Source organism: Tachypleus tridentatus, chromosome 7, assembly GCF_004210375.1.
Source record: "Tachypleus tridentatus isolate NWPU-2018 chromosome 7, ASM421037v1, whole genome shotgun sequence".
Classification (NCBI taxonomy): Eukaryota; Metazoa; Arthropoda; class Merostomata; order Xiphosura; family Limulidae; genus Tachypleus; species Tachypleus tridentatus.
This window is the reverse complement of record NC_134831.1, coordinates 109933753-110005841: the sequence shown is the minus strand read 5'-3', so window position 1 is coordinate 110005841 and position 72089 is coordinate 109933753. Positions and strand designations below refer to the sequence as shown.

The window sequence follows — 72089 nt, the reverse complement described above, 5'->3', positions numbered from 1 at the left end:
CAGTGTGGGTGTTATAATGTGAGAGTGGGTGTTTATGCCTAGTCTTACACTACTAAATTAGGCTAGCGCAAATAGCCCTCGTGTAGCTTTGCACGAAATTAACAAACAAACACAGTTATTTTATATTTATAATTTACCCTCACTAAAGGCTTCATAAGTCTCTGGGTCATTACATTGCCATCGAACCGCAATCCTCTCTATCGAAAAAACAAATTACAAAATTAAAAATATAACTTACAACAGTACTTTTATGAAAGTAATTGTCGCTAATGGCAAAACAGTGACTTTTATCAGCTGATACAATGATACTGTACTAATTAATCTACAATATATTGTAACGGTATACTTTCGCTGGTGGATTATATTACATTATCTTGGGAAACGTGACGTAAGCACCATCTCATCTTCTAACTTAACCTTTGAACACTGTCGTAAATTATTATAAATATATGCTACAAATGATGTTCAAACTTCTGGAACAAAACTAAAATTAACGTAAAGTCAGCTTTCATAAAAAGTGCTATTGCTAACACAGCACTGACCATTCAAGTTTACTGTCTTCAAAAACTACAATATTCGCAACTATCTTGTTTTCATAACTATCTTCGAATGTAGGAGATCACGTCAAATTAGAATTTTCTAGGCCTATCTTAACATCATGAAAATCTACAACTCTCCAGGTAACAAATTTCAACATTAGAAGTAAACCTTATTACCTTATTATTATTACATACTTCTAAGTTGTGTATATAGCGTAAGACTCGAAAATATTTTATATTATTCCGATTTACACATTGAAGAACATACGAGGCCTAGCACTTTAATCAATGTTCATATACGAAATCACTCCTAAAGCGGCTCACTGAAGTTTGGGAACCTACAACGCTACAAATCAAGTTTCGATCCTGCAGTTGGAAAACCACAGATATTCCATTGTGTGACTTCATATTTATCAACAAAAATATCAAGTTATCGACTTAACAACGACACCTATCCGCCAAATTCACAAAACAGTTTTACATAATAACAATATACAAACCTTTCAAACGTTTTCACTCTTTTATACTTACATTTCCTGCCTTATCAGAGGACAAAGCTATTGTACATGGAGCAGCCTTCTGTAGTGTCATAATAGAAACTATCACCTGTTTCAAACTTAATCCACAGGATAGACACGTTTGAAAGTTTCTTCTGTACTGGGAAATTACGGTTTGTTAATTATCCCTATGCTGAACAACATTTAGGTACCATTCATTTTAACCAGTTTATCCATTTTTCAGTGAACCACAATCTTACCAATCTTAAAATATTTGCATCATCTCCATTTTTTATATTTTAATTTAGACGTTTTATTATTTTATGCTAGGATGTGTTTTGGCATGACGTAATGATGAACTCAGACGCTTAAAGTTTCTGAGTATTCAGACTTGACTCGATTATTCGTGAAATTTAGGAGAAAAACCATATTGTATTTAAAAAAATCATAAAGTTTTTGAAAACTACGGGAAAATTAACAGAAAGTTAAAAGAAGTTAAGATAAAGAGACAGAAAATAAAAATAATACAAAAATTAACAAATTTAAAAGGATGAAAGAAAGAAGAAGACGAAGAATAACATTGTAGTGAAAGAAAGAAAGATGAGATAAAACAGAAGAACGAGACAAGAGGCTAGGAAAACACTTGAAATTATGAAGAGATAAGACAAGAACGGGACAAGAGGCTAGGAAAACACTTGAAATTATGAAGAGATAAGACAGAAGAATGAAACAAGAGGCTAGGAAAACACTTGAAATTATGAAGAGATAAGACAGAAGAAAAGACAAGAGGCTAGGAAAACACTTGAAATTATGAAGAGATAAGACAGAAGAATGAAACAAGTGGCTAGAAAACACTTGAAATTATGAAGAGATAAGACAGAAGAATGAAACAAGTGGCTAGAAAACACTTGAAATTATGAAGAGATAAGACAGAAGAATAGGAAACAAGTGGCTAAAAACACTTGAAATTATGAAGAGATAAGACAAGAACGGGACAAGAGGCTAGAAAACACTTGAAATTATGAAGAGATAAGACAGAAGAATGAAACAAGTGGCTAGAAAACACTTGAAATTATGAAGATATAAGACAAGAACGGGACAAGAGGCTAGGAAAACACTTGAAATTATGAAGAGATAAGACAAGAACGGGACAAGAGGCTAGGAAAACACTTGAAATTATGAAGAGATAAGACAGAAGAATGAAACAAGTGGCTAGAAAAACACTTGAAATTATGAAGAGATAAGACAGAAGAACGAGACAAGAGGCTAGGAAAACACTTGAAATTATGAAGAGATAAGACAAGAACGGGACAAGAGGCTAGGAAAACACTTGAAATTATGAAGAGATAAGACAGAAGAATGAAACAAGTGGCTAGAAAACACTTGAAATTATGAAGAGATAAGACAAGAACGGGACAAGAGGCTAGAAAACACTTGAAATTATGAAGAGATAAGACAGAAGAATAGAAACAAGTGGCTAGAAAACACTTGAAAGTATGAAGAGATAAGACAAGAACAGGACAAGAGGCTAGGAAAACAGAAATTATGAAGAGATAAGACAAGAACGGGACAAGAGGCTAGGAAAACACTTGAAATTATGAAGAGATAAGACAGAAGAATGAAACAAGTGGCTAGAAAAACACTTGAAATTATGAAGAGATAAGACAGAAGAACGAGACAAGAGGCTAGGAAAACACAGAAATTATGAAGAGATAAGACAGAAGAATGAAACAAGTGGCTAGGAAAACACTTGAAATTATGAAGAGATAAGACAGAAGAACGAGACAAGAGGCTAGGAAAACACTAGAAATTATGAAGAAATAAGACAGAAGAACGAGACAAGTGGCTAGGAAAACACTTGAAATTATGAAGAGATAAGACAGAAGAATGAAACAAGTGGCTAGAAAACACTTGAAATTATGAAGAGATAAGACAGAAGAATGAAACAAGTGGCTAGAAAACACTTGAAATTATGAAGAGATAAGACAGAAGAATGAAACAAGTGGCTAGAAAACACTTGAAATTATGAAGAGATAAGACAAGAACGGGACAAGAGGCTAGAAAACACTTGAAATTATGAAGAGATAAGACAGAAGAATGAAACAAGTGGCTAGAAAACACTTGAAATTATGAAGATATAAGACAAGAACGGGACAAGAGGCTAGGAAAACACTTGAAATTATGAAGAGATAAGACAAGAACGGGACAAGAGGCTAGGAAAACACTTGAAATTATGAAGAGATAAGACAGAAGAATGAAACAAGTGGCTAGAAAAACACTTGAAATTATGAAGAGATAAGACAGAAGAACGAGACAAGAGGCTAGGAAAACACTTGAAATTATGAAGAGATAAGACAGAAGAATGAAACAAGTGGCTAGAAAACACTTGAAATTATGAAGAGATAAGACAGAAGAATGAAACAAGTGGCTAGGAAAACACTTGAAATTATGAAGAGATAAGACAGAAGAACGAGACAAGAGGCTAGGAAAACACTTGAAATTATGAAGAAATAAGACAGAAGAACGAGACAAGTGGCTAGGAAAACACTTGAAATTATGAAGAGATAAGACAGAAGAAAGAGACAAGTGGCTAGGAAAACACTTGAAATTATGAAGAGATAAGACAGAAGAAAGAGACAAGTGGCTAGGAAAACACTTGAAATTATGAAGAGATAAGACAGAAGAAAGAGACAAGTGGCTAGGAAAACACTTTAAATTATGAAGAGATAAGACAGAAGAAAGAGACAAGTGGCTAGGAAAACACTTGAAATTATGAAGAGATAAGACAGAAGAAAGAGACAAGTGGCTAGGAAAACACTTGAAATTATGAAGAGATAAGACAGAAGAACGGGACAAGAGGCTAGGAAAACACTTGAAATTATGAAGAGATAAGACAGAAGAAGAACAGAGACAAGAGGCTAGGAAAACACTTGAAATTATGAAGAGATAAGACAGAAGAAAAGACAAGAGGCTAGGAAAACACTTGAAATTATGAAGAGATAAGACAGAAGAATGAAACAAGTGGCTAGAAAACACTTGAAATTATGAAGAGATAAGACAGAAGAATGAAACAAGTGGCTAGAAAACACTTGAAATTATGAAGAGATAAGACAGAAGAATGAAACAAGTGGCTAGAAAAAACACTGAAATTATGAAGAGATAAGACAGAAGAATGAAACAAGTGGCTAGAAAACACTTGAAATTATGAAGAGATAAGACAGAAGAACGAGACAAGAGGCAAGGAAAACACTTGAAATTATGAAGAGATAAGACAGAAGAATGAAACAAGTGGCTAGAAAACACTTGAAATTATGAAGAGATAAGACAGAAGAAAGGAAACAAGTGGCTAGGAAAACACTTGAAATTATGAAGAGATAAGACAGAAGAACAGAGACAAGAGGCTAGGAAAACACTTGAAATTATGAAGAGATAAGACAGAAGAATGAAACAAGTGGCTAGAAAAACACTAAATTATGAAGAGATAAGACAGAAGAATGAAACAAGTGGCTAGAAAAACACTTGAAATTATGAAGAGATAAGACAGAAGAATGAAACAAGTGGCTAGAAAACACTTCAAATTATGAAGAGATAAGACAGAAGAATGAAACAAGTGGCTAGGAAAACACTTGAAATTATGAAGAGATAAGACAGAAGAACGAGACAAGAGGCTAGGAAAACACTTGAAATTATGAAGAGATAAGACAGAAGAATGAAACAAGTGGCTAGGAAAACACTTGAAATTATGAAGAGATAAGACAGAAGAATGAAACAAGTGGCTAGAAAACACTTGAAATTATGAAGAGATAAGACAGAAGAATGAAACAAGTGGCTAGAAAAACACTTCAAATTATGAAGAGATAAGACAGAAGAATGAAACAAGTGGCTAGAAAACACTTGAAATTATGAAGAGATAAGACAGAAGAATGAAACAAGTGGCTAGGAAAACACTTGAAATTATGAAGAGATAAGACAGAAGAACGAGACAAGAGGCTAGGAAAACACTTGAAATTATGAAGAGATAAGACAGAAGAATGAAACAAGTGGCTAGGAAAACACTTGAAATTATGAAGAGATAAAAAGGAAAACACTTGAAATTATGAAGAGATAAGACAGAAGAATGAAACAAGTGGCTAGAAAAACACTTGAAATTATGAAGAGATAAGACAGAAGAATGAAACAAGTGGCTAGAAAACACTAAATTATGAAGAGATAAGACAGAAGAATGAAACAAGTGGCTAGGAAAACACTTGAAATTATGAAGAGATAAGACAGAAGAACAGAGACAAGAGGCTAGAAAAACACTTGAAATTATGAAGAGATAAGACAGAAGAATGAAACAAGTGGCTAGGAAAACACTTGAAATTATGAAGAGATAAGACAGAAGAATGAAACAAGTGGCTAGAAAACACTTGAAATTATGAAGAGATAAGACAGAAGAATGAAACAAGTGGCTAGAAAAACACTTCAAATTATGAAGAGATAAGACAGAAGAATGAAACAAGTGGCTAGAAAACACTTGAAATTATGAAGAGATAAGACAGAAGAACGAGACAAGAGGCTAGGAAAACACTTGAAATTATGAAGAGATAAGACAGAAGAACAGAGACAAGAGGCTAGGAAAACACTTGAAATTATGAAGAGATAAGACAGAAGAACAGAGACAAGAGGCTAGGGAAAACGCAGAAATTATGAAGAGATAAGACAGAAGAACAGAGACAAGAGGCCTAGGAAAACACTTGAAATTATGAAGAGATAAGACAAGAACGGGACAAGAGGCTAGAAAACACTTGAAATTATGAAGAGATAAGACAGAAGAATGAAACAAGTGGCTAGAAAACACTTGAAATTATGAAGAGATAAGACAGAAGAATGAAACAAGTGGCTAGGAAAACACTTGAAATTATGAAGAGATAAGACAGAAGAACAGAGACAAGAGGCTAGGAAAACACTTGAAATTATGAAGAGATAAGACAGAAGAACGAGACAAGTGGCTAGGAAAACACTTTAAATTATGAAGAGATAAGACAGAAGAAAGAGACAAGTGGCTAGGAAAACACTTGAAATTATGAAGAGATAAGACAGAAGAAAGAGACAAGTGGCTAGGGAAAACACTTGAAATTATGAAGAGATAAGACAGAAGAACAGGACAAGAGGCTAGGAAGACACTTGAAATTATGAAGAGATAAGACAGAAGAACAGAGACAAGAGGCTAGGAAAACACTTGAAATTATGAAGAGATAAGACAGAAGAAAAGACAAGAGGCTAGGAAAACACTTGAAATTATGAAGAGATAAGACAGAAGAATGAAACAAGTGGCTAGAAAACACTTGAAATTATGAAGAGATAAGACAGAAGAATGAAACAAGTGGCTAGAAAACACTTGAAATTATGAAGAGATAAGACAGAAGAATGAAACAAGTGGCTAGAAAAACACTTCAAATTATGAAGAGATAAGACAGAAGAATGAAACAAGTGGCTAGAAAACACTTGAAATTATGAAGAGATAAGACAGAAGAACGAGACAAGAGGCTAGGAAAACACTTGAAATTATGAAGAGATAAGACAGAAGAATGAAACAAGTGGCTAGAAAACACTTGAAATTATGAAGAGATAAGACAGAAGAATGAAACAAGTGGCTAGGAAAACACTTGAAATTATGAAGAGATAAGACAGAAGAACGAGACAAGAGGCTAGGAAAACACTTGAAATTATGAAGAGATAAGACAGAAGAATGAAACAAGTGGCTAGAAAAACACTTCAAATTATGAAGAGATAAGACAGAAGAATGAAACAAGTGGCTAGAAAAACATTTCAAATTATGAAGAGATAAGACAGAAGAATGAAACAAGTGGCTAGAAAACACTTGAAATTATGAAGAGATAAGACAGAAGAATGAAAGAAAGTAGCTAGGAAAACACTTGAAATTATGAAGAGATAAGACAGAAGAATAGAAACAAGTGGCTAGAAAAACACTAAATTATGAAGAGATAAGACAGAAGAATAAAACAAGTGGCTAGAAAACACTTGAAATTATGAAGAGATAAGACAGAAGAATGAAACAAGTGGCTAGGAAAACACTTGAAATTATGAAGAGATAAGACAGAAGAACGAGACAAGAGGCTAGGAAAACACTTGAAATTATGAAGAGATAAGACAGAAGAATGAAACAAGTGGCTAGAAAAACACTTGAAATTATGAAGAGATAAGACAGAAGAACAGAGACAAGAGGCTAGGAAAACACTTGAAATTATGAAGAGATAAGACAGAAGAATGAAACAAGTGGCTAGAAAAACACTTGAAATTATGAAGAGATAAGACAGAAGAATGAAACAAGTGGCTAGAAAACACTTCAAATTATGAAGAGATAAGACAGAAGAATGAAACAAGTGGCTAGGAAAACACTTGAAATTATGAAGAGATAAGACAGAAGAACGAGACAAGAGGCTAGAAAAACACTTGAAATTATGAAGAGATAAGACAGAAGAATGAAACAAGTGGCTAGGAAAACACTTGAAATTATGAAGAGATAAGACAGAAGAATGAAACAAGTGGCTAGAAAACACTTGAAATTATGAAGAGATAAGACATAAGAATGAAACAAGTGGCTAGAAAAACACTTCAAATTATGAAGAGATAAGACAGAAGAATGAAACAAGTGGCTAGAAAACACTTGAAATTATGAAGAGATAAGACAGAAGAATGAAACAAGTGGATAGGAAAGCACTTGAAATTATGAAGATATAAGACAGAAGAATGAAACAAGTGGATAGAAAACACTTGAAATTATGAAGAGATAAGACAGAAGAATGAAACAAGTGGCTAGGAAAACACTTGAAATTATGAAGAGATAAGACAGAAGAACGAGACAAGAGGCTAGGGAAAACCACAGAAATTATGAAGAGATAAGACACAGAAGAACAAGAGACAAGAGGCTAGGAAAACACTTGAAATTATGAAGAGATAAGACAGAAGAACAGAGACAAGAGGCTAGGAAAACACTTGAAATTATGAAGAGATAAGACAGAAGAATGAAACAAGTGGCTAAAACACTACAAATTATGAAGAGATAAGACAGAAGAATGAAACAAGTGGCTAGAAAACACTTGAAATTATGAAGAGATAAGACAGAAGAACAGAGACAAGAGGCTAGGAAAACACTTGAAATTATGAAGAGATAAGACAGAAGAACGAGACAAGAGGCTAGGAAAACACTTGAAATTATGAAGAGATAAGACAGAAGAACGAGACAAGAGGCTAGGAAAACACTTGAAATTATGAAGAGATAAGACAGAAGAATGAAACAAGTGGCTAGAAAAACACTTGAAATTATGAAGAGATAAGACAGAAGAATGAAACAAGTGGCTAGAAAACACTTGAAATTATGAAGAGATAAGACAGAAGAATGAAACAAGTGGCTAGGAAAACACTTGAAATTATGAAGAGATAAGACAGAAGAATGAAACAAGTGGCTAGGAAAACACTTGAAATTATGAAGAGATAAGACAGAAGAACGAGACAAGAGGCTAGGAAAACACTTGAAATTATGAAGAGATAAGACAGAAGAATGAAACAAGTGGCTAGAAAAACACTTGAAATTATGAAGAGATAAGACAGAAGAACGAGACAAGAGGCTAGGAAAACACTTGAAATTATGAAGAGATAAGACAGAAGAATGAAACAAGTGGCTAGGAAAACACTTGAAATTATGAAGAGATAAGACAGAAGAACGAGACAAGAGGCTAGGAAAACACTTGAAATTATGAAGAGATAAGACAGAAGAATGAAACAAGTGGCTAGAAAACACTTGAAATTATGAAGAGATAAGACAGAAGAATGAAACAAGTGGCTAGAAAACACTAAATTATGAAGAGATAAGACAGAAGAATGGAAACAAGTGGCTAGGAAAACACTTGAAATTATGAAGAGATAAGACAGAAGAACGAGACAAGAGGCTAGAAAACACTTGAAATTATGAAGAGATAAGACAGAAGAATGAAACAAGTGGCTAGGAAAACACTTGAAATTATGAAGAGATAAGACAGAAGAATGAAACAAGTGGCTAGAAAACACTTGAAATTATGAAGAGATAAGACAGAAGAATGAAACAAGTGGCTAGAAAAACACTCAAATTATGAAGAGATAAGACAGAAAAATGAAACAAGTGGCTAGAAAACACTTGAAATTATGAAGAGATAAGACAGAAGAATGAAACAAGTGGATAGGAAAGCACTTGAAATTATGAAGATATAAGACAGAAGAATGAAACAAGTGGATAGAAAAACACTTGAAATTATGAAGAGATAAGACAGAAGAATGAAACAAGTGGCTAGGAAAACACTTGAAATTATGAAGAGATAAGACAGAAGAACAGAGACAAGAGGCTAGGAAAACACTTGAAATTATGAAGAGATAAGACAGAAGAACGAGACAAGAGGCTAGGGAAAACACTTGAAATTATGAAGAGATAAGACAGAAGAACGAGACAAGAGGCTAGGAAAACACTTGAAATTATGAAGAGATAAGACAGAAGAATGAAACAAGTGGCTAGAAAAAACACTTAAATTATGAAGAGATAAGACAGAAGAATGAAACAAGTGGCTAGGAAAACACTTGAAATTATGAAGAGATAAGACAGAAGAACGAGACAAGAGGCTAGGAAAACACTTGAAATTATGAAGAGATAAGACAGAAGAACGAGACAAGAGGCTAGGAAAACACTTGAAATTATGAAGAGATAAGACAGAAGAACGAGACAAGAGGCTAGGAAAACACTTGAAATTATGAAGAGATAAGACAGAAGAATGAAACAAGTGGCTAGAAAACACTTGAAATTATGAAGAGATAAGACAGAAGAATGAAACAAGTGGCTAGAAAACACTTGAAATTATGAAGAGATAAGACAGAAGAATGAAACAAGTGGCTAGGAAAACACTTGAAATTATGAAGAGATAAGACAGAAGAATGAAACAAGTGGCTAGGAAAACACTTGAAATTATGAAGAGATAAGACAGAAGAACAGAGACAAGAGGCTAGGAAAACACTTGAAATTATGAAGAGATAAGACAGAAGAATGAAACAAGTGGCTAGAAAAACACTTGAAATTATGAAGAGATAAGACAGAAGAACGAGACAAGAGGCTAGGAAAACACTTGAAATTATGAAGAGATAAGACAGAAGAACGAGACAAGAGGCTAGGGAAACACTTGAAATTATGAAGAGATAAGAGAGAAGAATGAAACAAGTGGCTAGAAAAACACTTCAAATTATGAAGAGATAAGACAGAAGAATGAAACAAGTGGCTAGAAAACACTTGAAATTATGAAGAGATAAGACAGAAGAACGAGACAAGAGGCTAGGAAAACACTTGAAATTATGAAGAGATAAGACAGAAGAATGAAACAAGTGGCTAGGAAAACACTTGAAATTATGAAGAGATAAGACAGAAGAACGAGACAAGAGGCTAGGAAAACACTTGAAATTATGAAGAGATAAGACAGAAGAATGAAACAAGTGGCTAGGAAAACACTTGAAATTATGAAGAGATAAGACAGAAGAATGAAACAAGTGGCTAGGAAAACACTTGAAATTATGAAGAGATAAGACAGAAGAATGAGACAAGAGGCTAGGAAAACACTTGAAATTATGAAGAGATAAGACAGAAGAATGAAACAAGTGGCTAGAAAACACTTGAAATTATGAAGAGATAAGACAGAAGAATGAAACAAGTGGCTAGAAAACACTTGAAATTATGAAGAGATAAGACAGAAGAATGAAACAAGTGGCTAGGAAAACACTTGAAATTATGAAGAGATAAGACAGAAGAACAGAGACAAGAGGCTAGGAAAACACTTGAAATTATGAAGAGATAAGACAGAAGAACGAGACAAGAGGCTAGGAAAACACTTGAAATTATGAAGAGATAAGACAGAAGAACGAGACAAGAGGCTAGGAAAACACTTGAAATTATGAAGAGATAAGACAGAAGAATGAAACAAGTGGCTAGAAAACACTTGAAATTATGAAGAGATAAGACAGAAGAATGAAACAAGTGGCTAGAAAACACTTGAAATTATGAAGAGATAAGACAGAAGAACGAGACAAGAGGCTAGGAAAACACTTGAAATTATGAAGAGATAAGACAGAAGAACGAGACAAGAGGCTAGGAAAACACTTGAAATTATGAAGAGATAAGACAGAAGAACGAGACAAGAGGCTAGGAAAACACTTGAAATTATGAAGAGATAAGACAGAAGAATGAAACAAGTGGCTAGAAAACACTTGAAATTATGAAGAGATAAGACAGAAGAATGAAACAAGTGGCTAGAAAACACTTGAAATTATGAAGAGATAAGACAGAAGAATGAAACAAGTGGCTAGGAAAACACTTGAAATTATGAAGAGATAAGACAGAAGAATGAAACAAGTGGCTAGGAAAACACTTGAAATTATGAAGAGATAAGACAGAAGAACAGAGACAAGAGGCTAGGAAAACACTTGAAATTATGAAGAGATAAGACAGAAGAATGAAACAAGTGGCTAGAAAAACACTTGAAATTATGAAGAGATAAGACAGAAGAACGAGACAAGAGGCTAGGAAAACACTTGAAATTATGAAGAGATAAGACAGAAGAATGAAACAAGTGGCTAGGAAAACACTTGAAATTATGAAGAGATAAGACAGAAGAACGAGACAAGAGGCTAGGAAAACACTTGAAATTATGAAGAGATAAGACAGAAGAATGAAACAAGTGGCTAGAAAAACACTTGAAATTATGAAGAGATAAGACAGAAGAATGAAACAAGTGGCTAGAAAACACTTAAATTATGAAGAGATAAGACAGAAGAATGAAACAAGTGGCTAGGAAAACACTTGAAATTATGAAGAGATAAGACAGAAGAACGAGACAAGAGGCTAGAAAACACTTGAAATTATGAAGAGATAAGACAGAAGAATGAAACAAGTGGCTAGGAAAACACTTGAAATTATGAAGAGATAAGACAGAAGAATGAAACAAGTGGCTAGAAAACACTTGAAATTATGAAGAGATAAGACATAAGAATGAAACAAGTGGCTAGAAAAACACTTCAAATTATGAAGAGATAAGACAGAAGAATGAAACAAGTGGCTAGAAAACACTTGAAATTATGAAGAGATAAGACAGAAGAATGAAACAAGTGGATAGGAAAGCACTTGAAATTATGAAGATATAAGACAGAAGAATGAAACAAGTGGATAGAAAACACTTGAAATTATGAAGAGATAAGACAGAAGAATGAAACAAGTGGCTAGGAAAACACTTGAAATTATGAAGAGATAAGACAGAAGAACGAGACAAGAGGCTAGGAAAACACTTGAAATTATGAAGAGATAAGACAGAAGAACGAGACATGAGGCTAGGAAAACACTTGAAATTATGAAGAGATAAGACAGAAGAACGAGACAAGAGGCTAGGAAAACACTTGAAATTATGAAGAGATAAGACAGAAGAATGAAACAAGTGGCTAGAAAAACACTTCAAATTATGAAGAGATAAGACAGAAGAATGAAACAAGTGGCTAGAAAACACTTGAAATTATGAAGAGATAAGACAGAAGAACGAGACAAGAGGCTAGGAAAACACTTGAAATTATGAAGAGATAAGACAGAAGAACGAGACAAGAGGCTAGGAAAACACTTGAAATTATGAAGAGATAAGACAGAAGAACGAGACAAGAGGCTAGGAAAACACTTGAAATTATGAAGAGATAAGACAGAAGAATGAAACAAGTGGCTAGAAAAACACTTGAAATTATGAAGAGATAAGACAGAAGAATGAAACAAGTGGCTAGAAAACACTTGAAATTATGAAGAGATAAGACAGAAGAATGAAACAAGTGGCTAGGAAAACACTTGAAATTATGAAGAGATAAGACAGAAGAATGAAACAAGTGGCTAGGAAAACACTTGAAATTATGAAGAGATAAGACAGAAGAACGAGACAAGAGGCTAGGAAAACACTTGAAATTATGAAGAGATAAGACAGAAGAATGAAACAAGTGGCTAGAAAAACACTTGAAATTATGAAGAGATAAGACAGAAGAACGAGACAAGAGGCTAGGAAAACACTTGAAATTATGAAGAGATAAGACAGAAGAACGAGACAAGAGGCTAGGAAAACACTTGAAATTATGAAGAGATAAGAGAGAAGAATGAAACAAGTGGCTAGAAAAACACTTCAAATTATGAAGAGATAAGACAGAAGAATGAAACAAGTGGCTAGAAAAACACTTGAAATTATGAAGAGATAAGACAGAAGAATGAAACAAGTGGCTAGAAAACACTTGAAATTATGAAGAGATAAGACAGAAGAACGAGACAAGAGGCTAGGAAAACACTTGAAATTATGAAGAGATAAGACAGAAGAATAAAACAAGTGGCTAGGAAAACACTTGAAATTATGAAGAGATAAGACAGAAGAAGAACGAAACAAGAGGCTAGGAAAACACTTGAAATTATGAAGAGATAAGACAGAAGAACGAAACAAGTGGCTAGGAAAACACTTGAAATTATGAAGAGATAAGACAGAAGAACGAAACAAGTGGCTAGGAAAACACTTGAAATTATGAAGAGATAAGACAGAAGAACGAGACAAGAGGCTAGGAAAACACTTGAAATTATGAAGAGATAAGACAGAAGAATGAAACAAGTGGCTAGAAAACACTTGAAATTATGAAGAGATAAGACAGAAGAACGAGACAAGAGGCTAGGAAAACACTTGAAATTATGAAGAGATAAGACAGAAGAACGAGACAAGAGGCTAGGAAAACACTTGAAATTATGAAGAGATAAGACAGAAGAACGAGACAAGAGGCTAGGAAAACACTTGAAATTATGAAGAGATAAGACAGAAGAATGAAACAAGTGGCTAGAAAACACTTGAAATTATGAAGAGATAAGACAGAAGAATGAAACAAGTGGCTAGAAAAACACTTGAAATTATGAAGAGATAAGACAGAAGAATGAAACAAGTGGCTAGGAAAACACTTGAAATTATGAAGAGATAAGACAGAAGAATGAAACAAGTGGCTAGGAAAACACTTGAAATTATGAAGAGATAAGACAGAAGAACGAGACAAGAGGCTAGGAAAACACTTGAAATTATGAAGAGATAAGACAGAAGAATGAAACAAGTGGCTAGGAAAACACTTGAAATTATGAAGAGATAAGACAGAAGAACGAGACAAGAGGCTAGGAAAACACTTGAAATTATGAAGAGATAAGACAGAAGAACGAGACAAGAGGCTAGGAAAACACTTGAAATTATGAAGAGATAAGAGAGAAGAATGAAACAAGTGGCTAGAAAAACACTTGAAATTATGAAGAGATAAGACAGAAGAATGAAACAAGTGGCTAGAAAACACTTGAAATTATGAAGAGATAAGACAGAAGAATGAAACAAGTGGCTAGGGAAAACACTTGAAATTATGAAGAGATAAGACAGAAGAACGAGACAAGAGGCTAGGAAAACACTTGAAATTATGAAGAGATAAGACAGAAGAATGAAACAAGTGGCTAGGAAAACACTTGAAATTATGAAGAGATAAGACAGAAGAACGAGACAAGAGGCTAGGAAAACACTTGAAATTATGAAGAGATAAGACAGAAGAATGAAACAAGTGGCTAGAAAAACACTTGAAATTATGAAGAGATAAGACAGAAGAATGAAACAAGTGGCTAGAAAACACTCAAATTATGAAGAGATAAGACAGAAGAATGAAACAAGTGGCTAGGAAAACACTTGAAATTATGAAGAGATAAGACAGAAGAACGAGACAAGAGGCTAGAAAAACACTTGAAATTATGAAGAGATAAGACAGAAGAATGAAACAAGTGGCTAGGAAAACACTTGAAATTATGAAGAGATAAGACAGAAGAATGAAACAAGTGGCTAGAAAACACTTGAAATTATGAAGAGATAAGACAGAAGAATGAAACAAGTGGCTAGAAAAACACTTCAAATTATGAAGAGATAAGACAGAAGAATGAAACAAGTGGCTAGAAAACACTTGAAATTATGAAGAGATAAGACAGAAGAATGAAACAAGTGGATAGGAAAGCACTTGAAATTATGAAGATATAAGACAGAAGAATGAAACAAGTGGCTAGAAAACACTTGAAATTATGAAGAGATAAGACAGAAGAATGAAACAAGTGGCTAGGAAAACACTTGAAATTATGAAGAGATAAGACAGAAGAACGAGACAAGAGGCTAGGAAAACACTTGAAATTATGAAGAGATAAGACAGAAGAACGAGACAAGAGGCTAGGAAAACACTTGAAATTATGAAGAGATAAGACAGAAGAACGAGACAAGAGGCTAGGAAAACACTTGAAATTATGAAGAGATAAGACAGAAGAATGAAACAAGTGGCTAGAAAAACACTTGAAATTATGAAGAGATAAGACAGAAGAATGAAACAAGTGGCTAGAAAACACTTGAAATTATGAAGAGATAAGACAGAAGAACGAGACAAGAGGCTAGGAAAAACACTTGAAATTATGAAGAGATAAGACAGAAGAACGAGACAAGAGGCTAGGAAAACACTTGAAATTATGAAGAGATAAGACAGAAGAACGAAACAAGAGGCTAGGAAAACACTTGAAATTATGAAGAGATAAGACAGAAGAATGAAACAAGTGGCTAGAAAAACACTTGAAATTATGAAGAGATAAGACAGAAGAATGAAACAAGTGGCTAGAAAACACTTGAAATTATGAAGAGATAAGACAGAAGAATGAAACAAGTGGCTAGGAAAACACTTGAAATTATGAAGAGATAAGACAGAAGAATGAAACAAGTGGCTAGGAAAACACTTGAAATTATGAAGAGATAAGACAGAAGAACGAAACAAGAGGCTAGGAAAACACTTGAAATTATGAAGAGATAAGACAGAAGAATGAAACAAGTGGCTAGAAAAACACTTGAAATTATGAAGAGATAAGACAGAAGAACGAGACAAGAGGCTAGGAAAACACTTGAAATTATGAAGAGATAAGACAGAAGAACGAGACAAGAGGCTAGGAAAACACTTGAAATTATGAAGAGATAAGACAGAAGAATGAAACAAGTGGCTAGAAAAACACTTGAAATTATGAAGAGATAAGACAGAAGAATGAAACAAGTGGCTAGAAAACACTTGAAATTATGAAGAGATAAGACAGAAGAATGAAACAAGTGGCTAGGAAAACACTTGAAATTATGAAGAGATAAGACAGAAGAATAAAACAAGTGGCTAGGAAAAACACTGAAATTATGAAGAGATAAGACAGAAGAACGAAACAAGTGGCTAGGAAAACACTTGAAATTATGAAGAGATAAGACAGAAGAATGAAACAAGTGGCTAGAAAACACTTGAAATTATGAAGAGATAAGACAGAAGAATGAAACAAGTGGCTAGGAAAACACTTGAAATTATGAAGAGATAAGACAGAAGAACGAGACAAGAGGCTAGGAAAACACTTGAAATTATGAAGAGATAAGACAGAAGAATGAGACAAGAGGCTAGGAAAACACTTGAAATTATGAAGAGATAAGACAGAAGAACGAAAAAGACAAGAGGCTAGAAAACACTTGAAATTATGAAGAGATAAGACAGAAGAATGAAACAAGTGGCTAGAAAAACACTTGAAATTATGAAGAGATAAGACAGAAGAATGAAACAAGTGGCTAGGAAAACACTTGAAATTATGAAGAGATAAGACAGAAGAACGAGACAAGAGGCTAGGAAAACACTTGAAATTATGAAGAGATAAGACAGAAGAACGAGACAAGAGGCTAGGAAAACACTTGAAATTATGAAGAGATAAGACAGAAGAACGAGACAAGAGGCTAGGAAAACACTTGAAATTATGAAGAGATAAGACAGAAGAATGAAACAAGTGGCTAGAAAACACTTGAAATTATGAAGAGATAAGACAGAAGAATGAAACAAGTGGCTAGAAAACACTTGAAATTATGAAGAGATAAGACAGAAGAATGAAACAAGTGGCTAGGAAAACACTTGAAATTATGAAGAGATAAGACAGAAGAATGAAACAAGTGGCTAGGAAAACACTTGAAATTATGAAGAGATAAGACAGAAGAACGAGACAAGAGGCTAGGAAAACACTTGAAATTATGAAGAGATAAGACAGAAGAATGAAACAAGTGGCTAGGAAAACACTTGAAATTATGAAGAGATAAGACAGAAGAACGAGACAAGAGGCTAGGAAAACACTTGAAATTATGAAGAGATAAGACAGAAGAACGAGACAAGAGGCTAGGAAAACACTTGAAATTATGAAGAGATAAGACAGAAGAATGAAACAAGTGGCTAGAAAAACACTTGAAATTATGAAGAGATAAGACAGAAGAACGAAACAAGTGGCTAGAAAAACACTTGAAATTATGAAGAGATAAGACAGAAGAATGAAACAAGTGGCTAGAAAACACTTGAAATTATGAAGAGATAAGACAGAAGAACGAGACAAGAGGCTAGGAAAACACTTGAAATTATGAAGAGATAAGACAGAAGAACGAGACAAGAGGCTAGGAAAACACTTGAAATTATGAAGAGATAAGACAGAAGAACGAGACAAGAGGCTAGGAAAACACTTGAAATTATGAAGAGATAAGACAGAAGAATGAAACAAGTGGCTAGAAAAACACTTGAAATTATGAAGAGATAAGACAGAAGAATGAAACAAGTGGCTAGGAAAACACTTGAAATTATGAAGAGATAAGACAGAAGAATGAAACAAGTGGCTAGGAAAACACTTGAAATTATGAAGAGATAAGACAGAAGAATGAAACAAGTGGCTAGGAAAACACTTGAAATTATGAAGAGATAAGACAGAAGAACTGAGAAACAAGAGGCTAGGAAAACACTTGAAATTATGAAGAGATAAGACAGAAGAATGAAACAAGTGGCTAGGAAAACACTTGAAATTATGAAGAGATAAGACAGAAGAACAGAGACAAGAGGCTAGGAAAACACTTGAAATTATGAAGAGATAAGACAGAAGAACGAGACAAGAGGCTAGGAAAACACTTGAAATTATGAAGAGATAAGAGAGAAGAATGAAACAAGTGGCTAGAAAAACACTTGAAATTATGAAGAGATAAGACAGAAGAATGAAACAAGTGGCTAGAAAACACTTGAAATTATGAAGAGATAAGACAGAAGAATGAAACAAGTGGCTAGGAAAACACTTGAAATTATGAAGAGATAAGACAGAAGAACGAGACAAGAGGCTAGGAAAACACTTGAAATTATGAAGAGATAAGACAGAAGAATGAAACAAGTGGCTAGGAAAACACTTGAAATTATGAAGAGATAAGACAGAAGAACGAGACAAGAGGCTAGGAAAACACTTGAAATTATGAAGAGATAAGACAGAAGAATGAAACAAGTGGCTAGAAAAACACTTGAAATTATGAAGAGATAAGACAGAAGAATGAAACAAGTGGCTAGAAAACACTTCAAATTATGAAGAGATAAGACAGAAGAATGAAACAAGTGGCTAGGAAAACACTTGAAATTATGAAGAGATAAGACAGAAGAATGAGACAAGAGGCTAGAAAACACTTGAAATTATGAAGAGATAAGACAGAAGAATGAAACAAGTGGCTAGGAAAACACTTGAAATTATGAAGAGATAAGACAGAAGAATGAAACAAGTGGCTAGAAAACACTTGAAATTATGAAGAGATAAGACAGAAGAATGAAACAAGTGGCTAGAAAACACTTGAAATTATGAAGAGATAAGACAGAAGAATGAAACAAGTGGCTAGAAAACACTTGAAATTATGAAGAGATAAGACAGAAGAATGAAACAAGTGGATAGGAAAGCACTTGAAATTATGAAGATATAAGACAGAAGAATGAAACAAGTGGATAGAAAACACTTGAAATTATGAAGAGATAAGACAGAAGAATGAAACAAGTGGCTAGGAAAACACTTGAAATTATGAAGAGATAAGACAGAAGAACGAGACAAGAGGCTAGGAAAACACTTGAAATTATGAAGAGATAAGACAGAAGAACGAGACAAGAGGCTAGGAAAACACTTGAAATTATGAAGAGATAAGACAGAAGAACGAGACAAGAGGCTAGGAAAACACTTGAAATTATGAAGAGATAAGACAGAAGAATGAAACAAGTGGCTAGAAAACACTTGAAATTATGAAGAGATAAGACAGAAGAATGAAACAAGTGGCTAGGAAAACACTTGAAATTATGAAGAGATAAGACAGAAGAACGAGACAAGAGGCTAGGAAAACACTTGAAATTATGAAGAGATAAGACAGAAGAACGAGACAAGAGGCTAGGAAAACACTTGAAATTATGAAGAGATAAGACAGAAGAACGAGACAAGAGGCTAGGAAAACACTTGAAATTATGAAGAGATAAGACAGAAGAATGAAACAAGTGGCTAGAAAAACACTTGAAATTATGAAGAGATAAGACAGAAGAATGAAACAAGTGGCTAGGAAAACACTTGAAATTATGAAGAGATAAGACAGAAGAATGAAACAAGTGGCTAGGAAAACACTTGAAATTATGAAGAGATAAGACAGAAGAATGAAACAAGTGGCTAGGAAAACACTTGAAATTATGAAGAGATAAGACAGAAGAACGAGACAAGAGGCTAGGAAAACACTTGAAATTATGAAGAGATAAGACAGAAGAATGAAACAAGTGGCTAGAAAACACTTGAAATTATGAAGAGATAAGACAGAAGAACGAGACAAGAGGCTAGGAAAACACTTGAAATTATGAAGAGATAAGACAGAAGAACGAGACAAGAGGCTAGGAAAACACTTGAAATTATGAAGAGATAAGACAGAAGAACGAAACAAGTGGCTAGGAAAACACTTGAAATTATGAAGAGATAAGACAGAAGAACGAAGACAAGAGGCTAGGAAAACACTTGAAATTATGAAGAGATAAGACAGAAGAACGAGACAAGAGGCTAGGAAAACACTTGAAATTATGAAGAGATAAGACAGAAGAATGAAACAAGTGGCTAGGAAAACACTTGAAATTATGAAGAGATAAGACAGAAGAATGAAACAAGTGGCTAGGAAAACACTTGAAATTATGAAGAGATAAGACAGAAGAACGAAACAAGTGGCTAGGAAAACACTTGAAATTATGAAGAGATAAGACAGAAGAGACAAGAGGCTAGGAAAACACTTGAAATTATGAAGAGATAAGACTGAAACAAGTGGCTAGAAAAACACTTGAAATTATGAAGAGATAAGACAGAAGAACGAGACAAGAGGCTAGGAAAACACTTGAAATTATGAAGAGATAAGACAGAAGAACGAGACAAGAGGCTAGGAAAACACTTGAAATTATGAAGAGATAAGACAGAAGAATGAAACAAGTGGCTAGGAAAACACTTGAAATTATGAAGAGATAAGACAGAAGAATGAAACAAGTGGCTAGAAAAACACTTGAAATTATGAAGAGATAAGACAGAAGAATGAAACAAGTGGCTAGAAAACACTTGAAATTATGAAGAGATAAGACAGAAGAACGAGACAAGAGGCTAGGAAAACACTTGAAATTATGAAGAGATAAGACAGAAGAACGAGACAAGAGGCTAGGAAAACACTTGAAATTATGAAGAGATAAGACAGAAGAACGAGACAAGAGGCTAGGAAAACACTTGAAATTATGAAGAGATAAGACAGAAGAATGAAACAAGTGGCTAGAAAAACACTTGAAATTATGAAGAGATAAGACAGAAGAATGAAACAAGTGGCTAGAAAACACTTGAAATTATGAAGAGATAAGACAGAAGAATGAAACAAGTGGCTAGGAAAACACTTGAAATTATGAAGAGATAAGACAGAAGAATGAAACAAGTGGCTAGGAAAACACTTGAAATTATGAAGAGATAAGACAGAAGAACGAAACAAGAGGCTAGGAAAACACTTGAAATTATGAAGAGATAAGACAGAAGAATGAAACAAGTGGCTAGGAAAACACTTGAAATTATGAAGAGATAAGACAGAAGAACGAGACAAGAGGCTAGGAAAACACTTGAAATTATGAAGAGATAAGACAGAAGAACGAGACAAGAGGCTAGGAAAACACTTGAAATTATGAAGAGATAAGAGAGAAGAATGAAACAAGTGGCTAGAAAAACACTTCAAATTATGAAGAGATAAGACAGAAGAATGAAACAAGTGGCTAGAAAACACTTGAAATTATGAAGAGATAAGACAGAAGAATGAAACAAGTGGCTAGGAAAACACTTGAAATTATGAAGAGATAAGACAGAAGAACGAGACAAGAGGCTAGGAAAACACTTGAAATTATGAAGAGATAAGACAGAAGAATGAAACAAGTGGCTAGGAAAACACTTGAAATTATGAAGAGATAAGACAGAAGAACGAGACAAGAGGCTAGGAAAACACTTGAAATTATGAAGAGATAAGACAGAAGAATGAAACAAGTGGCTAGAAAACACTTGAAATTATGAAGAGATAAGACAGAAGAATGAAACAAGTGGCTAGAAAAACACTTGAAATTATGAAGAGATAAGACAGAAGAATGAAACAAGTGGCTAGGAAAACACTTGAAATTATGAAGAGATAAGACAGAAGAACGAGACAAGAGGCTAGAAAACACTTGAAATTATGAAGAGATAAGACAGAAGAATGAAACAAGTGGCTAGGAAAACACTTGAAATTATGAAGAGATAAGACAGAAGAATGAAACAAGTGGCTAGAAAACACTTGAAATTATGAAGAGATAAGACAGAAGAATGAAACAAGTGGCTAGGAAAACACTTGAAATTATGAAGAGATAAGACAGAAGAATGAAACAAGTGGCTAGGAAAACACTTGAAATTATGAAGAGATAAGACAGAAGAATGAAACAAGTGGATAGGAAAGCACTTGAAATTATGAAGATATAAGACAGAAGAATGAAACAAGTGGATAGAAAACACTTGAAATTATGAAGAGATAAGACAGAAGAATGAAACAAGTGGCTAGGAAAACACTTGAAATTATGAAGAGATAAGACAGAAGAACGAGACAAGAGGCTAGGAAAACACTTGAAATTATGAAGAGATAAGACAGAAGAACGAGACAAGAGGCTAGGAAAACACTTGAAATTATGAAGAGATAAGACAGAAGAACGAGACAAGAGGCTAGGAAAACACTTGAAATTATGAAGAGATAAGACAGAAGAATGAAACAAGTGGCTAGAAAAACACTTGAAATTATGAAGAGATAAGACAGAAGAATGAAACAAGTGGCTAGAAAACACTTGAAATTATGAAGAGATAAGACAGAAGAACGAGACAAGAGGCTAGGAAAAACACTTGAAATTATGAAGAGATAAGACAGAAGAACGAGACAAGAGGCTAGGAAAACACTTGAAATTATGAAGAGATAAGACAGAAGAACGAGACAAGAGGCTAGGAAAACACTTGAAATTATGAAGAGATAAGACAGAAGAATGAAACAAGTGGCTAGAAAACACTTGAAATTATGAAGAGATAAGACAGAAGAATGAAACAAGTGGCTAGAAAACACTTGAAATTATGAAGAGATAAGACAGAAGAATGAAACAAGTGGCTAGGAAAACACTTGAAATTATGAAGAGATAAGACAGAAGAATGAAACAAGTGGCTAGGAAAACACTTGAAATTATGAAGAGATAAGACAGAAGAACGAGACAAGAGGCTAGGAAAACACTTGAAATTATGAAGAGATAAGACAGAAGAATGAAACAAGTGGCTAGAAAACACTTGAAATTATGAAGAGATAAGACAGAAGAACGAGACAAGAGGCTAGGAAAACACTTGAAATTATGAAGAGATAAGACAGAAGAACGAGACAAGAGGCTAGGAAAACACTTGAAATTATGAAGAGATAAGAGAGAAGAATGAAACAAGTGGCTAGAAAAACACTTCAAATTATGAAGAGATAAGACAGAAGAATGAAACAAGTGGCTAGAAAAACACTTGAAATTATGAAGAGATAAGACAGAAGAATGAAACAAGTGGCTAGAAAACACTTGAAATTATGAAGAGATAAGACAGAAGAACGAGACAAGAGGCTAGGAAAACACTTGAAATTATGAAGAGATAAGACAGAAGAACGAGACAAGAGGCTAGGAAAACACTTGAAATTATGAAGAGATAAGACAGAAGAACGAGACAAGAGGCTAGGAAAACACTTGAAATTATGAAGAGATAAGACAGAAGAATGAAACAAGTGGCTAGAAAACACTTGAAATTATGAAGAGATAAGACAGAAGAATGAAACAAGTGGCTAGAAAACACTTGAAATTATGAAGAGATAAGACAGAAGAATGAAACAAGTGTCTAGGAAAACACTTGAAATTATGAAGAGATAAGACAGAAGAATGAAACAAGTGGCTAGGAAAACACTTGAAATTATGAAGAGATAAGACAGAAGAACGAGACAAGAGGCTAGGAAAACACTTGAAATTATGAAGAGATAAGACAGAAGAATGAAACAAGTGGCTAGGAAAACACTTGAAATTATGAAGAGATAAGACAGAAGAACGAGACAAGAGGCTAGGAAAACACTTGAAATTATGAAGAGATAAGACAGAAGAACGAGACAAGAGGCTAGGAAAACACTTGAAATTATGAAGAGATAAGAGAGAAGAATGAAACAAGTGGCTAGAAAAACACTTCAAATTATGAAGAGATAAGACAGAAGAATGAAACAAGTGGCTAGAAAAACACTTGAAATTATGAAGAGATAAGACAGAAGAATGAAACAAGTGGCTAGGAAAACACTTGAAATTATGAAGAGATAAGACAGAAGAACGAGACAAGTGGCTAGGAAAACACTTGAAATTATGAAGAGATAAGACAGAAGAACGAGACAAGAGGCTAGGAAAACACTTGAAATTATGAAGAGATAAGACAGAAGAACGAGACAAGAGGCTAGGAAAACACTTGAAATTATGAAGAGATAAGACAGAAGAATGAAACAAGAGGCTAGGAAAACACTTGAAATTATGAAGAGATAAGACAGAAGAATGAAACAAGTGGCTAGAAAAACACTTGAAATTATGAAGAGATAAGACAGAAGAATGAAACAAGTGGCTAGAAAACACTTGAAATTATGAAGAGATAAGACAGAAGAATGAAACAAGTGGCTAGGAAAACACTTGAAATTATGAAGAGATAAGACAGAAGAATGAAACAAGTGGCTAGGAAAACACTTGAAATTATGAAGAGATAAGACAGAAGAACGAGACAAGAGGCTAGGAAAACACTTGAAATTATGAAGAGATAAGACAGAAGAATGAAACAAGTGGCTAGGAAAACACTTGAAATTATGAAGAGATAAGACAGAAGAACGAGACAAGAGGCTAGGAAAACACTTGAAATTATGAAGAGATAAGACAGAAGAACGAGACAAGAGGCTAGGAAAACACTTGAAATTATGAAGAGATAAGACAGAAGAATGAAACAAGTGGCTAGAAAAACACTTCAAATTATGAAGAGATAAGACAGAAGAATGAAACAAGTGGCTAGAAAACACTTGAAATTATGAAGAGATAAGACAGAAGAATGAAACAAGTGGCTAGGAAAACACTTAAAATTATGAAGAGATAAGACAGAAGAACGAGACAAGAGGCTAGGAAAACACTTGAAATTATGAAGAGATAAGACAGAAGAATGAAACAAGTGGCTAGGAAAACACTTGAAATTATGAAGAGATAAGACAGAAGAACGAGACAAGAGGCTAGGAAAACACTTGAAATTATGAAGAGATAAGACAGAAGAATGAAACAAGTGGCTAGAAAAACACTTGAAATTATGAAGAGATAAGACAGAAGAATGAAACAAGTGGCTAGAAAACACTTGAAATTATGAAGAGATAAGACAGAAGAATGAAACAAGTGGCTAGGAAAACACTTGAAATTATGAAGAGATAAGACAGAAGAACGAGACAAGAGGCTAGAAAAACACTTGAAATTATGAAGAGATAAGACAGAAGAATGAAACAAGTGGCTAGGAAAACACTTGAAATTATGAAGAGATAAGACAGAAGAATGAAACAAGTGGCTAGGAAAACACTTGAAATTATGAAGAGATAAGACAGAAGAATGAAACAAGTGGCTAGAAAAAACACTCAAATTATGAAGAGATAAGACAGAAGAATGAAACAAGTGGCTAGAAAACACTTGAAATTATGAAGAGATAAGACAGAAGAATGAAACAAGTGGATAGGAAAGCACTTGAAATTATGAAGATATAAGACAGAAGAATGAAACAAGTGGATAGAAAACACTTGAAATTATGAAGAGATAAGACAGAAGAATGAAACAAGTGGCTAGGAAAACACTTGAAATTATGAAGAGATAAGACAGAAGAACGAGACAAGAGGCTAGGAAAAACACTTGAAATTATGAAGAGATAAGACAGAAGAACGAGACAAGAGGCTAGGAAAACACTTGAAATTATGAAGAGATAAGACAGAAGAATGAAACAAGTGGCTAGGAAAACACTTGAAATTATGAAGAGATAAGACAGAAGAATGAAACAAGTGGCTAGAAAACACTTGAAATTATGAAGAGATAAGACATAAGAATGAAACAAGTGGCTAGAAAAACACTTCAAATTATGAAGAGATAAGACAGAAGAATGAAACAAGTGGCTAGAAAACACTTGAAATTATGAAGAGATAAGACAGAAGAATGAAACAAGTGGATAGGAAAGCACTTGAAATTATGAAGATATAAGACAGAAGAATGAAACAAGTGGATAGAAAACACTTGAAATTATGAAGAGATAAGACAGAAGAATGAAACAAGTGGCTAGGAAAACACTTGAAATTATGAAGAGATAAGACAGAAGAACGAGACAAGAGGCTAGGAAAACACTTGAAATTATGAAGAGATAAGACAGAAGAACGAGACAAGAGGCTAGGAAAACACTTGAAATTATGAAGAGATAAGACAGAAGAACGAGACAAGAGGCTAGGAAAACACTTGAAATTATGAAGAGATAAGACAGAAGAATGAAACAAGTGGCTAGAAAACACTTGAAATTATGAAGAGATAAGACAGAAGAATGAAACAAGTGGCTAGAAAACACTTGAAATTATGAAGAGATAAGACAGAAGAACGAGACAAGAGGCTAGGAAAACACTTGAAATTATGAAGAGATAAGACAGAAGAACGAGACAAGAGGCTAGGAAAACACTTGAAATTATGAAGAGATAAGACAGAAGAACGAGACAAGAGGCTAGGAAAACACTTGAAATTATGAAGAGATAAGACAGAAGAATGAAACAAGTGGCTAGAAAAACACTTGAAATTATGAAGAGATAAGACAGAAGAATGAAACAAGTGGCTAGGAAAACACTTGAAATTATGAAGAGATAAGACAGAAGAATGAAACAAGTGGCTAGGAAAACACTTGAAATTATGAAGAGATAAGACAGAAGAATGAAACAAGTGGCTAGGAAAACACTTGAAATTATGAAGAGATAAGACAGAAGAACGAGACAAGAGGCTAGGAAAACACTTGAAATTATGAAGAGATAAGACAGAAGAATGAAACAAGTGGCTAGAAAAACACTTGAAATTATGAAGAGATAAGACAGAAGAACGAGACAAGAGGCTAGGAAAACACTTGAAATTATGAAGAGATAAGACAGAAGAACGAGACAAGAGGCTAGGAAAACACTTGAAATTATGAAGAGATAAGACAGAAGAATGAAACAAGTGGCTAGAAAAACACTTCAAATTATGAAGAGATAAGACAGAAGAATGAAACAAGTGGCTAGAAAAACACTTGAAATTATGAAGAGATAAGACAGAAGAACGAGACAAGAGGCTAGGAAAACACTTGAAATTATGAAGAGATAAGACAGAAGAATGAAACAAGTGGCTAGAAAACACTGAAATTATGAAGAGATAAGACAGAAGAATGAAACAAGTGGCTAGAAAAACACTTGAAATTATGAAGAGATAAGACAGAAGAATGAAACAAGTGGCTAGAAAACACTTGAAATTATGAAGAGATAAGACAGAAGAACGAGACAAGAGGCTAGGAAAACACTTGAAATTATGAAGAGATAAGACAGAAGAACGAGACAAGAGGCTAGGAAAACACTTGAAATTATGAAGAGATAAGACAGAAGAACGAGACAAGAGGCTAGGAAAACACTTGAAATTATGAAGAGATAAGACAGAAGAATGAAACAAGTGGCTAGAAAAACACTTGAAATTATGAAGAGATAAGACAGAAGAATGAAACAAGTGGCTAGAAAACACTTGAAATTATGAAGAGATAAGACAGAAGAATGAAACAAGTGGCTAGGAAAACACTTGAAATTATGAAGAGATAAGACAGAAGAATGAAAACAAGTGGCTAGGAAAACACTTGAAATTATGAAGAGATAAGACAGAAGAACGAGACAAGAGGCTAGGAAAACACTTGAAATTATGAAGAGATAAGACAGAAGAATGAAACAAGTGGCTAGGAAAACACTTGAAATTATGAAGAGATAAGACAGAAGAACGAGACAAGAGGCTAGGAAAACACTTGAAATTATGAAGAGATAAGACAGAAGAACGAGACAAGAGGCTAGGAAAACACTTGAAATTATGAAGAGATAAGAGAGAAGAATGAAACAAGTGGCTAGAAAAACACTTCAAATTATGAAGAGATAAGACAGAAGAATGAAACAAGTGGCTAGAAAAACACTTCAAATTATGAAGAGATAAGACAGAAGAATGAAACAAGTGGCTAGGAAAACACTTGAAATTATGAAGAGATAAGACAGAAGAACGAGACAAGTGGCTAGGAAAACACTTGAAATTATGAAGAGATAAGACAGAAGAACGAGACAAGAGGCTAGGAAAACACTTGAAATTATGAAGAGATAAGACAGAAGAACGAGACAAGAGGCTAGGAAAACACTTGAAATTATGAAGAGATAAGACAGAAGAACGAGACAAGAGGCTAGGAAAACACTTGAAATTATGAAGAGATAAGACAGAAGAACGAGACAAGAGGCTAGGAAAACACTTGAAATTATGAAGAGATAAGACAGAAGAATGAAACAAGTGGCTAGAAAACACTTGAAATTATGAAGAGATAAGACAGAAGAACGAAACAAGTGGCTAGAAAACACTTGAAATTATGAAGAGATAAGACAGAAGAATGAAACAAGTGGCTAGGAAAACACTTGAAATTATGAAGAGATAAGACAGAAGAATGAAACAAGTGGCTAGGAAAACACTTGAAATTATGAAGAGATAAGACAGAAGAACGAGACAAGAGGCTAGGAAAACACTTGAAATTATGAAGAGATAAGACAGAAGAATGAAACAAGTGGCTAGGAAAACACTTGAAATTATGAAGAGATAAGACAGAAGAACGAGACAAGAGGCTAGGAAAACACTTGAAATTATGAAGAGATAAGACAGAAGAACGAGACAAGAGGCTAGGAAAACACTTGAAATTATGAAGAGATAAGACAGAAGAATGAAACAAGTGGCTAGAAAAACACTTGAAATTATGAAGAGATAAGACAGAAGAATGAAACAAGTGGCTAGAAAACACTTGAAATTATGAAGAGATAAGACAGAAGAATGAAACAAGTGGCTAGGAAAACACTTAAAATTATGAAGAGATAAGACAGAAGAACGAGACAAGAGGCTAGGAAAACACTTGAAATTATGAAGAGATAAGACAGAAGAATGAAACAAGTGGCTAGGAAAACACTTGAAATTATGAAGAGATAAGACAGAAGAACGAGACAAGAGGCTAGGAAAACACTTGAAATTATGAAGAGATAAGACAGAAGAATGAAACAAGTGGCTAGAAAAACACTTGAAATTATGAAGAGATAAGACAGAAGAATGAAACAAGTGGCTAGAAAACACTTGAAATTATGAAGAGATAAGACAGAAGAATGAAACAAGTGGCTAGGAAAACACTTGAAATTATGAAGAGATAAGACAGAAGAACGAGACAAGAGGCTAGAAAACACTTGAAATTATGAAGAGATAAGACAGAAGAATGAAACAAGTGGCTAGGAAAACACTTGAAATTATGAAGAGATAAGACAGAAGAATGAAACAAGTGGCTAGAAAACACTTGAAATTATGAAGAGATAAGACAGAAGAATGAAACAAGTGGCTAGAAAAACACTTCAAATTATGAAGAGATAAGACAGAAGAATGAAACAAGTGGCTAGAAAACACTTGAAATTATGAAGAGATAAGACAGAAGAATGAAACAAGTGGATAGGAAAGCACTTGAAATTATGAAGATATAAGACAGAAGAATGAAACAAGTGGCTAGAAAACACTTGAAATTATGAAGAGATAAGACAGAAGAATGAAACAAGTGGCTAGGAAAACACTTGAAATTATGAAGAGATAAGACAGAAGAACGAGACAAGAGGCTAGGAAAACACTTGAAATTATGAAGAGATAAGACAGAAGAACGAGACAAGAGGCTAGGAAAACACTTGAAATTATGAAGAGATAAGACAGAAGAATGAAACAAGTGGCTAGGAAAACACTTGAAATTATGAAGAGATAAGACAGAAGAATGAAACAAGTGGCTAGAAAACACTTGAAATTATGAAGAGATAAGACAGAAGAATGAAACAAGTGGCTAGAAAAAACACTTGAAATTATGAAGAGATAAGACAGAAGAATGAAACAAGTGGCTAGAAAACACTTGAAATTATGAAGAGATAAGACAGAAGAATGAAACAAGTGGATAGGAAAGCACTTGAAATTATGAAGATATAAGACAGAAGAATGAAACAAGTGGATAGAAAACACTTGAAATTATGAAGAGATAAGACAGAAGAATGAAACAAGTGGCTAGGAAAACACTTGAAATTATGAAGAGATAAGACAGAAGAACGAGACAAGAGGCTAGGAAAACACTTGAAATTATGAAGAGATAAGACAGAAGAACGAGACATGAGGCTAGGAAAACACTTGAAATTATGAAGAGATAAGACAGAAGAACGAGACAAGAGGCTAGGAAAACACTTGAAATTATGAAGAGATAAGACAGAAGAATGAAACAAGTGGCTAGAAAAACACTGAAATTATGAAGAGATAAGACAGAAGAATGAAACAAGTGGCTAGAAAACACTTGAAATTATGAAGAGATAAGACAGAAGAACGAGACAAGAGGCTAGGAAAACACTTGAAATTATGAAGAGATAAGACAGAAGAACGAGACAAGAGGCTAGGAAAACACTTGAAATTATGAAGAGATAAGACAGAAGAACGAGACAAGAGGCTAGGAAAACACTTGAAATTATGAAGAGATAAGACAGAAGAATGAAACAAGTGGCTAGAAAAACACTTGAAATTATGAAGAGATAAGACAGAAGAATGAAACAAGTGGCTAGAAAACACTTGAAATTATGAAGAGATAAGACAGAAGAATGAAACAAGTGGCTAGGAAAACACTTGAAATTATGAAGAGATAAGACAGAAGAATGAAACAAGTGGCTAGGAAAACACTTGAAATTATGAAGAGATAAGACAGAAGAACGAGACAAGAGGCTAGGAAAACACTTGAAATTATGAAGAGATAAGACAGAAGAATGAAACAAGTGGCTAGAAAAACACTTGAAATTATGAAGAGATAAGACAGAAGAACGAGACAAGAGGCTAGGAAAACACTTGAAATTATGAAGAGATAAGACAGAAGAACGAGACAAGAGGCTAGGAAAACACTTGAAATTATGAAGAGATAAGAGAGAAGAATGAAACAAGGGGCTAGAAAACACTTGAAATTATGAAGAGATAAGACAGAAGAATGAAACAAGTGGCTAGAAAAACACTTGAAATTATGAAGAGATAAGACAGAAGAATGAAACAAGTGGCTAGAAAACACTTGAAATTATGAAGAGATAAGACAGAAGAACGAGACAAGAGGCTAGGAAAACACTTGAAATTATGAAGAGATAAGACAGAAGAACGAGACAAGAGGCTAGGAAAACACTTGAAATTATGAAGAGATAAGACAGAAGAACGAGACAAGAGGCTAGGAAAACACTTGAAATTATGAAGAGATAAGACAGAAGAATGAAACAAGTGGCTAGAAAAACACTTGAAATTATGAAGAGATAAGACAGAAGAATGAAACAAGTGGCTAGAAAACACTTGAAATTATGAAGAGATAAGACAGAAGAATGAAACAAGTGGCTAGGAAAACACTTGAAATTATGAAGAGATAAGACAGAAGAATGAAACAAGTGGCTAGGAAAACACTTGAAATTATGAAGAGATAAGACAGAAGAACGAGACAAGAGGCTAGGAAAACACTTGAAATTATGAAGAGATAAGACAGAAGAATGAAACAAGTGGCTAGGAAAACACTTGAAATTATGAAGAGATAAGACAGAAGAACGAGACAAGAGGCTAGGAAAACACTTGAAATTATGAAGAGATAAGACAGAAGAACGAGACAAGAGGCTAGGAAAACACTTGAAATTATGAAGAGATAAGAGAGAAGAATGAAACAAGTGGCTAGAAAAACACTTCAAATTATGAAGAGATAAGACAGAAGAATGAAACAAGTGGCTAGAAAAACACTTCAAATTATGAAGAGATAAGACAGAAGAATGAAACTAGTGGCTAGGAAAACACTTGAAATTATGAAGAGATAAGACAGAAGAACGAGACAAGTGGCTAGGAAAACACTTGAAATTATGAAGAGATAAGACAGAAGAACGAGACAAGAGGCTAGGAAAACACTTGAAATTATGAAGAGATAAGACAGAAGAACGAGACAAGAGGCTAGGAAAACACTTGAAATTATGAAGAGATAAGACTGAAGCACGAGACAAGTGGCTAGAGAAACACTTGAGATTTAAAGAATTAACAACAAAACTGAAGTCGATTGAAGATAAGTTGGAAGAAACTGTTGGAGATGCACAGAAGGATAATGACAAGAAAACTGAAGTACCAAAAATACAGAAAGACTGAAATTACAAATTGAAGAAGAACAGAGCGAATTAAGGAATTAAAAACGTAAATAGAAAAGAAGATATTGTCCAGAATATTAATTATGTGAACTGTAGGAGCGTGTATAAGGATGAAGATCTTGTCCAGAATATTAATTATGTGAACTGTAGGAGCGTGTATAAGGATGAAGATCTTGTCCAGAATATTAATTATGTGAACTGTAGGAGCGTGTATAAGGATGAAGATCTTGTCCAGAATATTAATTATGTGAACTGTAGGAGCGTGTATAAGGATGAAGTTCTTGTCCAGAATATTAATTATGTGAACTGTAGGAGCGTGTATAAGGATGAAGGTCTTGTCCAGAATATTAATTATGTGAACTGTAGGAGCGTGTATAAGGATGAAGGTCTTGTCCAGAATATTAATTATGTGAACTGTAGGAGCGTGTATAAGGATGAAGATCTTTTCCAGAATATTAATTATGTGAACTGTAGGAGCGTGTATAAGGATGAAGATCTTGTCCAGAATATTAATTATGTGAACTGTAGGAGCGTGTATAAGGATTAAGCCAAGCACGTCTCTCTTTCTGCCCACGGACTGCATCCTTTAAAGAAGAAAACTGGAATAGGAGAACAATTTATTACCACCACTCTTGTACCATCTGTAACTAAAGGACTTTCCTGTACTACTCCAGCTACGTCATCCCTCCTCATCAAGTACATAATACTGCAGACTGGAGCATAGCGCAGTCGAGAAACCAAAGTAATACAACAGCCATGGAAGACATGTCGGGCTCAGTTCGGAATAACGGCCATAGTAAATGGATGTAACGTGGATAAATACCAAATTTTCCACTTTGCTGCCTGTCCAGGAAAGACCAACCTTGACAATACTAAGCAACTATTCCAGCTAACAGTTCCAACAACTATAAACAAATCGTTGCTGTCTTATTAAACAGATATGGTGTGTCACATCAGAATAAAGTTTAGGAGCAGGGTAAGGAGAGAGAGGACGACAACTCAGCAGAAGATATGGACAAACTTGTCCATTTGTTTTAACAGATGGATCACAAGAAATGATGGATTATTTGGTATGTACATAATTATAGTGGATAATGATGTATATATTATGCTGATGTAAAGTTTGTTTGTTTTTAGTTTCATGTAAAACTACACGAGGGCTGTCTGCGCTAGCCATCCCTCATTTAGCAATCTAAGATTAGAGATAAGGCAATTAATCATTACCACCCACCGCCAACTCTTGGGCTAATCTTTTACCAACAAGTAATATAATTTACTGCTACATTATAACGCTCCCACGGCTGAAAGGACAGCACGTTTTGTGTGACGGGGATTTGAACTCACGACCCTCAAATTACGAGTGGAGCGCTCTAACAACCTGGCCATGTTGGGCATCCAATGTAAAGTACATGTGGCCATGTTGGGCATCTAATGTAAAGTACATGTGGCCATGTTGGGCATCCAATGTAAAGTACATGTAAATGTCAAAGGAAGCATCTAACAAAGAGCATTAATCCACTAAAATCATAAATAAACAACGCAAGGCACCATACAGAAGTTACGAGATCATTATACCAAGTAGTACTGAAACATCAGCTCCCTGTTAGAGTAGTCTAGAAGAACTGAAAGAATTAATTAGATTAGTAGTTATAAAATATTTTCAATAAGTACACCAAATTACAGAAGGTGTTCCACTTGTAACTTAAATGGTATGTTGCAACGAACTCCAAAAAATTGTTTTTTTATAAGAGAGTTGTTCACTCAGGATGAAGGAAGTGTACCATAACACAGAAGTCGTTTTCACTGGTATATAATAGGACAATAGACTTTTCAACAAGTACACAATAAGACAGAACACATTTCAACAAGTACACAATAAGACAGAACACATTTCAACAAGTACACACTAAGACAGAATACATTTCAACAAGTACACATTAAGACAGAACACATTTCAACAAGTACACACTAAGACAGAACACATTTCAACAAGTACACATTAACACAGAACACATTTCAACAAGTACACACTAAGACAGAACACATTTCAACAAGTACACAATAAGACAGAACACGTTTCAACAAGTACACACTAAGACAGAACACATTTCAACAAGTACACAATAAGGCAGAACACATTTCAACAAGTACACAATAAGGCAGAACACATTTCAACAAGTACACAATAAGACAGAACACATTTCAACAAGTACACAATAAGACAGAACACATTTCAACAAGTACACACTAAGACAGAATACATTTCAACAAGTACACATTAAGACAGAACACATTTCAACAAGTACACACTAAGACAGAACACATTTCAACAAGTACACATTAACACAGAACACATTTCAACAAGTACACACTAAGACAGAACACATTTCAACAAGTACACATTAAGACAGAACACATTTCAACAAGTACACACTAAGACAGAACACATTTCAACAAGTACACAATAAGGCAGAACACATTTCAACAAGTACACAATAAGGCAGAACACATTTCAACAAGTACACACTAAGACAGAACACATTTCAACAAGTACACACTAAGACAGAACACATTTCAACAAGTACACACTAAGACAGAACACATTTCAACAAGTACACACTAAGACAGAACACATTTCAACAAGTACCATTAAGACAGAACACATTTCAACAAGTACACACTAAGACAGAACACATTTCAACAAGTACACAATAAGGCAGAACACATTTCAACAAGTACACAATAAGGCAGAACACATTTCAACAAGTACACACTAAGACAGAACACATTTCAACAAGTACACACTAAGACAGAAGAAGTTCCAACAAGTGCACAGTAAGGCAGAACACTTTTCAACAAGTACACACTAAGACAGAACACATTTCAACAAGTACGCAATAAGGCAGAACACATTTCAACAAGTACACACTAAGACAGAACACATTTCAACAAGTACACACTAAGACAGAAGAAGTTCCAACAAGTGCACAGTAAGGCAGAAGATTTTTCAACAAGTACACCATATGACAGAATAAATTTCAGCAAGTACAACTGAAGACAGAAGACGTTTCAACAAGAATATAATAGGACAGAATACTTTTCAACAAGTATACCATAAAACAGAACACATTTCAACAAATATACCACAAGACAGAAGACTTTTCAACAAGTATATAAAAGGACAGAAGTCATTTCAACAAGTATACCATAAGACAGAAGACTTTTCAACAAGTATACCATAAGACAGAAGACTTTTCAACAAGTATACCATAAAACAGAACACGTTTTAACGAATACATTACAAGGGAGAATACGTTTTAACAAGTAAATAATAGGACAGAAGACGTTTCAGCAAATACACCCTAAGACTGAAGACTTTTCTACAAGTATATAATAGATCAGAAGTCATTTCAACAAGTATACCATAAGACAGAAGACGTTTGAACAAGTACACCATCAAACAGAACACGTTTCAACAAATATATTATAGGATAGATACCATTTCAATTAGTACAAATATATTATAGGACAGATACCATTTCAACTAGTACACTATTAGACAAAATACTTTTCTACAAGTATATAAAAGGACGGAAGTAATTTCAAGAATTATACCCTAAGACAGAAGATGTTTCAAAAAGTTCATCATAAGACAGAAGACGTTTGAAGAAGTATACCATAAGACTGAAGACATTGGGACAAGTATATAATTGGACAGAAGTAATCTCAACAAGTATATAATAAGAAAGAAGACATTTCAAGAAGTGTATAATAGGTCAGTACACTTTTCAACAAATATCTAATAAGACAGAAATCATTTCAACAAGTGTACCATAAGACATAAGACATTTAAACAAGTATATAATAAGACAGATGACTTTCAAAAAGTGTTTTCTACAGGTATATAATGGGACTTATGTCATTTCAGCAAGTACACCATAAGAGATAAGACGTTTCAACAAGTACACCATAAGACATAAGACGTTTTAAAAAGGCAGAATACTTTGTACAAATATATAATAGGAAATAAGTCATTTCACCAAATATCCATAAGTCAGAATACGTCTCAACAAGTACACCATAAGACAGAAGACGTTTCAAGAAGTACACCATAAGACAGAAGACGTTTCAACAAGCATATAATAGGCTAGAAGTAATTTCAACAAGTTTACCATAAAACAAACACATTTTAACAGGTATACCATAAGACACAAGACGTTTCAACAAGTATACCATAAGATAGAAGACGTTTCAACAACTATACCATAAGATAGAAAACATTTCAGCAAGTGTATGATAGGACAGAAATAATTTCAACATGTATACTATAAGATAGAAGACGTTTCAAGAAGTACCCATAAGACAGAGGACGTTTCAACAAGTATATACACTGCAGGTGAAAATCTTAAGACCACTTATTTGAGTAGAGCTTCGAAAGATGACAATAAGAAAAGGGAAAATAAAAATAAATCGGGAAAATGTAAACAATATGAAATCATCCTAAATACTAGCTGGTCAAAAGTTTAAGACCATACCAAAAGGAAGTCCTAAACAGGGTAGGAAATGCCCAACAAGAGGTCACAGCCGTCTTTGTGAATAACTTCAAACATTCGCTTTGGCATGGTTGATATAAGCGTTTGCAGAAGGCTGGCTGGAATGTTATTCCAAGTGGTGAAATGGCTTCACGAAGATCATGCACTGTTTGAAATTGACGTCCATTTCTATAGACTTCCCTTGCCATCCACCCCCAAACATTTTCAATGGGGTTCAGTTAAAGCTACGAACACGCTGGATGGTCCAAAAGAATCATGTTATTTGTCATGAAGAAGTCCTTTGTCCTGCGGGCGTTATGGATTACAGCATTGTCCTGCTGAAAGATTCAGTCGTTTCCACACAAGCGAGGGCTTTCAGTCATTAAGAATGCTCTCTCCAACATGTCAATGTAGCCAGCTGCTGTTTGACGTCCCTTTATAACCTGAAGTCCATTGTTCCATGGAAGGAGAAAGCACCCCATATCATGATGGAACCTCCTCCACTGTGTCGTGTAAAAATTGTCTCTGGTGGGATATCCTTATCGTGCCAGAAATGTTGGAAGCCATCTGGACCATCCAGGTTAATTTTTTTTCTCATGAGAGAACAAAACCTTCTTCCAATTTTCTACATCCCATGTTTGGTGCTTCTCAGCAAAGTTTAACCGAGCTGTTTCGTGGTGTGGAAGGAGGCGTGGTCTTTGAAGACGTTTACACTTTTTAAAGCCTATCTCTTGTAGATGCTGTCTTATTGTTTTTGAGCTGCCTTCTGCGTCCGTAAGCACCTGAATCTGGTTCGACCATCGGCTGGTGTCTTGCCAAACAACCCATTAAATCCTCCTGCTCAACGCCGGCGAAAATTTCTTAGGCTGACCACTTGAAATTCTCGTTCCGTATCCCTCAGGGTCTTTTAAGAAATTTACAACAGCAGTTTTACTACGCCTAATCTCCCCAGCGATGGCACGTTAAGAGAGACCTTGCTTTTGCAGCTCGACAATTCTGCCTCTTTCGAATTCTGTCAACTTTTAAGCATTTGCCATGTTTTTACCCAATATAAGAAGGAGATGTCATTGTGAGATGTTGACAGCGCTAATGCTTGAACACAAATGAGTGAATTTCGTTACGTGTTTGCCGATAAACGCTTCGTTTCAGTATGGTCTTAAACTTTCGACCAGCTAGTATTTTGCTAATTTCATAGTGTTTCCATTTTCCCATAAAGTACCAGCAAGAGGAAAGCTGGAAGTCACTCTTACTTTGGAAAAGGTTTTAGTCTAGACCACTTTCATAATGGATTCCCTTGAACACTTACCTGAAGAGAATCCCTACAATGAAAAGACAAGAAGTAACGGTAAAAGATCAGAGGTCATCCCTTCTTTGCACCATAACCAGCAAAAAGTTGCTTCTATAAATAATGTTACTTTTTCTTTCAAACACAATTGTGATTGAACATTGTTTAGCATGATTAATGATTTAGCTGATTTAATATTTTCGTGAATATGAATTTTTAATTATAAAAAGACACTTTAATACTATTTATGCAAGTTCATATTTAATACATTATTATTTTATTTGAGCTATGATTTCACAATATCGGGAAGGGGAATAGTTGAAAACTGTTTGTAATAGTTTAACTTACGTTTTTACTGTTTGCTAGAGACAAAACTGATATAGCCGAGTGATGACGTGTGATATCCAGAAATTTCTTAGATGTCCTGAGTTGAGAAAGGTTCTTCATAAATTTAGTCTATAGACATCTTTTGTCATGGTAGGATAAAAATTAATTCTGTTATGATCAAGTGTACTGAATCCTACATTATTTTTACCAGACAATCAAACACAACGCATTAACAAGAGAAATCGTAACAGTTGATTCTTTGTACTCCTATATATGACTTCTGTTTTTTAGGGAATTTTCACGTTGACTCGTGTTCGCCTTGGCTGGATAATAAAGGAGACCCTATGGCATTTCAGTTTTCAACCAAACATGGGCAGAATTTTGACAGCAACTTAATGTACTATAGTGCATAAATATGGATACAAGATTTTATCATGTCAATATCTAATATAAAGGTTTTTATCTTCAGTATTCCAATGCTCATGTAGTAAAATGAACAATCTTATGTGAGAATTTTCCTTCTTTCATCAGATATTTACCTTGCATGGACTTTTATATTATTATTGGTCATCACATTTCACTCGGCAGTGTCTTGTGCAGTATCTATTATAGAATACATCATTATTTAAGGCTGGCAAGGTGTAGTACAGTCCTTCCTTTAGAATACATCACTATTTGAATCTTTCGCTTCAGGCCGGTAAGGTATGGTATAGTCCTTTTATGTAGAATACACCAGTATTTAAATCTTTCTTTATAGGCTGGTAAGGTGTGGCACAGCCATTTTATGCAAAATACATCAGTATTTAAATCTTTCTTTATAGGCTGGTAAGGTGTGGTATAGTCCTTTTATGTAGAATACATCAGTATTTAAATCTTTCTTTATAGGCTGGTAAGGTGTGGTATAGTTCTTTTATGTAGAAAACATCAGTATCTAAATCTTTCTTTATAGGCTGGTAAGATGTGGTATAGTCCTTTTATGTAGAATACATCAGTATTTAAATCTTTCTTTATAGGCTGGTAAGGTGTGGTATAGTCCTTTTATGTAGAATATATCAGTATTTAAATCTTTCTTTATAGGCTGGTAAGGTGTGGTATAGCCATTTTATGTAGAATACATCAGTATTTAAATCTTTCTTTATAGGCTGGTAAGGTGTGGTATAGTCCTTTTATGTAGAATACATCAGTATTTAAATCTTCCTTTATAGGCTGGTAAGGTGTGGTATAGGTGTGGAATAGATCACTATTCACTGGTAACTTCTGTAATGTTGAGTATTTCACACTAGAGATCACTATTCACTAGTAATCTCTGTAATGTTGAGTAATTCACACTACAGATCACTATTCACTAGTAATATCTGTAATGTTGAGTGATTCACACTACAGATCACTATTCAATATCTGTAATGTTGAGTAATTCACACTACAGATCACTATTCACTAGTAATCTATGTAATGTTGAGTAATTGACACTACAGATCACTATTCACTAGTAATCTCTGTAATGTTGAGTAATTCACACTACAGATCACTATTCACTAGTAATCTCTGTAATGTTGAGTAATTCACACTACAGATCACTATTCACTAGTAATCTCTGTAATGTTGAGTAATTCACATTACAGATCATTATTCACTAGTAATCTCTGTAATGTTGAGTAATTCACACTACAGATCACTATTCAATATCTGTAATGTTGAGTAATTCACACTACAGATCACTATTCAATATCTGTAATGTTGAGTAATTCACAATACAGATCACTATTCAATCTCTGTAATGTTGAGTAACTTACACTACAGATCACTATTCAATCTCTGTCATGTTGATTAATTCACACAACAGATCACTATTCACTAGTAACTTCTGTAATGTTGAGTAATTCACACTACAGATCACTATTCACTAGTAACTTCTGTAATGTTGAGTAATTCACAATACAGATCACTATTCAATCTCTGTAATGTAAAGTAATTCACAATACAGATCACTATTCAATCTCTGTAATGTAAAGTAATTCACACTACAGATCACTATTCAATCTCTGTAATGTAAAGTAATTCACACTACAGATCACTATTCACTAGTAACTTCTGTAATGTTGAGTAATTCACAATACAGATCACTATTCAATATCTGTAATGTAAAGTAATTCACAATACAGATCACTATTCAATCTCTGTAATGTTGAGTAATTCACAATACAGATCACTATTCAATATCTGTAATGTAAAGTAATTCACAATACAGATCACTATTCAATCTCTGTAATGTTGAGTAATTCACACTACTAATCACTATTCAATTTCTGTAATGTAAAGTAATTCACACTACTAATCACTAGTAATCTCTGTAATGTTGAGTAATTCACACTACAGATCACTATTCAATCTCTGTCATGTTGATTAATTCACACTACAGATCACTATTCACTAGTAACTTCTGTAATGTTGAGTAATTCACAATACAGATCACTATTCAATCTGTGTCATGTTGATTAATTCACACTACAGATCACTATTCACTAGTAACTTCTGTAATGTTGAGTAATTCACAATACAGTCACTATTCAATATCTGTAATGTAAAGTAATTCACAATACAGATCACTATTCAATCTCTGTAATGTTGAGTAATTCACACTACTAATCACTATTCAATTTCTGTAATGTAAAGTAATTCACACTATTAATCACTAGTAATCTCTGTAATGTTGAGTAATTCACACTACAGATCACTATTCAATATCTGTCATGTTGATTAATTCACACTACAGATCACTATTCACTAGTAACTTCTGTAATGTTGAGTAATTCACACTACAGATCACTATTCACTAGTAACTTCTGTAATGTTGAGTAATTCACAATACAGATCACTATTCAATCTCTGTAATGTAAAGTAATTCACACTACAGATCACTATTCACTAGTAACTTCTGTAATGTTGAGTAATTCACACTACTAATCACTGTTCAATCTCTGTAATGTAAAGTAATTCACACTACAGATGAGCTGATATTAAGTTTTTTTCTATTACAAATCACACAGAAGATGTATTTTAATGTACAAACAAATGTCTCGAGTATGGTTTATTACTAGAGAGTAAATCAGACGTGAAACATATGAAATGCCCTGAATTTATTATTTGAAACATGAATAATTATCGTACAAAAATCACCATTCACGAGATTAGTCAAATGGAGATCCTCACAACTGTGTTAGAAGAGCACATGTTGTTTTTATGGATAAAAGTATTTTAAATCACAGCTATTCAGCCCAACGCTAGAGTTATCTTTGTTTAACGCTTATGTTTACCAACCACGATACACATTTAAGGGTTTCGTTTGTTTGTTTGTTTTGGAATTTCGCGCAAAGCTGCACGAAGGTTACCTACGCTACATTTAAGAGCTTTAGTGAGAAATAATTAATATTATAACAAAATAAAAAACACAAAAACAAGAACAAAATATACAGTGACTGAAAAAATTATATTTTTTTATATATTTCAGCTGGAAGAACAGGTAAAGTTCCACAAAGTTTATTCACACGGATGATCTATTGAAACAAATTGTGGACACCCGACAAAAAACTGTAGTATCTTTTAAACCATTTTTCCTGAGACAAAAATATTTTAGTATCCAAGATTTGAGTTTGTAAAAGTAGAGGACGGTTCCTTACTATTTAGTAAATGTTATACTGTTGTGACCGAATAGAAACCCGATGTTCGATACCTATTACGGCGCGATAACTGACGGAAACACTTATCTGTGTGTACAGATTTAACCTGGTTAATGTCTTTTTGGACCTCGTCTGAATAAGAAGACACTTTACTCATTTCTGGTTGTCGTTCCTGGTGGGTTTTTAAAAATAACTCCCGTTTTCTTCTTTCTTTTGCTTGTTGTAGGTGTCGCTTTCTTGCTTCTCTTGGCCAATAGCGACCAAGTTTCATTTCGCTCACGGTGTCATCATCTGTTGTAAGTCCGCACCTTTCCTCCATGATTCTCAGAGAACGTTCTCGAAGTATGCGGTTACGGATTGGGTGACGTGTGATATATCTAGCGCCATCTGGCCGACTTTTTAACCTCCACTCAAACGGGAAGTAGTTAATCTGGTTCGGCAATGCTGTCACCATGAACTGTGGATAGGATGTAGTTAGTCGATTGTGTATGTCAGTCCGGTGTTGACTGTTTACCAAAGAATCACAGTTTTGTGAGGTGTTTTCTTGTAAAGCCTGACGAAACAGTTCTTGTTGCAACCAGATGGTGTGACTTAAGTGTGTTCTGTCGGTATACATTGTTTTCCCTAGAAACATTGATAGATCGTTTATATTTTTGGAAGTTTGACTAAAGTCTCTGCTTTGTTTCACGAGTAAATCTTGTGAATCGACATCTTCCATCTTTACATTTGTTAAAAGCTCCGTTTTCTTAAATGCACTCGTACCGTTTGCAGCTTCAGGTTTGGCGCCCGGCAATAGTTTCTTTTTACAGGGTGAAGACCTTTTAGTCCCTGGCACAGCGCCCCATCTAGCGGTATGTTCAAGAACTATTGCGTATGTTGAACTGTCGCCGGTGCTGTATGCACTTGAACTAGAATATCTCTCGTGTTCTTCTTCATCGTGCCCATAATTCTCAGAGTGTTTTTCCACGGCCCTACAAGCGTGGTGCCACAGTCTAGAACTGTTATATTCTGGTCTCGTTAGCTCTTCCCTAGGAGACACTCCAGAGCCAACTGCTGAGCAACTAATTCCTTTTTCTTTCTGAAGGTGACGCTTCACGAGAGACTCGCATTCTAATTGAATATTTTCCATTTCTTTACTCAACAATGCCATTTCGTGGTCTAAACTCACATCTGAATAATATTGTGGAATTTTCTCATTGCTGGATATCACCTCTTCCGTCTTATAAGTTGTCACTTTTATTCCTCTGTCACACGGTGTTGTCACTGTCTTCAATGGATTTATCCCTTCATTGTTACATGGTGACTTTGTAGATGATGTATAGACTGGGAAACCAGTTTTCTTACTTATATCCTAGGAACAATAAAACAACCAATGTTACTTTAGACTTAATGGAAGGTATTATGTACAAGTAAAACATTATCTTAAGTTTCATTAGATGAAACATGAAAAAAAATTCGTGTCGTTTTTTAGAAAACACTATGAACATAACTTTCGTATTTTATTTAAACCAATATTAGCACAATGTTGAATAAATATTTCTTCAAGTTTCAATGATATCATGTTATTTTTAAACATCATTTTGTTACCAACCCAAAATAAACAGCTGTGTGTGTTGAGATAATTTCATAAAAACTTATTAAGAACTAAGTAGTTTTTATGGTTACTGGTGTGTTCTGTCAGCAATTCGCTTATCCCGAGAATAGGGCAGAGCCACACCAAGGGATATCCGACTTCTGACTACTCTAGGAAGCTAACCTTAAATCTTAGTGTTACAAGCACAGAATATTATCACCACCAGATGGAGGAAGGAAAACATAAAATGGTGGGCCACCCGAATTAAATAAAACATTACTGTAAGAAATAAAAACAAAATGCACCCAAAAATGACAGGAACTTGGACATAAGCCAATTTTAGTAATTTATTTTCTCGAAACACATAGGAAATACAAAATAAAGTCTTGAAAAGTAATCCTGAACAATATATAAATATTAAAGACATTTCTTCATATACGAAATGTGTGTTATTAAATATAGCAAACAGTTTTAACAATTAGGGTTGTATTTAGAATCAGTAAACGTTCGGTTTTCATCTTTTGTTTCACAAACATTTTTTTTATATTTTAACCTCACGAGTTTATCAGAGTTGATAAACCCTAAAGTAACACATGGTGCCGTTAGGCTAAGTGACGTAGTCAATGAAGATTATCTTCAAATAAGAACACTCTTCATCGTTTAATAAACGATCCATTTCGTCAAATAAAGTATCTAGGTTGTTAAGACTCATCAACGGTTCACAATCTCTAATCCTTCATTGTAATTGGATAATTAATTTAATACGTCTTGTTATATTTCAGCGCTTCTCTATGCTTTCTGTGTATATATATATATACAAGCACATCAACCAACGTCTAACAAAATCACTAAAAGTAATCGAAGAATGACAACTTAATACACAAGTCCAAACGATTTAGTCGTTCTTGTATCCATGGCAACTGAAAGCAAAAATAGTTCGCAAAAGTAACAACAAACACTGGAAAGCCAACATTAATATGATGGTATAAAAATGTGTTACAAGTAAGATGAAAACTCGAGAAATCAGGATTCATTTTCGTTTCCTCACAGAAGTCGTCTTTCTATTTTAGGTCAAACACGATAATATATAATGTTAATTTCTCTGAAGTCAGATTATCAGGAAACATACCAATGGCCCGTACTAGCCTTCTAGTTCTGAGTAAACACACCAGACGTCTGTACGAGTATGCGCCTTCTAGTTCTGAGTAAATATACCAGGGGTCTGTACTCACCTTCTAGTTCTAAGTAAGCATACCAGGAGACAGTACTCACCATCTAGTTCTAACGAACATCACCAGGTTCTATCAATCACAGCTGGTACTGACACAGGAAAAAGTGTTATTTTTGTATAGTGTAAACCACACAACAACTGTTACTGATACAGGACAAAGTGTCATTATTGTATTGTGTTAACCACACCACAACTGGTACTGACACAGGACAAAGTGTTATTTTTGTATTGTGTTAACCACACAACAACTGGTACTGACACAGGACAGAGTGTTATTTTTGTATTGTGTTAAACACACTACAACTGGTTCTGATACAGAACTAAGTGTTATTCTTATATTGTGTTAACCACATCACAACTAGCACTGAAACAGGACTAAGTGTTGTTTTTTTGTGTGTTAACCACACCATAACTGGTACTGACACAGGACTAAGTGTTGTTTTTTTATTGTGTTAACCACACCACAACTGGTACTGACACAGAACCAAATGTTATTTTTGTACTGTGTTAAGCACACAACAACTGATACTGACACAGGACAGAGTGTTGTTTTTTGTACTGTGTTAAGCACACAACAACTGGTACTGACACAGAACCAAGTGCTATTTTTGTACTGTGTTAAGCACACAACAACTGGTACTGACACAGAACAAAGTGTTATTTTTGTACTGTGTTAACCACACCACAACTGGTACTGACACAGGACTAAGTGCTATTTTTGTACTGTGTTAAGCACACAACAACTGGTACTGACACAGGACAGAGTGTTGTTTTAATACTTTTCTTTACAGCCAACCACAGCACAACCAGTTCAAGCTACTTACCTTGGAATGAACGTGTGTTGGAGTTTCAGATATTGTCGTGGCATTCGTTGTTTGAACCAATGTTTCTATGTTCCTTAATCTAGACCAGAAAGATAATTTATATTAGATAAAATCCTAAAATTATGAATATACAAATGTATTTCGGATGAATAGCTCCACTCTCAGTTTTGTGTTTTTACAACTAATGTTCATGGCAGTGTTCCCTTCGAACACTACACCTGAAAGTTAGATTTTTCTAGTCGCTATATCTAAAGTTAACATCTACAAACCGCTATATTTAAATATCATTTCTACTTGTCATTATATCTAAAGATCATCTGTACTAGTCACTATATATAAAGATCATTTATACCAGTCACTATATCTAAAGATCATTTATACCAGTCACTATATCTAAAGATCATTTATACCAGTCACTATATCTAAAGATCATTTATACTAGTCACTATATCTAAAGATCATTTATACCAGTCACTATATCTAAAGATCATTTATACCAGTCACTATATCTAAAGATAATTTATACCAGTCACTATATCTAAAGATCATTTATACTTGTCACTATATCTAAAGATCATTTATACCAGTCACTATATCTAAAGATCATTTATACCAGTCACTATATCTAAAGATCATTTATACTTGTCACTATATATAAAGATCATCTGTACTAGTCACTATATCTAAAGATCATTTATACTTGTCACTATATATAAAGATCATCTGTACTAGTCACTATATCTAAAGATCATTTATACTTGTCACTATATCTAAAGATCATTTATACCAGTCACTATATCTAAAGATCATTTATACTAGTCACTATATCTAAAGATCATTTATACCAGTCACTATATCTAAAGATAATTTCCACTATTCACTATATCTAAAGATCATTTATACTAGTCACTATATCTAAAGATCATCTGTACTAGTTACTAAATCTAAAGATCATTTCTACTAGTCCCTATATCTAAAGAACATTTCTACTAGTTACCATATCTAAAGATAATTTTTACTAGTCACCTTAATTTCTACTAGAATCATATCTAAAGATCATTTCTGGTGGTCACTATATCTAAAGATTATGTCTACTAGTCACTATATCTGAAGTTAATTTCTGCTAGTCACCATATCTAAAGATCATTTCTACTAGTCACTATATCTAAAGATCATTTCTACTAGACACCATATCAAAACATCATTTCTACTAGTCACCATATCTAAAGATCATTTCTGCTAGTCACCATATCTAAAGATTATTTCTACTAGTCACCATATCTAAAGATCATTTCTACTAGTCACCATATCTAAACATCATTTCTACTAGTCACTATATCTAAAGATCATTTCTGCTAGTCACCATATCGAAAGATCATTTCAACTACTCACTATATCGAAAGATAATTTCTACTAGTCACCATACGTAAAGAACATTTTTAGTGGTCACTATATCTAAAGATCATTTCTTTTTGTCACGATATCTAAAGATTATTTCTACTAGTCACCATATTTAAAGATCATTTCTATTAGTCAGTATATTTAAAGATTTCTACTAGTCACCATATCTAAAGTTAACTTCTACTGGTCACTACATCGTAAGGTTATTTCTTCTTCGGAATAAAGAAATATAACCAATGTTGATAAGGGTCAGTGCTGATGATATATATATACATGTGGTTTTCTATCGAGTACAGAAAATGGTTGTTAAACTTCTGAAATATTTAGAGACTGATATCACTTCATGTTGTCGTAGTGTATAGTGATAGTTACATTTAATCTCGTGTGCACACACTCACACACATATATATGAGTATTTTTTGCACATTAAAATGGACACCTCTTCCTTATTGGCTGTTCATATTATACGTTTTCTGTTTTGAGTAGGTAATAACGAATTGAAAGTTTATATTATTCATGACTTAATTACCATTCAATTTTTTTCATTTGTTTGAATAAATATCATTCCACTATAGGTGGCAGTATTATAAAATGTCGAAAGCAGATTTTGAAAGACTAAATATATAACTTAATTATTTATATTGTAATATCACATTCATACAACCCATTTGTTTATAACATTCTAATAAAAAACGTATTTATTAATTTCATTTTCAGTATTAATTTGAAATAAAAATATTTCTCATGGAAAACATTCGATACTTCTATTACTATAAAATATTTAACTAAAACAATAATGTTTTTATAAATTTTACTTTGTGTCCGCTTATTTATACAACATACGTTTCAAAGTTTTTAAAGAAATCTGTGGGTAACTTTTCCCATCCTTCTGTCCACTCTGTTTGCGTTGTGGCATCTCTAAACTTTGGCCTCAAATCACTTGAGCCAATCTCTTCCTCCGAAGCTTTGACATTAGGACCAAGATTGTCTTCTGCGAATGGGAGGTAAATCTGTGAAGTTAATGTCGGTTTTGATGTCTCTTGCATATTGGAAATGTAATCGATGTTGTCCACTGGGTGTCGACGTTTTACCATTTCAATTTCTTTGTCATTGTTTGAAGAAATGATTGTTTTATCATTCTTATTTTTCATAACCTCCCCGACAATAGGCTCCACTGCAGTGTTAAAAGTCTGAAGCGCATCCTCGCAGTTAAGTTTCGAAATGTCTTTTCCATTTATCTACAAATAGTAACGATAAAAGTTCCACGAAAAAAGAGTAAAATCGAACTATCCATTTTGTTTTATTACAAAAAAGACATTTGTTTTCTACAAATTATATAACCCACAGTTTTATATTAACCATCAATAGATTACCAATCGTCACAGTAGTGTATTTAATATTAACCATCAATAGATTACTAATTGTTACAGTAGTGTATTTAATATTAACCATCAATAGATTACTAATTGTTACAGTAGTGTGTTTAATACTAACCATCAATAGATTACCAATCGTCACAGTAGTGTATTTAATATTAACCATCAATAGATTACTAATTGTTACAGTAGTGTGTTTAATACTAACCATCAATAGATTACCAATCGTCATAGTAGTGTATTTAATATTAACCATCAATAGATTACTAATTGTTACAGTAGTGTGTTTAATACTAACCATCAATAGATTACCAATCGTCACAGTAGTGTGTTTAATACTAAACATCAATAGATTACCAATCGTCACAGTAGTGTGTTTAATACTAAACATCAATAGATTACCAATCGTCACAGTAGTGTGTTTAATATTAAACATCAATAGATTACCAATCGTCACAGTAGTGTGTTTAATACTAAACATCAATAGATTACCAATCGTCACAGTAGTGTGTTTAATATTAACCATCAATAGATTACCAATCGTCACAGTAGTGTGTTTAATACTAAACATCAATAGATTACCAATCGTCACAATAGTGTGTTTAATATTAAACATCAATAGATTACCAATCGTCACAGTAGTGTGTTTAATACTAACCATCAATAGATTACCAATCGTCACAGTAGTGTGTTTAATATTAACCATCAATAGATTACCAATCGTCACAGTAGTGTGTTTAATACTAAACATCAATAGATTACCAATCGTCACAATAGTGTGTTTAATATTAAACATCAATAGATTACCAATCGTCACAGTAGTGTGTTTAATACTAAACATCAATAGATTACCAATCGTCACAGTAGTGTGTTTAATACTAAACATCAATAGATTACCAATCGTCACAGTAGTGTGTTTAATAGTAAACATCAATAGATTACCAATCGTCACAGTAGTGTGTTTAATATTAACCATCAATAGAATACTAATCGTCACAGTAGTGTGTTTAATATTAACCATCAATAGAATACTAATCGTCACAGTAGTGTGTTTAATACTAAACATCAAAAGATTACCAATCGTCACAATAGTGTGTTTAATATTAACCATCAATAGATTACCAATCGTCACAGTAGTGTTTAATATTAACCATCAATAGATTACCAATCGTCACAGTAGTGTGTTTAATATTAACCATCAATAGATTACCAATCATCACAGTAGTGTATTTAATATTAACCATCAATAGATTACCAATTGTTATAGTAGTGTGTTTAATATTAACCATCAATAGATTACCAATCGTCACAGTAGTGTGTTTAATATTAACCATCAATAGATTACCAATCGTCACAATAGTGTGTTAAATATTAACCATCAAAAGATTACCAATCGTCACAATAGTGTGTTTAATATTAACCATCAATAGATTACCAATCGTCACAGTAGTGTGTTTAATATTAACCATCAATAGATTACCAATCGTCACAGTAGTGTGTTTAATATTAACCATCAATAGATTACCAATCGTCACAGTAGTGTGTTTAATACTAAACATCAATAGATTACCAATCGTCACAATAGTGTGTTTAATATTAAACATCAATAGATTACCAATCGTCACAGTAGTGTGTTTAATACTAAACATCAATAGATTACCAATCGTCACAGTAGTGTGTTTAATACTAAACATCAATAGATTACCAATCGTCACAGTAGTGTGTTTAATATTAAACATCAATAGATTACCAATCGTCACAGTAGTGTATTTAATATTAACCATCAATAGATTACCAATTGTTACAGTAGTGTGTTTAATATTAACCATCAACAGATTACCAATCGTCACAGTAGTGTGTTTAATATTAACCATCAATAGATTACCAATCGTCACAGTAGTATGTTTAATATTAACGGTCAATAGATTACCAGTCGTTACAGTACTGTTTAATATTAACCATCAATAGATTACCAATTGTCACAGTAGTGTGTTTAATACTAAACATCAATAGATTACCAATCGTCACAGTGTGTTTAATATTAACCATCAATAGATTACCAATCGTTACAGTAGTGTGTTTAATATTAACCATCAATAGATTACCAATCGTCACAGTAAGTGTGTTTAATATTAACCATCAATAGATTACGAATCGTCACAGTAAGTGTGTTTAATATTAACCATCAATAGATTACCAATCGTCACAGTAAGTGTGTTTAATATTAACCATCAATAGATTACCAATCGTAACAGTAGTGTGTTTAATATTAACCATCAATAGATTAACAATCGTCAAAATAGTGTGTTTAATATTAACCATCAATAGATTACCAACCGTCACAGTAGTGTGTTTAATACTAAACATCAATAGATTACCAATCGTCACAGTAGTGTGTTTAATATTAACCATCAATAGATTACCAACCGTCACAGTAGTGTGTTTAATACTAAACATCAATAGATTACCAATCGTCACAGTAGTGTGTTTAATATTAAACATCAATAGATTACCAATCGTCACAGTAGTGTGTTTAATAATAACCATCAATACATTACCAATCGTCACAGTAGTGTGTTTAATATTAACCATCAATAGATTACCAATCGTCACAGTAGTGTGTTTAATATTAACCATCAATAGATTACCAATCGTCACAGTAGTGTGTTTAATATTAACCATCAATAGATTACCAATCGTCACAGTAGTGTGTTTAATACTAAACATCAATAGATTACCAATCGTCACAATAGTGTGTTTAATATTAAACATCAATAGATTACCAATCGTCACAGTAGTGTGTTTAATACTAAACATCAATAGATTACCAATCGTCACAGTAGTGTGTTTAATACTAAACATCAATAGATTACCAATCGTCACAGTAGTGTGTTTAATATTAAACATCAATAGATTACCAATCGTCACAGTAGTGTATTTAATATTAACCATCAATAGATTACCAATTATTTACAGTAGTGTGTTTAATATTAACCATCAACAGATTACCAATCGTCACAGTGGTGTGTTTAATATTAACCATCAATAGATTACCAATCGTCACAGTAGTGTGTTTAATATTAACCATCATTAGATTACCAATCGTCACAATAGTGTGTTTAATATTAACCATCAATAGATTACCAACCGTCACAGTAGTGTGTTTAATACTAAACATCAATAGATTACCAATCGTCACAGTAGTGTGTTTAATATTAACCATCAATAGATTACCAATCGTCACAGTAGTATGTTTAATATTAACGGTCAATAGATTACCAGTCGTTACAGTACTGTTTAATATTAACCATCAATAGATTACCAATTGTCACAGTAGTGTGTTTAATACTAAACATCAATAGATTACCAATCGTCACAGTGTGTTTAATATTAACCATCAATAGATTACCAATCGTTACAGTAGTGTGTTTAATATTAACCATCAATAGATTACCAATCGTCACAGTAAGTGTGTTTAATATTAACCATCAATAGATTACCAATCGTCACAGTAAGTGTGTTTAATATTAACCATCAATAGATTACCAATCGTCACAGTAAGTGTGTTTAATATTAACCATCAATAGATTACCAATCGTTACAGTAGTGTGTTTAATATTAACCATCAATAGATTAACAATCGTCAAAATAGTGTGTTTAATATTAACCATCAATAGATTACCAACCGTCACAGTAGTGTGTTTAATACTAAACATCAATAGATTACCAATCGTCACAGTAGTGTGTTTAATATTAACCATCAATAGATTACCAACCGTCACAGTAGTGTGTTTAATACTAAACATCAATAGATTACCAATCGTCACAGTACTGTGTTTAATATTAAACATCAATAGATTACCAATCGTCACAGTAGTGTGTTTAATAATAACCATCAATACATTACCAATCGTCACAGTAGTGTGTTTAATATTAACCATCAATAGATTACCAATCGTCACAGTAGTGTGTTTAATACTAAACATCAATAGATTACCAATCGTCACAATAGTGTGTTTAATATTAAACATCAATAGATTACCAATCGTCACAGTAGTGTGTTTAATACTAATCATCAATAGATTACCATTCGTCACAGTAGTGTGTTTAATACTAAACATCAATAGATTACCAATCGTCACAGTAGTGTGTTTAATATTAAACATCAATAGATTACCAATCGTCACAGTAGTGTATTTAATATTAACCATCAATAGATTACCAATTGTTACAGTAGTGTGTTTAATATTAACCATCAACAGATTACCAATCGTCACAGTAGTGTGTTTAATATTAACCATCAATAGATTACCAATCGTCACAGTAGTGTGTTTAATATTAACCATCAATAGATTACCAATCGTCACAATAGTGTGTTTAATATTAACCATCAATAGATTACCAACCGTCACAGTAGTGCGTTTAATACTAAACATCAATAGATTACCAACCGTCACAGTAGTGTGTTTAATACTAAACATCAATAGATTACCAATCGTCACAGTAGTGTGTTTAATAATAACCATCAATACATTACCAATCGTCACAGTAGTGTGTTTAATATTAACCATCAATAGATTACCAATCGTCACAGTAGTATGTTTAATATTAACGATCAATAGATTACCAGTCGTTACAGTACTGTTTAATATTAACCATCAATAGATTACCAATTGTCACAGTAGTGTGTTTAATACTAAACATCAATAGATTACCAATCGTCACAGTAAGTGTGTTTAATATTAACCATCAATAGATTACCAATCGTTACAGTAGTGTGTTTAATATTAACCATCAATAGATTACCAATCGTCACAGTAAGTGTGTTTAATATTAACCATCAATAGATTACCAATCGTCACAGTAAGTGTGTTTAATATTAACCATCAATAGATTACCAATCGTCACAGTAGTGTGTTTAATATTAACCATCAATAGATTACCAATCGTCACAGTAGTGTGTTTAATATTAACCATCAATAGATTACCAATCGTCACAGTAGTGTGTTTAATACTAAACATCAATAGATTACCAATCGTCACAATAGTGTGTTTAATATTAAACATCAATAGATTACCAATCGTCACAGTAGTGTGTTTAATACTAAACATCAATAGATTACCAATCGTCACAGTAGTGTGTTTAATACTAAACATCAATAGATTACCAATCGTCACAGTAGTGTGTTTAATATTAAACATCAATAGATTACCAATCGTCACAGTAGTGTATTTAATATTAACCATCAATAGATTACCAATTGTTACAGTAGTGTGTTTAATATTAACCATCAACAGATTACCAATCGTCACAGTGGTGTGTTTAATATTAACCATCAATAGATTACCAATCGTCACAGTAGTGTGTTTAATATTAACCATCAATAGATTACCAATCGTCACAATAGTGTGTTTAATATTAACCATCAATAGATTACCAACCGTCACAGTAGTGTGTTTAATACTAAACATCAATAGATTACCAATCGTCACAGTAGTGTGTTTAATAATAACCATCAATACATTACCAATCGTCACAGTAGTGTGTTTAATATTAACCATCAATAGATTACCAATCGTCACAGTAGTATGTTTAATATTAACGGTCAATAGATTACCAGTCGTTACAGTACTGTTTAATATTAACCATCAATAGATTACCAATTGTCACAGTAGTGTGTTTAATACTAAACATCAATAGATTACCAATCGTCACAGTGTGTTTAATATTAACCATCAATAGATTACCAATCGTTACAGTAGTGTGTTTAATATTAACCATCAATAGATTACCAATCGTCACAGTAAGTGTGTTTAATATTAACCATCAATAGATTACCAATCGTCACAGTAAGTGTGTTTAATATTAACCATCAATAGATTACCAATCGTCACAGTAAGTGTGTTTAATATTAACCATCAATAGATTACCAATCGTTACAGTAGTGTGTTTAATATTAACCATCAATAGATTAACAATCGTCAAAATAGTGTGTTTAATATTAACCATCAATAGATTACCAACCGTCACAGTAGTGTGTTTAATACTAAACATCAATAGATTACCAATCGTCACAGTAGTGTGTTTAATATTAACCATCAATAGATTACCAACCGTCACAGTAGTGTGTTTAATACTAAACATCAATAGATTACCAATCGTCACTGTAGTGTGTTTAATATTAAACATCAATAGATTACCAATCGTCACAGTAGTGTGTTTAATAATAACCATCAATACATTACCAATCGTCACAGTAGTGTGTTTAATATTAACCATCAATAGATTACCAATCGTCACAGTAGTGTGTTTAATACTAAACATCAATAGATTACCAATCGTCACAATAGTGTGTTTAATATTAAACATCAATAGATTACCAATCGTCACAGTAGTGTGTTTAATACTAAACATCAATAGATTACCATTCGTCACAGTAGTGTGTTTAATACTAAACATCAATAGATTACCAATCGTCACAGTAGTGTGTTTAATATTAAACATCAATAGATTACCAATCGTCACAGTAGTGTATTTAATATTAACCATCAATAGATTACCAATTGTTACAGTAGTGTGTTTAATATTAACCATCAACAGATTACCAATCGTCACAGTAGTGTGTTTAATATTAACCATCAATAGATTACCAATCGTCACAGTAGTGTGTTTAATATTAACCATCAATAGATTACCAATCGTCACAATAGTGTGTTTAATATTAACCATCAATAGATTACCAACCGTCACAGTAGTGTGTTTAATACTAAACATCAATAGATTACCAACCGTCACAGTAGTGTGTTTAATACTAAACATCAATAGATTACCAATCGTCACAGTAGTGTGTTTAATAATAACCATCAATACATTACCAATCGTCACAGTAGTGTGTTTAATATTAACCATCAATAGATTACCAATCGTCACAGTAGTATGTTTAATATTAACGATCAATAGATTACCAGTCGTTACAGTACTGTTTAATATTAACCATCAATAGATTACCAATTGTCACAGTAGTGTGTTTAATACTAAACATCAATAGATTACCAATCGTCACAGTAAGTGTGTTTAATATTAACCATCAATAGATTACCAATCGTTACAGTAGTGTGTTTAATATTAACCATCAATAGATTACCAATCGTCACAGTAAGTGTGTTTAATATTAACCATCAATAGATTACCAATCGTCACAGTAAGTGTGTTTAATATTAACCATCAATAGATTACCAATCGTCACAGTAAGTGTGTTTAATATTAACCATCAATAGATTACCAATCGTTACAGTAGTGTGTTTAATATTAACCATCAATAGATTAACAATCGTCACAATAGTGTGTTTAATATTAACCATCAATAGATTACCAATGGAATGAAAACGGTTTACAAAACTTACATTTTATTTACAGGTTTGAACATTTAAGGATAACTCTCTCCATCATCAGTGAAATATGAAAACTAATCTATAAATATGAATCTTACCAGAATTATAATATAACACAATTATTAGTTTGTAAGTTATTAGGAAAATGCGGTAAATGTTGATATATTCATTACACAACAGCTCATTACATTTGAACATGTTGAACATTTCAGATTTAACTAGGTTAGTGACTCATTAAAATTCATAAGTGTAAGTTGACTTTCTGTGGAGTCCATGGTTTGAAGATCCTTAGGTGATGATAGAGAAACTGGTAAGTGTGATATTGTGACCTGATGTTTCATAATGCGTACGAATAGATTAGTGATTGGGATTAAGTAATGGAAGACTGGTTCTATTAGATACTATTAAATGTTCAGAGACTAGTTTGTAAGTAGCATTTCGTTTTGCAATGTACGTGACCTTGGAGTCACTACACGAATCATGAATGTTGACTTTTCGGTACCTGATATCTGTACCTAAATTTCTATATTGATTTCTCGTGTCCTAATATATCTTGAAACTTTGATAACTGTCTAAACACTATAGTAAACAATGTTTAAATACTTTAGTTAACCATGTTTAAACACTTTAGTAAACAATATAGTAAACAATGTTTAAACAATATAGTAAATAATGTTTAAACAATATAGTAAACAATGTTTAAACACTTTAGTAAACAATGTTTAAACACTTTAGTAAACAATGCTTAAACACTTTAGTAAACAATGTTTAAACACTTTAGTAAATAATGTTTAAACAGTTTTGTAAAAAATGTTTAAACAATATAGTAAACAATGTTTAAATACTTTAGTTAACCATGTTTAAACACTTTAGTAAACAATGTTAAAACAATATAGTAAACAATGTTTAAACAATATAGTAAATAATGTTTAAACAATATAGTAAACAATGTTTAAACACTTTAGTAAACAATGCTTAAACACTTTAGTAAACAATGTTTAAACAATATAGTAAACAATGTTTAAACAGTTTAGTAAAAAATGTTTAAACAACATAGTAAATAATGTTTAAACAATATAGTAAACAATGTTTAAACACTTTAGTAAACAATGCTTAAACACTTTAGTAAACAATGTTTAAACACTTTAGTAAACAATGTTTAAACAATATAGTAAACAATGTCTAAACAATATAGTAAAGAATGTTTAAACAATATAGTAAACAATGTTTAAACACTTTAGTAAACAATGTTTAAACAATATAGTAAACAATGTTTAAACAACATAGTAAATAATGTTTAAACAATATAGTAAACAATGTTTAAACACTTTAGTAAACAATGTTTAAATACTTTAGTAAACAATGCTTAAACACTTTAGTAAACAATGTTTAAACACTTTAGTAAACAATGTTTAAACAGTTTAGTAAAAAATGTTTAAACAATATAGTAAACAATGTTTAAACACTTTAGTAAACAATGTTTAAACACTATAGCAAACAATGTTTAAACAATATAGTAAACAATATTTAAACATTATAGAAAACAATGTTTATACAGCACAGTAAAAATTATGGAGAACTTTAGTAAGTAACCCCGAAACCGCTTAAGCCGCTGTAGCAAGTCTTGTGAGCGATGTGAGCGAGGATTATCGCGGCTCACCGCTAATTTAAGAACGTGTAAAAACGCGGCTTACGAATTTAATCTTGGCTTTATAACTTCAAGGGGATATTTAAAAAGGATTTGCTTTAATTTGGGAAATAAATAAAATATATTACAATAGAAATCGACCGTTAATCTACCTTATCCGCTCTCTATGTCAGCTTTATGAAGCCCGCCATTGTTACCGAATCACACCTCTCCATACATTAAAGTTAATCCGCGGTAAATCCGTGAAAAAAGTCATCAATAATTCAGGTATTATTTTTAATTCGATAATCCGATATTTTTATCACTTCAGTTTCTGAATTAATAGTGAGCATATCATATTGACAAATTCCTACCCGATGAGTACCAAACGTAAACATGCATCGTATGACGTTCAGCAAAAGCTGAATGTCATAGAAAGAATACGAAACGGCGAAACTTTGCTAAAGTTAGTAGAGAGTTAGGCATACCTGCGTCTACATTGCGTGGGTGGATTAAAGATGAAAATAAATTAAGAGCATTTCTTGATGAGGGTGGTTTGAAACGCAAGAGAGCTAGAACAGCACAAGATCCGGAGTTAGACAAGGCAACGTTCAATGCATTTTGTGAAGCCAGAAACAATGGAATTCCCATATCTAGACCAGTTATTCAAGCACAAGCAGAGAAACTAAAACTAAAAAGTGTTAAAACGGCACTTGTCAATTGTATCTGAATAGTCTATACATTAATATTTTAATGATCACGCAATGGCCCGGATGAGGCTCCTCGGCGGAGCTGTTGGCGACTTCGGCTTTTCAGTCACAAAGGTTTAAGCCGCGGACCACTTAAGCCGCGGTTAAGCAGGTTGACCACCCAAATACCGCGGCTTAACGGCGATCCACTGTAGTTTTAGTAAGTGTTGTCTAAACATTTTAGTAACGAATGTCAAAACACCGTAAGAGATATAGAAGTATGGGTTATTCAGTCTTACTGCTAGTGAAATGGACATGGTTAGTGTTTGAATAAAACTGATCCGGTGACTTTACTAGCTGTGCACATACGGCAGCGACCCCTTTAATCACTTTGAAAGAAAGAAGGGAATATTTCATTAATGTTTGTTTTTAACTAAACTGTATAAAAAGTTTATTATTACGAGAAGGATATTTTTAAATTCGAAAAGAGTTTTTTTTAGTTTTAACAGAGTAGTCTCTCATTAGAATAACAAAGGAAAGTTCTGGAAACACACAAAACACAAACGAAAATTAATAAATTATTGAAAAAATTACATCTCTGTTATTGAAATAAAAATGAATGTTCGTATATGAGAAATATGAGAAGCAACAGCAGACAAAAAGTTGTAATTCATAATATTCTTAAGTACGTGTAATTTATAATGTGAATCACTTGAATATCTTAAGTACATGTGATATATAATGTGAATCACTTGAATATCTTAAATACATGTGATATATAATGTGAATCACTTGAATATCTTAAGTACGTGTAATTTATAATGTGAATCACTTGAATATTTTAAGTACGTGTAATTTATAATGTAATTCATTTGAATATCTTAAGTACGTGTAATTTATAATGTGAATCATTTGAATATCTTAAGTACGTGTAATTTATAATGTGAATCACTTGAATATCTTAAGTACATGTGATATATAATGTGAATCACTTGAATATCTTAAGTACATGTGATATATAATGTGAATCACTTGAATATCTTAAGTACATGTGATATATAATGTGAATCACTTGAATATCTTAAGTACGTGTAATTTATAATGTGAATCACTTGAATATCTTAAGTACGTGTAATTTATAATGTGAATCATTTGAATATCTTAAGTACGTGTAATTTATAATGTGAATCATTTGAATATCTTAAGTACGTGTAATTTATAATGTGACTCATTTGAATATCTTAAGTACATGTAATTTATAATGTAAATCATTTGAATATCTTAAGTACATGTGATATATAATGTGAATCACTTGAATATCTTAAGTACGTGTAATTTATAATGTGAATCATTTGAATATCTTAAGTACATGTAATTTATAATGTAAATCATTTGAATATCTTAAGTACGTGTAATTTATAATGTGAATCATTTGAATATCTTAAGTACGTGTAATTTATAATGTGAATCATTTGAATATATTAAGTACGTGTAATTTATAATGTGAATCATTTGAATATCTTAAGTACGTGTAATTTATAATGTGAATCATTTGAATATCTTAAGTACGTGTAATTTTTAATGTGAATCATTTGAATATCTTAAGTACGTGTAATTTATAATGTGAATCATTTGAATATATTAAGTACGTGTAATTTATAATGTGAATCATTTGAATATCTTAAGTACGTGTAATTTATAATGTGAATCACTTGAATATCTTAAGTACATGTAATTTATAATGTAAACCACTTGAATATCTTAAGTACGTGTAATTTATTATGTGAATCATATGAATATCTTAAGTGCGTGTAATTTATAATGTGAATCACTTGAATATCTTAAGTACGTGTAATTTATAATGTGAATCACTTGAATATCTTAAGTACATGTGATTTATAATGTTAATCACTTCAATATCTTAAGTACATGTAATTTATAATGTGAATCACTTGAATATCTTAAGTACATGTAATTTATAATGTGAATCACTTGAATATCTTAAGTACATGTAATTTATAATGTGAATCACTTCAATATCTTAAGTACATGTAATTTATAATGTGAATCACTTCAATATCTTAAGTACATGTAAGTTATAATGTGAATCACTTGAATATCTTAAGTGCGTGTGACGATACACACAAACAGTTCTGCAGATTTCCTGACGGTCAACTTTTGGACACCAAGGACTTTTCTGTCGGCAGAGAACAAAATAAAAAAAATTCAATCATCTTAACAATGTTAAATATATCTTCAAAAAGTTCAACCGTTTGTTTTCTCACATTTTATAACTGAAGAGACGGTTTTTATATGTTGGAAAATAAATATATTTAATCGTAATTTGAGGGTCGCGGGATCGAATCTCCCTCCCACCAAATATGTTCGCCCTTTCAGTCATGTGGGCGTTTGAATGTCACCATTAATCCCACTATTCGTTGGTAAATGAGTAGTCCAAGAGTTGGCGGTGGGTGGTGATGACTAGCTGCCTTTCCTCTGGTCTTACACTACAAAATTAAGGATGGCTAGCTCAGATAGTCCTCGTGTAACTTTGCGCGGAATTCAAACAAACAGCTGTTATTTATCCCTTACAACAAAATCTAGTTTTATTTTCTAGAGGTCGTTACTTTATTCTGACAATAAAAAATGTTTTTAGCAACGTCTCTTGTGATATCTGATAAATAACCCGTAGAAGAGAATAATAATACATAGTGTGAAAAAAACAAAGTACCATTTAAACCAAGCACTTTCGGGAGGAGACAAGTTGATATAAGGTTTTGTACTTTTGTCCTTAATTGTTTTTATGACTGTACATGTTTTTCTTAGCATAAAATATTGCTCAACAACATTTTATTATTGGGTTGATTATCATGAATATTACCTGAAAATGTAAGAAGACAAAGTCTGTTCCATTTGAAAATAACGAATGAGTTTTAAATCTTTAACTTCAAAAATAATGAAATCTGATTAAACTGACGTTCTCTGATAGGCCTAACACGTTACATTCCTAATCTGTATTTCATCCTTCACAACTGACACTCTATATTCCCAAATTCAATTATGAGTTTCTCTAGCTTAGCTCATGTTTTACAAAGCTCAAACCACGAGAAAAATTCCATACGGTCAATTAACGTTATTATTCGACTTCAAACCTCCCTCTGGTTAAACAATACATACAACGCCCAGAACTAATCATGGGAAATAGAGATAACATCAAGACTATACGCGGTAATAAAGGACAACTCATTTCCTTTGTGCAGGTGAATGCCAACCTATCAACTGTTAACAGTTTTTATGACACTGTAAATGGGTAAAATGTAGCAATTGTTAATGTTTTTTACGACTCTGTAAGTGATGAAATCTGACAACTGTTAATGGATTTTACAACACTGTAAGTAGTGAACTGTAGTAACTGTTAATGGAATTTACAACACTGTAAGTGGTGAACTGTAGTAACTGTTAACGGAATTTACAACACTGTAAGTGGTGAACTGTAGTAACTGTTAATGGAATTTACAACACTGTAAGTGGTGAACTGTAGTAACTGTTAATGGATCTTACAACACTGTAAGTGGTGAACTGTGGTAACTGTTAACGGAATTTACAACACTGTAAGTGGTGAACTGTAGTAACTGTTAATGGAATTTACAACACTGTAAGTGGTGAACTGTAGTAACTGTTAATGGATCTTACAACACTGTAAGTGGTGAACTGTGGTAACTGTTAACGGAATTTACAACACTGTAAGTGGTGAACTGTAGTAACTGTTAATGGAATTTACAACACTGTAAGTGGTGAACTGTAGTAACTGTTAATGGAATTTACAACACTGTAAGTGGTGAACTGTAGCAACTGTTAATGGATTTTGTGTCATTGTTTGTCGGTTGAACAAAACAACTGTAAACGGTCTTCTTTTGTAAATGAATCTGTCAAATACCACCAAAAATTTTGTTTTGAGCCAGCTGAATCTATTAATAATTCGTTTTATTGTTAATTTGATACCGAATATTTAGTTGAAGATATTTCAATTCTGAACTTCATGCTTACAACCTACTAAATATTCACATACTAAATATTTCCTGACACAATGCCACGAACATTTTAGACAAGTGTACCATAAAAAGAATGTTTTACTACATTTACGTTATCACATAAACTACTCTTGTTCTTCATGTTAATGATAGCATTCCACTAAGTTTCAAACGATTTCCATACGACCTTGAGAAATTTATTGAAAACTTGAGGCAAATAAATGAATGTCTTGATCTAACATTAAATTTAAACAAAGTTAAACCGTTAGAAGTGCCAACGAAAATTAAAAAGTTGCAGATTTAGATAACTTTCTCCGTACGTGATTAATATTATTGAAAGTTACTGTATTATTTTCTCAAGACGTAACCAGTATTGTTGAAGGTCCGACTATTAGCTAACTTTCTCCAGACGTAACTATTATTGTCAAAGGTTATAGTATGACATAACTTTATCCAGATGTATCCAGTATTGTCACAGGTTACAGTATTATATAGCTTTATACAGATGTAACTAGTAATGTCACAGGTTACAGTATTATATAGCTTTATACAGACGTAACTAGTAATGTCACACATAACAGAATTATATAGCTTTATACAGACGTAGCTAGTGTTGTCACAGGTACCAATATTAGATAGCTTTGTCCAGATGTAACTAGTATTGTCAAACGTTACAGTATTTGATTTGTTTATCAAAAGGCATACACTACCTTAAAACTACAGCAATACACAACAATGCCGTTAAACTACAGCAATATACAAAGATATAGTTTTAAATTCAAGTAGTTTCAATTGATTTAAAATTGTACGAGTTTTGTAAACTTAAAGAACTGTGTTCCTTTTCTGCTTTATAAGGTATGTACATACAGCCAACAATAACTGAATAAAGGTTTGTAAATATGTATGCCTCAAACTTTTCTCACTAAATAAAACATAAATTTAATATAAGGAAAGATTCTAAAATGTTTGTGTCTTTAATATCGCTACTTTCTTATAATGTTGTTTATATAGATAGTGAAGATATTTTAGATACCTCAAAATTTAAACCATTAAAAAAAACAGAGTAGAAAAAATCAATAAAACAACGTTTTGCCACGTGCCACGTTAACCGTGGCGAAACGTTATCTTATTGGACGTTTTCTTCTGTTCCACTTTAGTTATTTTTGGTTTTTGAAACAATATTTTCACTGTTTTTGTAGCTAATTCTTTTTGTCAAGGCATTACTTATGTAGGTGCATTCAAATATAGTTCTTTCCCTTTTTGGAATTATGGCCATTACTATAAAAATAAACGATCGTATCACTTCTGTAAGGATACTTTCTCCATACCTCTAAATATTTGATAACAGCTAGTTGCCATGACTACGTTATTTTCTGTGAGATGTTTCATCAGCTTATTTCAGCATTCTCAAATGTGTATGTAGAAAGATGTATGTGGTGCGCCATTACAGATCTTACAATACTTATAACTTGCGTAAAATAAATTGTGATTCGTTAAAATTATGTTTTGTTTTATTTAAACCGTATGTATATTACTAATTGTTTCTTTATAGATAACATTATTCATAAAAAACATAGAGGTACAGGAAATAATAAAGTAAAATGGGTTAATTTTCAGTAATTATTTAGATAATAGTTTCTGTGCTAGCATTAGTATATGTAAACTACTTATTAACTTAATCTTCCCAAAATAAAAGTATTAATTAATATAATAAATAAATATAATTTTTGAAATGATCATGAAAAATATTTACTTGTAGACATTATAAAATATCCATTAAAAGTTAATAATGTTCCAAGTTTTGAAAAAGAGAAACCTCGATCAAACCTTCATATTTTGTAATTAATTTTAGACATAAAATATTTAATGACTTACAAATTTCTAAAATTATTCATCACTCTATAAATAATAATATTTTTCCATGTAAAAACTTAAAACCTACTATCAGTTATAAATATGAAGTTTCAATTGGTCCATTAATATATAATTATAAAAGATTTTTAGCTGATTTAAATGTAGATGATGTTAATTTATGTTGTGAATGTGAAAATAGTTTATTTATTGCTACTTTTCATAAACATATTATTACTGGTAATTTATATATTATAAAATATGTAAAATAAACAAAAAAGGAACTGAATACAGAATAACAACAAAATGTAATAAAAATAATATTCTAAAATTTGTTGAAAACAATATTGATGAATATTTTAACTATGTTACAGCTTATCCCACTAGATGGTTTTTAGAATGGAAATTCTGTATACTTAAAAAAATAAAAATACAATTATGGGAGCTAAGTCTTCAACACGTGTAGCACATTTATATGTATATTACTATGAAAATATATTTATTGAAAACTATACAAGTCCAGATATTTTTACTTTAACTTAGAGATATATTGATGGTTTAATTAGCATAAATAATTCTGAAATATATAATTCACACCATTTATCTTACAGAATTAGAAATTGAAAACACTTCAGTTTCTAATACAGATCCACATTATTTAGATTTAGAAGTTAAAGTAATTGATAAAAAGGATTTCAACATCAATACTAAAATTGCCGATTAAAGAAAATATTTTAATTTTCCAATTTATGGCTTCCACTCCTTACATAGTAATGTGCTATATTCATCCATAATAATCATTATAACTTATCCATCGATAATAAACATTATAACTTATCCATCGATAATAATCATTATAACTTATCCATCGATAATAATCATTATAACTTATCCATCCATAATAATCATTGTAACTTATCCATCCATAATAAACATTATAACTTATCCATCGATAATAATCATTATAACTTATCCATCCATAATAAACATTATAACGTATCCATCGATAATAATCATTATAACTTATCCATCGATAATAAACATTATAACTTATCCATCCATAATAAACATTACAACTTATCTATCGATAATAAACATTATAACTTATCCATCGATAATAAACATTATAACTTATCCATCGATAATAATCATTATAACTTTTCCATCGATAATAATCATTATAACTTATCCATCCATAATAATCATTGTAACTTATCCATCCATAATAAACATTATAACTTATCCATCCATAATAAACATTATAACGTGTCCATCGATAATAATCATTATAACTTATCCATCGATAATAAACATTATAACTTATCCATCCATAATAATCATTATAACTTATCCATCCATAATAAACATTATAACTTATCCATCGATAATAATCATTATAACTTATCCATCCATAATAATCATTATAACTTATCCATCCATAATAAACATTATAACTTATCCATCGATAATAATCATTATAACTTATCCATCCATAATAATTGTTTGTTTGTTTTGGAATTTCGCACAAAGTTACTCGAGGGCTATCTGTCCCTAATTTAGCAGTGTAAGACTAGAGAGAAGGCAGTTTTAGTCATCACCACCCACCGCCAACTCTTGGGCTACTCTTTTACCAACGAATAGTGGGATTGACCGTCACATTATACACCCCCACGGCTGGGAGGGCGAGCATGTTTAGCGCGACGCGGGCGCGAACCCGCGACCCTCGGATTACGAGTCGCACGCCTTACCCGCTTGGCCATGCCAGGCCTCCGTAATAAACATTATAATTTATCCATCGATAACAAACATTATAACTTCCCAGTTATTCAAACATTGTAAAATTTGTAATAAATTAGAATATTTTATTAATAATATTAATATACTGATATAAAAATTAATAATTAATGGATTTAATGAAGAAATTTTTGATAAATTATCAAATTATTCTGTAATAAATACAAAATGTATTAAATAAACATAAAAAAGTAAAATTTTACTAAAAATGATTTTTCAGTTAAAATATGTTCATTCAGTTGTGTAACTGAGTGTCGGAAAGTAGAGGACGGTGTTAGATGTTTGAATGTATATAATTTTATTGTATTATATTTAATATAGGTATAAAGACGTTCCTTTATGTTGGTTTATTTTGGGTTTAAGTTGTATAAGTAAGGCTTTTTTAATTTTGCGTTTGTTTATGTTTGTTTAAGGTGACTTTTTATGTTCTTTGAATCTGGTTTCCATTTTTCTACTTGTTTCGCCAATATAGAAGTCGTGGCAGTTATCACATTGTATTTTATAAATAATGTTGGTGTGGTGTTTGTCAGTGTAGTTTTACATAGTATAGACCTCACTTTTGTGCCTGGTTTTGAATAAATTTGGTATTAACTGGAATGTCATATTTTGTTACTAGTTTTTGCCAAATGTTGGTTATTTTTCTGCTGATGTCAGGAATATATGGTATACAGCAGTGTATAGTTTCGTGGTTTTTTGATTCGTGAGATATATTTACTTTGTTGGTTGATTTTGCTTTCTGTCTAGGTGTATGCTTATAATGTTTTCTACGGTTTGTGGAGGAAACGTATTGATGTTGATGAAGTATTGTTTTATTTTGTCTAATTCATCGTTAATTTTATCTGGTGAGCATAGTTTTATGGCTGTGTTTATTTGGTTTCTTAGTATGTTGAGTTTTTGTTTTGTTTCATGTGCTGAGTCCCAAGAAATGTGTAGTCCAGTATGGGTGATTTTTCGGTGGATTTCTGTTTTGAATTGTGTGTCGGTTCTTGTAATTTTGATGTTAAGAAATGATATTTGATTGCTTTCTTCCTGTTCACATGTGAAGTTAATGTTGGGATGTATAGAGTTAATGTGATTGGAAAAATTAAGTGTGTGTTCTGTAGATGTGAATCCCTCAATCGTGTCATCTACATATCTGTACCAATATAGTGGTGGATGTAATGCTGTGTTAATTGCTTGTGTTTCAACTTGTGTCATAAAAATATTGGCTAGAACTGGTGATACTGGGTTGTCCATGCTTAGGCCATTTGTTTGTACATAGTTGTGGTTGTTGAACATGAAGTTTGTCTTTATCGTGGTGAATTCTATGAGGGTTGCTAATTGGTTGCTGGGAATGTCTATAGTTGGGTTAGGGTCTCGGATATAGAGTTCTAAGGCTATCTTGCAGGCTTCAGTGGTTGGAACTTCTGTAAAGAGGATATAACATCGAAACTGGCCATTAAGGCTTTATGATTAAGTTGATTTAGATTAGACTTGAAATTAAAAGAGTCTGATGAATGAGCTGGCTGATGTTACATATTTGGAGAATGCCCATGCTATGTATTTACCAAGATTGTAATTAAACGATTCATATGTGGACATTATTGGTCCTAATGGACAATCTGGTTTATGAGGTTTGGAGATGCCGTATATTTGTGGTGTGCGTGAGTCGGTTTTACGTAGGTAGGAATAAAGTGTTTGTGAAATTGTGTTGGCTTTTTTCATTTTTTAGTAGTAATTTGTTCAGTTGCGTCTCGTGTGTGTCTTTGTTGGATTTGTGTGTATTGGTTTAAATTTGTTCGTGTCTGATAGGATGCTCTTCATTTTTTGGATGTATTCATACGTGTTCATTATGACTATAACGTTACCTTTATCTGCTTTTAAAATTTTTATGTTTTTGTCTTGTTTTAGGTTTTTAATGGAATTAATGTCTCTTTTTGTAAGATTGTTTTTTAGCTTTCTGTTTTGTGAATATATGTTGATGGTTTTGTGAGAAAATTCTGAAAAATCTTTAAGATGTTGTTTTTCGGTGTTTCTGGAAAATATAAATTTTTAATTTTGCCTGGGAAGTTTGGCTGTTGGATGTCAATAAAATTATCTAAGTTGTCTTCTTTCTGTTGGTTGTTTTCTTGTTTTTTTTTCTGGAGAAAGTATCACAAGTCTCCTGGCTAGATCTTCTAAACATGTTTTGATTTCTATGGTTGGAATGTACCTAGGAGCTATTGCGAAGTTGAGTCCTTTGTTAAGTAGATGTATCTCGTCTGTGTTTAATTGTTGGTCGGATCTGTTAATTATGAGGTTAGTCAATGGATGATCGTGTTGGTGTCTTTTCTCTTGTTTGCATCTTAGTTTTTCTAGTTTTTTTGTTGTGGCAGATCTCTGGTTTAATGCAGCATGCCAGTTGATAGTGTAGGTTCATTTTTTGTTTTTGTAAGTCATGTAGTTCTTTGTATTTCGTGTTCAACATGGCTTTAAGTAGTTTTTTCTGTAAATTTTGAATAATGTTTCTGTATTTATTAAAATTTTTTGAAAGTTTTACCTTTACAAAATTAGGGGTTAGTTGTTCCTTTCTACATTGTTGAATGAAATAAATGTCATTTCTTCTGTTGATAATTGATAAACGAGCCGTTTTTGCATATATATTTCTCTACAAGTGGGTTTTCTCGACATCACTGACCTGGAAACTCTCCGGACTTAAATCCTATTGAAAATCTTTGAGCGATTTGTAAAGAAAGTCTTCGGGGAGAAGACTATACTAGGAAAGATAAGCTAATTGAGGTGTGGTACCGCGATCCAAAAATTAGTAAAGATTACAGTCAACTCGTGGATTCAATGACAAAGAGGAGTAATGATCTTCTGAAAAATAAAGACCGTCATATCATGTATTAATTTGTGAGTAATTTTTGGATTCTCAGAAATAAAACGCAAAAAATTGAAAAATCGTAATTTTCTGTCTTGTTTCAATTAATTTGCACAAGGGTGTAGAATGTGCACGTGCCTTTTAAATTGAAAAGTTTAGTAGAACAACTGTAGCAGGAAAACGATTAATTGGTTCATCACTCGCCGTAAGAACAATAAACTCCACTATTCTTCTCCTATTGGTTAATACACCACGTTGTAGAGCGTACCTGAAAAGAGAGCTCAGTTGTCAAATTCAACTGGTAATAAATTACAATTTCCATGTTGTGAAAAGCTCAACGATATTGTGATTTTTTTTTATATTTGTTAGGACTTTGTACAAGGAAACCTTGCGTGATAGTGATATGAATCTGTGATGACGAGAAACCCACCAGAAGTAAAAATGTATTCTCAAGAATGCTAGTAGGGTATTAAAATTTAATTATATAAAGTACAGAACAACGTTTCGATTTTTAGATAACCTAAGAAGATCGAAACGTTGTTCTGTACTTTATTTTAATTAAGGTTTTAATACCCATACCAGCCGTATTGAGAATACAGTAACATGAATCGTTAACAGATATAAAATACCACAGACTAGAAACAAAAGACTGAAAGAGACACAAACAAAGGCTTGATGCCTCAGCAGCCAGCCATGTGTTTCTGCGTGCATTCAATGAAACACGAAAATAATATTGTAACGCTGTGCTTCTCTTGAGCTGCTCTCAAGGTTACTGCCCGCGGGTTTTGTAGTTTTATTCTTATGTATAACAAGATTTTGTCCTAAACTGACAAACACCACACCAACATTATTTATAAAATACAATGTGATAACTGCCACGACTTCTATATTGGAGAAACAAGTAGAAAAATGGAAACCAGATTCAAAGAACATAAAAAGTCACCTTCACACGTTTTCGAACACTGCAAGTCAAATAAACACAACATAACCATAGAAAACACTCAAATACTAAATAAAGAAACAAACATAAACAAACGCAAAATTAAAGAAGCCTTACTTATACAACAACTTAAACCCAAAATAAACCAATATAAAGGAACGCCTTTATACCTATATTAATATAATAAAATAAATAAAATTATATATTCAAACATCTAATACCGCCCTCTACATTTCGACACACAGTTACACAACCCCTTTCAAACATGTGGTCAGCTTCCGGTCAGTTACCTCTTTCTCTGTGAACATGACGATGATCGAAGAAGGTCGAAACGTTGTTCGCTCTTCTATGTAAAATATTTTCTCAACCCAAACGAGCCGTTTTTGCATATAAAGGACAAAAACCACGTCAACCTTAGCAATCATTACCAATGTATGAGAAAGTGAGACGAGATACTTTAATGTTAGAAATGACAGATGAAAGCCGAGGTGGAAATACAAAATTTATTAAAATGCATTTTTTGTGAGTTTTCATCTTCACGAAACGACTGGTATATTTTAGAACCAACAGAAACACCAATGTTAACATGTTCGTAGCTAATAGGTCTGCCAGTCCCTCAAAACTATTTTAACACCTGTTTCTGTCAGTATATCGTGGGAAATATTACCGTAGATGTACCACAAGCAGAAACAGTTTCTACAAGATCAGGTTTGTCAGTTTATCTTGGGAAATATCACCTTAGATGTACCACAAGCAGAAACAGTTTCTACAAGATCAGGTTTGTCAGTTTATCTTGGGAAATATCACCTTAGATGTACCACAAGCAGAAACAGTTTCTACAAGATCAGGTTTGTCAGTTTATCTTGGGAAATATTACCTTAGATGTACCACAAGCAGAAACAGTTTTACAAGATCAGGTTTGTCAGTTTATCTTGGGAAATATCACCTTAGATGTACCACAAGCAGAAACAGTTTCTACAAGATCAGGTTTGTCAGTTTATCTTGGGAAATATCACCGTAGATGTACCACAAGCAGAAACAGTTTCTACAAGATCAGGTTTGTCAGTTTATCTTGGGAAATATCACCGTAGATGTACCACAAGCAGAAACAGTTTCTACAAGATCAGGTTTGTCAGTTTATCTTGGGAAATATTACCTTAGATGTACCACAAGCAGAAACAGTTTTTACAAGATCAGGTTTGTCAGTTTATCTTGGGAAATATCACCTTAGATGTACCACAAGCAGAAACAGTTTCTACAAGATCAGGTTTGACTTCTCTAAACGTTTGATGAAAATCTTCTTCGGTAATGTCATATCGTTTCGGTAAAGCTACTTTTAATTGTCATGATGCATGGCATCTGCATGTTATCTTTATGTTTATCAAACCTGAACAGCCTGTCCGTGACTCCACTGTTATCTTTGTGTTTATCAAATCTGGACAGCCTGTCCACGACTCCACTGTTATCTTTGTGTTTATCAAATCTGGACAGCCTGTCTATGACTCCACTGTTATCTTTGTGTTTATCAAATGCGGACAGCCTATCCGTGACTCCACTGTTATCTTTGTGTTTATCAAATGTGGACAGCCTGTCCGTGACTCCACTGTTATCTTTGTGTTTATCAAATCTGGACAGCCTGTCCATGACTCCAGTGTTATCTTTGTGTTTATCAAATCTGGACAGCCTGTCCGTGACTCCACTGTTATCTTTGTGCTTATCAAATCTGGACAGCCTGTCCGTGACTCCACTGTTATCTTTGTGTTTATCAACTCTGGACAGCCTGTCCGTGACTCCACTGAGATTATTCATTCCTTCTTTCTCCAGTTGAGTGAGTTTAATCTGAGTTTCTGCTCTTGTTCTCTCTTTATTTACAGTCTCTCCTTTTCTTCTTGTCTTTTCTCTCCAGTTTTTGTTGTTGTTTGAAGTTCACTGTCTTTTAACCCAAGACGTTCTCCAATTTACCACTTTATCAAAATTTGACATGATTTTGCAACGTGATTGTAATATCTACATTATTTGTGACACTACTACAGTTTTATGAACATAGGCCTACATAGTTCTGCTGTCACTCACATTTTATTCTGCCGATGTTTACTACTGCTTAAAGCTGGCTGGCTCACCAGCTGTCAAACTTACTTTTAAGAGTAGTAGTTAAACGTATATTTACAAGGGTGTTATTGGTGGACTAAAGATATAAGGTGTCTGTGACCTGTTGGTGACAAATTCGGGAAAACTCAACGAACAGTACTACTTCACTTGTTTTCAAAATAATATATACCGTGTTTCTCCGAAAATAAGACAGGGCTTATATTAATTTTCACTCCAAAATATGACACTAGGGCTTATTTTCGGGGGATGTCTTATTTTGATATATTAAAAAAATGAAGTTACAAAGTAAAACTATTAAACTAACCATTTAAAATAAACTATTATTAAACTATTAAACTAACTGATTAATACTTAAACAAACTAATTAACTAACTATTAAACTAATTAATATATATATTTTTTTTATTTCTTTCCTCTTCCTGCCACTCTTAACTAGGGCTTATTTTAAGGGTAGGGCTTATATTAAAACTATCCCCAAAAATCACACTAGGTCTTATTTAATGTGTAGGTATTATTATCGGAGAAACACGGTATCAATTCGAACT

At 32.9% G+C, this 72089-nt stretch overlaps 1 protein-coding gene across 1 annotated transcript; it reads right to left on the bottom strand.

Moving 5' to 3' along the window:
* Positions 1-41325: 41325 nt before the first annotated feature.
* LOC143257766 (uncharacterized) lies at positions 41326-57942 on the bottom strand. The gene is made up of 4 exons (XM_076516800.1): positions 57736-57942; positions 47740-48134; positions 45496-45574; positions 41326-43218 (listed from the first exon to the last, which is right to left on the bottom strand). Exons 1-4 carry the CDS (start codon positions 57940-57942, stop codon positions 41881-41883), a joined length of 2019 nt encoding a protein of 672 aa, XP_076372915.1. The 3' UTR covers positions 41326-41880.
* Between the last annotated feature and the right edge of the window lie 14147 nt (positions 57943-72089).

What these genes read in the sequence shown, in the direction of transcription:
- LOC143257766 (XM_076516800.1), bottom strand. Translation starts at nt 57,942, where the DNA reads ATGGGAATTCCATTGTTTCTGGCTTCACAAAATGCATTGAACGTTGCC. An exon ending in TAGCAAAGTTTCGCCGTTTC is followed by an intron (nt 48,135 to 57,735) that starts GTATTCTTTCTA and finishes TACTATTTGTAG; the next exon opens with ATAAATGGAAAAGACATTTC. An exon ending in TTCTTTAAAAACTTTGAAAC is followed by an intron (nt 45,575 to 47,739) that starts GTATGTTGTATA and finishes TTTCTGGTCTAG; the next exon opens with ATTAAGGAACATAGAAACAT.